General features: G+C 45.2%; 4 protein-coding genes across 4 annotated transcripts; 2 read left to right on the top strand and 2 right to left on the bottom strand.

The window, feature by feature from the left end:
• The first annotated feature begins 24,072 nt into the window (after nucleotides 1–24,072).
• LOC115397114 (UPF0602 protein C4orf47 homolog) lies at nucleotides 24,073–28,766 on the top strand. The gene is made up of 7 exons (XM_030103299.1): nucleotides 24,073–24,173; nucleotides 24,874–25,093; nucleotides 25,172–25,309; nucleotides 25,438–25,513; nucleotides 27,578–27,763; nucleotides 27,902–28,065; nucleotides 28,724–28,766. Exons 1-7 carry the CDS (start codon nucleotides 24,074–24,076, stop codon nucleotides 28,764–28,766), a joined length of 927 nt encoding a protein of 308 aa, XP_029959159.1. The 5' UTR covers nucleotide 24,073.
• LOC115403094 (uncharacterized) lies at nucleotides 27,172–45,997 on the bottom strand. The gene is made up of 2 exons (XM_030111893.1): nucleotides 42,634–45,997; nucleotides 27,172–27,183 (listed from the first exon to the last, which is right to left on the bottom strand). The coding sequence occupies exon 1, from the start codon at nucleotides 43,712–43,714 to the stop codon at nucleotides 42,776–42,778; it is 939 nt and encodes a 312-aa protein (XP_029967753.1). The 5' UTR covers nucleotides 43,715–45,997; the 3' UTR covers nucleotides 27,172–27,183; nucleotides 42,634–42,775.
• LOC115403084 (heat shock 70 kDa protein 12A-like) lies at nucleotides 39,793–55,669 on the bottom strand. Its single transcript, XM_030111881.1, has 4 exons — nucleotides 55,383–55,669; nucleotides 54,284–54,505; nucleotides 54,023–54,194; nucleotides 39,793–41,903 (listed from the first exon to the last, which is right to left on the bottom strand). The coding sequence occupies exons 1-4, from the start codon at nucleotides 55,662–55,664 to the stop codon at nucleotides 40,870–40,872; spliced, it is 1,710 nt and encodes a 569-aa protein (XP_029967741.1). The 5' UTR covers nucleotides 55,665–55,669; the 3' UTR covers nucleotides 39,793–40,869.
• Nucleotides 55,670–65,230: 9,561 nt separating this feature from the next.
• Nucleotides 65,231–65,915, top strand: LOC115403103 (NADH dehydrogenase [ubiquinone] 1 subunit C1, mitochondrial-like). The gene is made up of 2 exons (XM_030111904.1): nucleotides 65,231–65,371; nucleotides 65,692–65,915. Exons 1-2 carry the CDS (start codon nucleotides 65,246–65,248, stop codon nucleotides 65,749–65,751), a joined length of 186 nt encoding a protein of 61 aa, XP_029967764.1. The 5' UTR covers nucleotides 65,231–65,245; the 3' UTR covers nucleotides 65,752–65,915.
• Nucleotides 65,916–71,104: the final 5,189 nt, after the last annotated feature.

Raw genomic sequence — 71,104 nt, 5'->3', positions numbered from 1 at the left:
CATTTCCCAGAAAGCCCTGCGCCTCCTGGTTAAGTGCAGTTTGAGCCCCGCATCCACGAGACTTCTCAAACGTAAACAAAGGCTGACGTCAATCAATCAATCAATCAATGTATTTTTGTATAGCCCAGTATCACTACAACAGTTGCCTCAGAGGGCTTCAAAATGTTACATTGGTCGGTAAAAATAAAAACAGTGAATAAGCATAATGTTAATATGTCAAATTCACAGTAACGAGACAAAACGAAGCAACCACCGCCTTAGACCCTCACATCCGGCAAGAAAAAACTCCAAAAACCCAGAGGGAGAAGAAGAAATCTTGGGGAGAACCACAGTATGGAGGGATGGCAGGCCTGCCCAACTATGTGAAAGACTGCCCTATCGCTCAATGATAAAGAATCCTTTAAACAATTCCTGGATCCAGACAGTGATCTGGATCATCACCAAAATTTAATGGATTCTAAGTTAGCCCAAGACCCACCTTTCCACAAAGTTTCATTGCAATCCGTCCATAACTTTTTCCGTAATGTTGCTAACAAACCAACCAACAAACCAATCAACCAACAAACCGACATGATTACATAACATCCTGGCGGAGGTAAATATTAGAACCAGAACCAGAACCTTAAAACTTTGTAAAACAGACCTGTTCCTTTTAAAAACCCCATCAGTGCCCTGACGCCTTTATGATTACCTCTACCTAACACACCTTGTAAACTTCATCCCCTTTCTAATTCGTACAGCCTGTCCTTTAAAACTCTTCTCTGAGATTCATACTTTTTGCACGCCATCAGTACATGTTCCACACTTTCTTGAACATTACACAAGTCGCACTGATCCGAGTCCACTTTACCTCCTAAATACAAAGTTTTCTTCAGCCCCGTGTGACCCAATCTTAGCCATGAATAAACCACCTCCTCCTTCCTGAGTCTTCCACTCTTACCGAGCTTTGGATTCTGAAAAATGTCTTCCTTTCCTGTCCTTGTCCCAAATGGTTTGCCATGCTCATTGTTCTGCTGCTGTTATCATTGATTTTGCTTCATTTTTACCCAATGGGATTCTAATAACATTATCATCAGTTAATTTAAGAGCCTTTTAGCTGTTTCATCTGCCATTTCATTACCTGCTATTCCTATATGTGGTGGAACCCAACAAAAAGAAATGACCAAACCAGGTCTCTGCAACCTGAGGAGCGCAGTGTGAATCTCCAGCAACAGATCGTCCCTACAAGTCTCCCTGGCAGTAAGACTTTCCATAGCTGCTGCTGAATCTGAACAGATGACCACTCGGTCAGGCCGGACCTCCTCAACCCATTGCAGAGCAAGAATGATAGCAGTTATCTCTGCTGTGAATACTTATAAGTTATTAGATGATCTCTTTCTAATTATAATACTAAACTCAGGAATATATACATCTCCCCCGACACGTCCTGTAGCTAAATCTTTTGATCCATCCGTATATATACATATACAGTATATACATATATATATATGTATATATATATACATATATATATATATATAGGAAACTATAATAATTCTTATTTGCATACTCTTCTACTAAAGATGCACCATTAACCCCACTCCAGTATTTCCTTCTTTTAGTTACATTGACATTTATGTTTGGACAAGGCAGAATCCAAGGGGGGACTGAGCCCCAGACTTGTGCTGGACCAACCTCCAGTTCATTGAGCCCATACTTGCTGACTACAGCATCTATAGTCCACCCAAAGCCTCTACATTTTTGAGTTTATAAATACTCCCAGCAGTTATTCAACACACTATTTGCTGGCTGCTCTGCTCCTGAACCTTTTAGCTTCACCCACAAAACTAGAGATAATTTGTTCCTTCGTGAGCTCAGTGGAGTCTCTCCTCCCTCCACCAGCATGTGTTTATGGGGGTCGTTCTCATTGCTCCAGTGCTGATCCTGAGAGCTCTATACTGGATCCTGTCTAGCTTAGTCAGAGTACTACCAGCTGCTGCACCATACGTAATGCAGCCATAATCAAAACTGGACCGAATCGTTGCTCCGCAGATACTTAGCAGTGACTGTCTGTCTGCTCCCCAATCATAGCTTAATATTGAACTCATGAGATTTAGCACCTTTTCACATTTTTTCTCTATCTTACGTGAGTTTTCCAAAGGAACTTTTCATCAAACCACAGTCCAAGATTCTTGAATTCTTTAACTCCTTCAATATTTTGTCCATACATTTTCAGATTAATATTCCAAATATTCCTTTTCTTCGTGAAAATCATATAACACGCCTTACTAAAGGAGCAGTGTGAACACACGGAATCACTTTGAAACCAGGAACATTCTGAAAAAACTATTCAGAGCTGAAAAGAGAACATATTCAGCACTTCCTGTACTGTGCTCTGCTGCTGAAGGTGTTAAGACGTCCTCTGTGATGTGAAATCATACATCTGCTGTAATATGTTAGAATGCTGAACTTGGGGTAAAACCCTCCATGCATGGTGAGGAGTGTTCTTGTTTTACAGTAATTTCTCCAGTTTCTTTCTCTTCTTTGTTAGTTTTATGATCCCAGTGGGGTATCTGGGTCCTCGTTAATAAAATCCATACTAAAAGTTTACATGCATCCAAAAGCAGAAAATTTCATGAACCAAAAATTCATCTGATTTACATAACCATGCCTCCAAGCACGGCTGCTTTCCCCTTTCTAAATCTCAGTCCACCTGGAAGGTTACAGGTGGATTCACCTCTTATCCCGACCTCGACACATCCCACATCGTTGGAAAACTGTAAAGTTGGCAAGACTGTGTAATTCAGACTGGCACATTGTTTTTCTTAAAGGGGCTGTATCATGCTCTTTAGCTTGTCCAAACCCTAGCGTTGGCATTAACATGGTAATAGTTTATTTTTGGCGCTAAGGAAAAGTCATTTTGTGTGAAATAAAAGATTTTCTGGGGCTAATTCTGAAAGCTGGAAGAGAAAACCAATCAGCGCTTCAAAACAAATACATCATGTGTTAGCTTCTCTAAGGGTTAGCTTTAGCTCTTTAGCTCTAGCTTCTCTACATGCAAAGACAAACGAAAACGTCTTTTCATGTTTGAAACTCACCAAGAGCAGACCCTTCAGACCCTTCAGACTCTTGCTCTTGCTTGACTGTTGCTTTCAAACGAACGGCACAAAAGGCACATCAATTCAGATCATGGTTCCAGTGGGAGTCATGCTGTTTTTTTTAAACATGATTTATAATTTTAATGTATTGAAAGTATATTGATATAAGTACTTTGCATTCATACTGATCTTGACCCTGGACCTGATGCTAGTCGTTATATTGTCCTTGATTCAGGCCGTGATCCTCTCACTTTTATGCAAGTTCAGATTAGGCGGACGGAGGAAAATAGTATTTTTTAATGAAATTTTTTTTTAAGAATGTTCGGAATGGTTTAATAGTGATTCAGTGTGTTCACACGGCTCCTCACAGCAGCAGAGTTCCCTCACCTCCAATCACCAGCAGCTCCAGGTGTGTGGAGCTTTCTTCAGCCTCAGCTGTGTGGGCGGCTTCCAGCCGGTCACTGATTTGATCTGTGGCGGAGGTCTGCACTCTCTGATTGCCAAATTCTAGTTATTTATTCATTCATTCATTTATTTATTTATTTATTTATTTATTTATTTATTTATTTATTTATTTATTTATTTATTTATTTATTTATTTGCGAATACCGTGAATAGAATGTAACCTGAAGTACATTCACCAAGAGATACAGTAGGTGGCGGTATGCACCTAAGTTGCTGGTCGCCACCCGCCATTATTCCAAAGAAGAAGAAGGACACACTGCTCCTCACACAGCAGCAGAGTTCCCCCACTTCTAATCATCCAATCACCAGCAGCTCCAGGTGTGTGGGAGCTTTCTTCAGCCTCAGCTATGTGGGCGGCTTCCAGCCGGTCTCAGTCACTCTGTGGTCGTTCTCGGCAGACAGACAGAAACACGGCGGATCACAGAATGGAGGATCTTCCTTCAGGGACGACGCCGGCCTGGGTCTGGCTCTGTTTGGTGGTTGTAGCCCGGCTCAGCTCGGCTGAGGAGCCAGGCTGGGAGGCAGATGGAGCTGTGGCCGGTTTGGACGGGCTGTTCTCAGACTGTGCACCGCTGGAGGAGACCGACAGCGGGACAGGATTCCTCCCAGTGCCGGTGTGGAACTTCATGGAAGGTACGAATGAAGCTGAGTGTCAACAGGAAGTGAATGAGAGTCCAAGAAAAGATGAGTGTTGAGAGGTCACTGTTCTGATCATCCTGTCTAAGATCTGTCCAATCCACTTATTTACTGTTTATGTACAATAATGATTTCCACTGTCTTCACTGCACACTTGAATAAATGGCTGACAAATACAGTCCTCTATGCATCGGCTGTCGGTTCACGGAGTTCAAGACTGTGAAGATTGGTTAAAATACAAGTGCTGTGAAAAAGCAGTGACTCCGAACAGTCCAGCGGTATTTAATTCGCTGCTCGCATCAGAGTGACTGAAGATGTCCTTTGCACTTTCAAATCCTGTTCTACCTCATGGTGGTTTTGTTTGTGGAGAAATTTTCAGACATTTCTTCACCTCTCGAATGTAGCGTTACATAATTTCAATCTGAAGCAGAGTATTGAGCTCTAATAGCTTTGATCTATATACTAAAGAGTTGTCTTTCTTGTGAATGAAAACCCGTCAGATGGTAAAATCTGATGTCAAAGCTTAAACTGAAAGACATGGCTTGGAATCTTCACCTGCATGTTAAAATACAAAAATATAGAAATGTAAGAGGGAGAAAATGCATGCTTCAGCCAGCAGGAATGTTTGATCTGGCTCCAAAAACAATGGTAATGGAATAGTTGCTACTCATCATTCTCTTTGGCCATCCAGCAAATATAGTCTCCGATATGTAGAGCAGTGGAGCTTTGGAGCTGGACCGTCAGGGACTCGGGTGGTGGAGGTGGTGACTCTTGGTGCTCTTCCTGCTCTTCCAGTGTCAGGCGGTGCAGACGTGTCGGATTCAGGACGGCCACAGTTCGGCTGCAGCCTGAACAAACTGTGTGTTCATGTGCGGCCGGGGCGACACTCTGAGCTGCGTCTGGAAGGTGAGTTTGAATGTGAGAAGCTGACGTGAAGCCGGCGGTCCACACATGTAGTGAAGTGTCCGATTGGCCGCTCCACGTCCACAATGCTGGGACGGCTGAGTGTTGTTGCAGCGTGTCAGCCCTGCAGTCACTTTAACCCTCTCATGTCTTTACTGTAGCTCTGAACCCAGCCAGCACAAACCTCAATGGTCTTCACTGTGTCTCTGCAGACGGGAGGAATGTGTCGGCACTGCTGGATGAATGTGAGGCTTCTGTTCGGACCGTCGGCCCATGGCTGCTCCTGAAGCTCCCTTACAGCGGCTGCCCTGTGGAATCCTGGGTAAATCTGGGATGGGTGGTATGAAAGATGTTGAAGTGTGTTCAAGATGGGAACCCAGGAGGATAGGTAAGGGTCACACCGCCTTGCTGATGGATGATCTGTCAGATCTCAAGAAGTTCAGCAGTGGGTGGTTGGTGGTGAGAGGGGCTGATGGTGCAGTTTAGCAGCCTTGCTTCAGTCAGTCTACCCCAGAGCAGCTGTGGATACATAGTTAACTTAAAACTATCAAGTATGGAGTGAATGAATAAGGCTACTGTCAGCAAAGCAACTTTGAGCTCCCCTAAAGCCAATGTTTTATTAGTTGTCCCAGTTGAGAGGTGGAGCAACAGATTTCTGGGTTGGGTTTTTGTTGAGCCCCTGAGGAGCCTGATGCAGTGACTCAGATGGGAGGGGATGAGTGGTTCAGGTGTATCCTTGGGGTGGTGGAAGGGTTGTTGGTTATTCAGGGTGTGGCTATTTAAACTGAGTTGACATTCTTGGTGTAGAGGAAAGTTGAGATGACGAGTGTGCTGGTGGAAGGAGAGGGTTTGGTCTATATTGAAATAAAGGGGTAACTATATAGCATTGCCATCATTGTGCAAAGTGAAAGGGTCACTTCCTGAACGGTGTGTCTCCAGTAGCTGTTTCCCCGGCTCTGAGGGAAATGACTCTTCACATATTAAGAGTTGGGGACATTTGGACATTTTGCCCTTGCATAAACAATGAGGATTGTCTGTTGTTCAGTATGCCATTAAGATGTGGTTTTGAAAACGCAAAGCCGTTGAAGCTTCTGAAGAGTCCTGAAAAACTAAGTTGCAGCTGAGCTGTGGATACTGTCCGTCTTGGTTTGTCTGCAGGTTTCAAATGGAACCAGTTTTCACCAGCTGAAGCTGCGTTACTTCAACCAGGCACTGCAGACCAACTTGACCGCTGTGGCCACCTGCCAGGATCCTGCAGAGACAGTAAATCTGACCACACCGCCGTCTGGTGAGGAGGAGTCTGAGGGTGGCAAAGAAGGGGAGTCTGAGGGTGGTGATGAAGAGGAGTGCCTAGAAGAGTCTGAGGGTGGCAAGGAGGAGGAGTCCCTAGAAGAGTCTGAGGGTGGCAAGGAGGAGGAGTCCCTAGAAGAGTCTGAGGGTGGCAAGGAGGAGGAGTCCCTAGAAGAGTCTGAGGGTGGCAAGGAGGAGGAGTCCATGGAGGAGCCGCCGGAGGGTGGCGAGGAGGAGTCTGTGGAGGAGCCCTTGGAGGGCAGCGAGGAGGAGGAGTCCGTGGAGGAGCTGCTGGAGGACAGCGAGGAGGAGGAGGAGGAGTCCGATGAGGAGCCGCTGGAGGGCAGCGAGGAGGAGGAGTCCCCAGAGGAGTCCGTGAAGGAGCCGCTGGAGGGCGGTGAGGAGGAGGAGTCCCCAGAGGAGTCCGTGGAGGAGCCGCCGGAGGGCGGCGAGGAGGAGGAGTCCCCAGAGGAGTCCGTGGAGGAGCCGCCGGACGGCGGCGAGGAGGAGGAGTCCCCAGAGGAGTCCGTGGAGGAGCCGCCGGACGGTGGCGAGGAGGAGGAGGAGTCTGTGGAGGAGCCGCCGCAGGGTGGCGAGGAGGAGGAGGAGTCTGTGGAGGAGCCCTTGGAGGGCGGCGAGGAGGAGTCTGTGGAGGAGCCCTCTGAGGGTGGCGAGGAAGTGGAGTCCTCAGAGGCAACGCCCTTGTTGGAGCTGACCACCGAACCCAGTGACATGTGAGGCCCTTGCGTTCGCTGGTTCAGCCCATGTGGAGAAGGTTCTCCTGTGGTCCACTGCCCTGCAGAAATAAAGATTGCTTGGATTTGAAATCTCGTGTTTTTTTGTTTTTGCGTTTCAAAATGGCACATCACATAGAGTATGACAGAGGTTGAGTGATAGTAAAACACATCACTTCACACAGAAGTGGGGACACTGCAACATATTTTGCAGAGTTCATTTGTATGGTGCAAATTGCAAAATGTACATTTCACGGTGCTTCATGTTTAAGACAACATCACGGCGCAATCTCAAATGAGCTTGTAAAGAGAAGGGCAGAAGTTAAAATGCTCTTGATTTCATAACAATTGACTGACAAACTTGGCAAGCAAGAGCATGTGTAGACTGTACAATCAACCTGTCCGTAAAGCTGGTTCAGAAAAATTACTGGAAGCTTTGCTCCACACAAAAACCAAGACATGGAGTCAAGTAAAATATCAAGTCAGAACATGATCAAGTGATATTAAGTCTATATTCATTGTGGACCACTGAATGACACCAATCAGGTTAGAGGTCCAGGACATCATGGTGGAATGAGACGGTGCTCGGGTTGGACCTCCAGGACATGACTGAGGACTGCCACAGACACCTGTCTGAAACCACCAGTACCAAGTTTTCAGTCTACCATGTCCCTGGACTTTTTGATGAGTTTCAAACGTTTGGCGTCTCCACCTGCTGTCCCAGCATTAGACAGCATCAAAGATAGATCTTTACACCACAGACTTGTAGACGTTCAGCATAGTGCAAGAAATGTTATAGGACCTCAGTTTTCTCAAAAAAAAAGATTGTTTTAGCCCTTCCTGTAGATGTATTCACTGTTCTTATCCCAGTCCAGTTTGTCTGTGTCGACCCCCAGATGTATGTAGTCCACACTGGCCCTCTCAATGGAGACAGGGAATACAGACACCAGGTTCCTCCTTGGTCTTTACCACATTCAGCTGCAGATAGCTCTACTCACACCAGGTGATGTAGTTATCCTCCATGACCCTGGCCTCAGTCTTGTCACCTGCTGATACATCCACCTACTGCAGAGGCATCAGAGGACTTCTGGAGGCGTTTCAGAGCAGCAACTGAAGTCTGTTGTGGAGAGGGTGAAGAAAAAAGAAAGAGGACGGCTCCCTGACGGACCCCAGACTGTACCCTGAGGGGCCCCTGTGGGGCTGATCACTTTCCCTGACACACCGTCCTCCAGGTGCACCTACTGTGACCAGCAAGTCAGCTAGTCCACAATCCAGCACTCAAGGGAGCATCCACCTGACTTCAGTCAGGTAGTCCACAATCCAGGACTACAGGGGCAATCCGCTGCTCCTTCATGGACACCAGTTCTGCCAGGATCACTTAGTCAAAAATTTATTACAATCCAGAAAGCATGAAAATTTGGAATAACAATTATTGCATTACAACAACATTAGATACAACTGCTGCATTAGGATAACATGACAATAACATTGCCTTAAGTAAAAGATGACCTATGGAATTACAAAGCTTTAAGCAGCAAATTGAACTTGGCGGTGTGGCTCTGTTCTGAGACCTCCCTCCCCTTCCCCACGCCTGTGGGTAAAGCCTGAGGCAGGGAGAGCACTCCTCCCTGCTTTTCCAAGTGCCGACTTGGAGGAGCACGAGGGAGGGAGAGCGGCAGCAAGAACCCCGAAACAGAGCAAGCATAATTTTCAATTCATTTCAATTCAAGTCAGCTTATTACAAAGTGCCAATTACAACATGGTTGACTCGAAAGCAACCCAACAGATCCACATGAGCAAGTATAAGCGACTGTGGAAAGGAAAAACTCCCTTAACAGGAAGAAACCTTTGCATAACCAGGCTCAGAGGTCGCGGCTTTCTGCTATTCCAGTTGGGTGCAGGGACAGAAAGAGAAGGAGATAGATGGACACATGGTAAGTCAGAACACAAGGAGGCGCTGGTGAGGAGGTGGGTACAAGCAGCGTGCAGATGACGGCCAGACACTCAGGTAGACTGGGGCGGTTTAAATGCACACCCAATAGATCAGCTGATCTGGCTGGGAGGGGAACCGAACACCTGAGGTGAGGTGGTAAGGCTGCCCCTGATGTTTGGGAGCTCGGCCACCGCTTTGCTCCATTTGGCTGGCCATCGGAACATAAAGAGGGGAAAAGAGGGAATCACAGTCTAATCTGTTAAAAACCAAAAAAGAGGAGGACTTTGTACAGAGCAGAACAAAGCTCACAAATACACATGGAAAAACCAAAAGTGATGAAAACAGTTAAAGCAAAGAGAAAGAATACAGGAGTGAATGTTACTGGCAGCACTCATCCTGTGCATGCAGACATACTCATTGCAAAAGTCAAGATCCCATTGGCCTGTGGCTTCCTATTTCTGGATGGCATAAAGACATTTGATTGCCATGAATGACCTAATCATATCAATCCATCAGTGCAAGTGTGTGTGAGGGCGGAGGTTTGTCAGATTTATCTGATAAACAGCAGGGCACAAGGCAAGGAGACCTCTTGTCTCTGTGCAATTACACACACAATTACAAATCGTCCTCACATCTTCCAAAATACAGCAGGTGACACTTCGCAGTTGGGATCACTGTATGTGGATGATATCTTCATTTACATGGTAGATATTTAAAAAACTCAACCTCGTGTCTTGAAGTATTAGAAAATGTTTGTATCTGGACAGGATTTGAGGATAATCCGTTGTATCATCTCTGGTGTTGATACTGATAATATTAAGACATCTCTCAACCCTCACATCTGCGTTACTAAAAACTTCATATATCTGGGTACAGTGGTGGCTGCTGGTCTTCCAAAGAAGGGAAGCTCATTTTCAGCATATATTGTAATATGTGTCTGTGTATTTGTATGCAAATTCTATTAGCTTTCATGGCTTTTGTACGCCCTTTCAAAGTTAGACAGATCCCCAAAGCCCACTTTGACCAGACAACACATCTCTGAGATGGTTTCATCCAGAGGCAAGGCCAGCAGGACATTTTATTGGTGACATCACTTCCAGTCAGCGGCTCACCTGGTCAGACCAGGACAGCTGAAAAGACCTGTTATGTTTCCCCACCTTTTGCACCAGCTCAGTCTTAGAAGTTCATCTGTCCTGCAGTTTAACACCAATTTTCTCTTTGTAAGGAAGACTATTAAATGGCTTCACCAAAATCCGGTCCACAACATTCACACTGTCTGCCGTTGTGAGCAGCTGGAGCTGCTGTGAGGCTGGAGAGCGCTGTGTGACACCTGAGAGTGAGAGTGAGAGACGGGAGGAAGCTCCACAGCTGCTGGTCGAGGACAGAAACCACAGAGTGACCTGAAAGATTCTCCAAACACAACGCTAGTCATTTTTCACAAACACAAAGTCTCCGAGGATATGTAAAGCCTCCGAATCAACTCAGAACAACAGAGTGAAAAACTTCAGAAGCGCTTTGGTGCATTTTTTTTACTTCAAGATGATTTGCTCATTTCGCTGTCAATCAAGCTTCATACAGATCTTCCAATCACCCCGCAGAAGCGCGAACGTCCAGGCCTGCCCACTGCCCCATTGACCCCCAGTGACACTGGGCGTCTGATGGGGGGGGGCAAGCCCAGCATTTATCCAATGACCGTCCAGTTTCACTGAAGTAGAACAACCCACTCTCGCTTCCCCATTGAGTCAGGAGATGCCCAGCGTCCTGCTGTTTAAAGTGCCGTGCTGCTGCAAGGGTAAGTGAGAAAAAAGCTGAGTTAATTGCCTGATAAGTAGCTGATTCTGAACAAAAGATGAACGTGTTGTAGCGCATATTTAGTCAATGCAATGCATACACAACAGTAAATATTGGACCACTTATTTTTTGACATTTTAGGGGAAGCTGGGCTTCCCTTGCAGTCTTTGAGCAATCACCACTGTCTGCTTATCAGAATCAACATTAAGCCTCGTGAACACGCATATCATAGGGGTAGGGCTGAGGGGTAGGGGTAGGGGGTAGAATTGGGATTGGCCCTTAGTGGTTCTGAGGTAGAGGGTTATTGCACATGAGTAGATTGTCCATTTGAGGGGGTTACAGTGTGTTGTGTATGGAGGCTAGTGGCATGAGGGGTCTCCCCTCCTTCATGTCCTGAGCCACCAGCCTGACAGCGGCAGGGAAGAAGCTGTTGTGGAAGCAGACCCTGTGAGCGCTGATGCTCTCAGGCCTGCGGTGTCTCAGGTTGTAGCCCGAGTCTCTCCACTGGAACAGAGCGTGGGCTGGATGGTGTCTGTCCCTGAGGACGCTCTGTGCTGTCCTCCTGCTGGCTGTGTGTAGATATTGTCCATGGATGGGAGGTGAGAGCGATGATCCTCTCTGCCATCTTCACGACCCGCTGCAGCTTCGTCCTCTCAGCCAGGGTGGTGTTCCCATACCAACATCTCAACAAAATGACTTATTTACTTTGAACAGAATAACAGAAGACCTGTCAGTGTGAGTCCAGCCTACATGACAGTGGAAAAAATGAATGTTTTACTCAAACCAACCTTAATAGTTGAGTGATTCCAGTTGCCTGATGGGATTTTAGAAAAAGCTGGACTCCCTGCTGTGGTCCTATGTTTGGAACAGTAGCCCAGCATGAGGTGAAAATCAGATGGGAGATGGGTAGTAGCCATCTCTGAAATCCTATTTTGGGTCATTTGCTACGTTCTGAAGTAACATTTTTTTACATCTGTATCAAATTTACACTTGTGGGTCAGCAGTGACCTGCGGGGATTTGCTGTGTTGTTTAGTGTGAACCTTAGAATTTCAACATGTTTGTAATTATGAGCACCCTTGCTGTGGATTACTGTCTGAGACACATTTCACAGTTCCTCATGGACAACTGATAGAGGTAAAGGAAAAGTTTTTACAATTGCTCTTCACCAAAGAAGACATTAGATGACTTGTGAAGCTTAAGTCAGAACTATGTGGTTATATATGAGGCTGAAGTTGAGGATAAGTTCATGACTTGTCAGAAAGGAAAATTTCTCCCATACAGTTAGCCAGTGGCGGATTTAACAAATTTGGGGCCCAAGGCAAAGGCAGGAATGGGGCCCTCTGAAATGAGAAGACAACACACACTCACTAGTTGCTCATCTCCACACGTCGACAACTGACCCTCCCAAACAGGTGTCGACGTCGCCGTTCCACTTGCTGGTTGTTGTGAATATTGTATTTCATTTTGATTCATACTAAGTTTGAACATGATAAATACCATGAACAGTAAAGCCTCAGTTGCAACATCTGTCTCATTAAAACCATCTGCACATGGGCGCCACACACACACACATTTTTTGCCGCCAGGGGTATTTTTTTCTCCACCTCACACAAATCCTTCACGTGTAGCCATTGTAACCCCGGTTATTTTCAGTAGTAATTAACATTCCAACGCTCATGAACGCACCATCCGCTGATTGCAGAGACGCACGCAGACGTTCACGAGGATTAAAAACATTAAAACAACATGCGGCTGCTCTAAATGTGCTCCATTCCATTGGAACAGTTACTTGGGACCGAGTTGGTCGGGGCCGACTTGGCTTGGGGCCGGCGAGGTCAGGGACAGCTTGGCTTGGGGCCGTGGTGGGTTGCTGCTGGAGCCGCTGCCAAAGTGAAGCATGTCGTCCCTCTGGGGCATTTTGAGAGCAGCTTTCTGCTTTCCTCCTTTTTTCAGCACCGCTGGGGCAGCTTCTTTTTATCGTCTTTTTCTTTTCTGTTCTTTTCTCTTCTCTGCTCTTCTCTTGTCTTCACGCCGTTTGTTTTCGTATGTTTTGCTGCTGCTCTTCCTGGATCCTCTCTGCACATGCGCAGTGAGATGGACTGATCCAATGTAGTGGAGACTGAAGGGGGGGCCCCGAGACACACATAATACAATAAGCATTCTGCTGGCATTTTAGCGACAGGATTTCAATCAAAACATAATTAATGTGTACAAATAAGTAATGACTGTATTAACCATAAGTGTATGAGGGGTTTTATGGGGCCCCCAGGAACTTGGGGCCCTAGGCAACTGCCTAGTTTTGCCTAATGGTAAGTCCGCACCTGCAGTTAGCTAGCTGTCATGTAAATGGACCTCTTCCTCATGAAGGAGTTTGGCAAGATGGCGCCTGTGACCGGCGATGCCTCGGCTTGGCTCCTGTGTAAACTTTTCACGGTAGTTCTTTCTGCATATGTGATCATTTCAGCCCGACTAACAAATGGATGTGCCCTGGCCTTGCAAGCTTACAATCGGGACTCATTGTTCTGTATCAAAGAGACTATGGAGGGCCTGTTTCCTACACAGGATTGCTACAAACAGGCGTTTCCTCCCCCTTGACTATTGACTTAAACTCACCGGAGTATTTGCTGCTGTTCTGGGCATCGGGTAAGGTCCGCAGGAGATCGAGGAAAAGGCGAGGATCTCGGGCCGGTGTCCAGGTACGGCGAAGGCGTGAGGCTGCTCGCCTGGGCTCTGCCACTACACGCTGCAGAGGACGCGCTCGTTGTCTCCACCATGTCCTGCTCCTCGATGATTTTGACAGCATATCCACACCGCTGTTAGCCCGGGCTACGAGTGCCCTGAATTCTGGACAGCGCTTGAACCCTGGTCGTGAATCCTCATCGGAGCAGTGCACTTCCGTGTTTCCATCAACACGGACCAGCTGGTGCCCCCATAACCGCTGGCTTCGCTCCATCACACTGCTCACCTCGGACCCAAACTCCGCGACGTAACACTCGATCCACCTTGGTCTTCTGAATGCCTGTTCCATCGGCAATAAATCCTTTTCCCTGAACGACCTCATCTCAAGGGAAAACATGGATATAATGTGTATCACGGAGACTTGGCAGAAAGAAGAGGAGTTTATCCACCTAAACGAGCTCTGCCCCGCTGGTTTTGCCGCGCATGGGAAGCCCCGCCCCCGTCGAGGTGGAGGGGGGCTGGCTTTCGTCCACAAGGAGGATTATGTCTGCAAAGTGATTCCCTCACAGGAATACACTTCCTTTGAATCACAGATGGTCAAGGTGGGAACCTTGCACCCTCTCTACTGTGTTGTGGTCTACCGTCCTCCTGGCTCCGCTGCTGCCTTCTTAAAGGATTTTAGCAACTTTTTATCCTCCATTATAAAGTTGGAACCTGTTTTAATCCTTGGAGATTTTAACCTTCATGTCGATAGCACCTCTTCACCCTATGCAATGGAATTTTTATCACTGACTGAAGCTTTTAACTTTGTTCAACACGTTTCATTGCCAACCCTCCGAAAGGGCCACATTTTTTACCTTGTTTTTTCTCTTGGCCTGGACATTTCTAATGTGTCTGTGATTGATGTCCTCATTAGTGATCATTGTCTTGTGTCATGTGATCTGCATTTCAGTTCCGAGCCCAAACCTTTAAAAGTAAGGTCTCAGAGGCGGATTATCACTGCTAATACTGCAGAAAGGTTCTCTGTATTGTTCGATCCTCCTCCTTTTACAGTTGGCTCTGGTGTAGACGACCTAATCCAGTGTTTTGATGACCACTGTGTAATGATTCTGGATCAAGTGGCTCCTGTTAAAGTCAATCTGTCTACGCAGAGAAAAGCATGTCCCTGGATAAACGAGCATATTTTAAGCTTTAAGAGACTGTGTCGTAAGACTGAACACTTGTGGAAATCCACTAACCTTGAGGTTCACAGGCTCCATCTCAGGGATCTTATTTCCTTATACAATGAAATGGTTGAGAATGCCAGGTCCAACTATATCCGTTAACTGGTGGCAGCGAATAAGAAAAACCCTAAAGTACTGTTTGGTACAATTAACTCTTTCATTTGCCCCGCTGCTCCTGTCACCCCCGTTTTCACCGAAGCTGACAGCCATGCTTTCCTGAGTTTCTTCACTGATAAAATCAAGAAGCTCAAGGATAATATGCCCACCCCTCAGTGTGGTGCCTCGGCTGCTATAGAGCCTATTTCCAGCTTGTGGCTCACCTTTGAGTCTGTAACTCTTGCTGATGTTCTGGCTCTGGTAACCAAGATGAAACTCTCATCCTGTTCTTCTGACGTTATCCCTTGTAGACTGTTCTCAGAGGTTCTGGAGGCAGTCGGTCCCTGGGTTACTGAAATGATAAACCTCTCTCTGTTATCCGGCGTGTTCCCGAATGCCTTCAAGCAGGCCATTGTGGAGCCACTTCTTAAAAAAGGAGGTTTAGACCTGGCAGATCGAAATAGCTATAGAACCAGCTGCCATTTCTGTCAAAGATTCTTGAGAAGGTGGTCTGCAATCAGCTGTCTTCCTACCTCGACCAACATAACCTCTTCGACAAATTCCAATCTGGCTTCCGTCAGCACCACTCCACAGAAACAGCCCTACTAAAAGTGTCCAGCGACATAATGATGTCTGCCGATTCGGGCAACTGCACCGTGCTAGTTCTCTTGGATCTGTCCTCAGCGTTTCACACTGTTGACCACCAGGTCCTGATAAGTGGACTGAGGGACCATGTGGGACTGTCGGGGCCGGTTCTTCAGTGGTTTACCTCATATCTGTCTAGTCGCAGCTTTTGTGTGTCTATCAACCAGGTTAAATCAGATTCCATGAATCTGGCGTGTGGGGTGCCTCAAGGCTCCGTCCTGGGCCCTATTTTATTTTTATTGTACCTGCTCCCCCTGAGTAACATAATCCAAAGGTTCAAGGATGTCTCCTACCACTTATATGCTGACGACATTCAGCTCTATTGTTCTTTCAAGCCGGATGGGTTACAGAAGCTCGACTCCTTTTTCCACTGCCTGGCAGATATAAAACAATGGCTCAGCGAAAACTCTCTCCAACTTAATGCTGAAAAAACTGAAACACTCATCTTTGCCCCTGATGTCTCAATCCCAGGGATCAAACAGTACCTTGGTGACCTCGGGCAGTCTGCTAAATCCAGTCTTAGAAATCTGGGTGTTTTCTTTGATAAAGACATGTCTCTCGTAGAGCACTGCAAGCAGCTGACGAGAAACTTGTTTCTTTCAATTGAGAAAAATCTCTAAACTTAGGAAAATGGTCTCATTCAATGATTTAGAGCTTATCACTCATGCCTTTGTCTCATCGCGTTTAGACTGCTGCAACAGCTTGTTTTCATGTTTGAACAAGAAGGAGCTTTCGAGGCTGCAACTTGTACAAAATTCTGCAGCGAGAATTCTGACCCGCACGAACAGATGGACCCGCATGTCTCCCATTCTGAAGGAGCTTCATTGGCTGCCAGTCTTTTATAGAGTTAACTTTAAGATTTTGGTTTTAACATTCCGGGCCTTGCATGACCAAGCTCCTTCATATATTCGCGATCTGCTCCAGCCTTACTCCCCTGCGAGGGCTTTAAGGTCTGCAGACCAGAATCTCTTAAAGGTGCCGCGTACCCGGTTCAAGACCAGAGGAGAACGATCATTCCAGGCCGTTGTTCCCAGGCTCTGGAACGATCTCCCACTCTCTCTCCGTTCAGTTGTGTCTGTTGACACTTTTAAGACACAACTCAAAACCTTCTTATTCTCTCAAGCATTTGCTTAGTGTTTCGGGCCTGTTTTGATCTCATTTTTAGTATTGTTTATTTATTTATTGTGTATTTATTGTTGTGCTATTTATATATGCTGTGAAGCACTTTGTGGCTTTTTTGTCTGTGAAAGGTGCTATATAAATAAACTTTACTTACTTACTTACCTAAACCTTTAGCAGCTTTGATAGAAAACGATGAAGGGAGGTCTGAACCAGTCCTTCCTGTTAGCTTTATTATATAGGAAGGTTTGAATCCCGATCTTAAGCAGACACTGTATCAGCCTCCCTCACAGGAACTGTGAGCTGGGTTTTCATGACAGGAGCCTGATGGCTGAACGCTCTACCTCCTGTTCTGCTTATAGAGAACCTAGAACCTCCAGCAGACCAGCACTCTGAGAACCTGGGTCATGTGGGACCAAGAGCTTTATGAAAGCTTCATAGGTTGAGTGTTAAGTGCTGGAGAATCACACGTCTCTTATAGGGAAATACAGAGAGAAGGAGAAAAGAGAGGAGACAGCAGACTGACAAACCTGTTGACATGCAACGATGAAACAAGTGAATAGACAGTGAAGAGATTAGAGAAGCTCAGCGATCTGAAGCAGTCCTAACACTAATCCTTATCAGTTGTAAAGGTTTAGACCTGATCTGAGGGTGCAGCTCCACGGCAGGCCTGCTTTCAGCCCTGACTGGAATCCAGTTCACGCTCAGCACTGAGTGATAGGGAGTGCAAACTTTTCCACCAAAGGAGACATTTGTCCCTCTCACTCTAAAAAAACATGTCTGGAGTCGAAACAAATTTGCTTAGACCAAATATGACAAAAGAGCTTCTTAAATAAAACTCATTACTTTTATTTTGAGATTTCCTCATCCCAGTTCACAACTCCTTCCTGAAGAGATGCTGATGTCTCATGCTGCAGTTTGGTCCAATCTGATCCTGTCAAGTCCTGGATCAGTACCTGGCTGTGGATCTGAGTCTGCATGCAACCTGAGGGTAGGAACAGAAACCTGAGGGTAGGAACAGGAACCTGAGGGTAGGAACAGGAACTTGAGGGTAGGAACCGCAATCTGAGGGTAGGAACTGGAACCTGAGGGTAGGAACCCCAACCTGAGGGTCGGAACTGGAACCTGAGGGTAGGAACTGGAACCTGAGGGTAGGAACTAGAACCTGAGGGTAGGAACTAGAACCTGAGGGTAGGAACCCCAACCTGAGGGTAGGAACTGGAACCTGAGGGTAGGAACAGGAACTTGAGGGTAATTGTGAAGTGGAAGGAAAATTATGCATACAGTTAGATTTTGTTGTTTTACAGTTAAAAAAAAACTGAAAAAATGGAATGCAAAGTTATTTGTGAATCCTGAGTCAATACTTTAATCAATCATAGCTGCAAGTTGAGTCATAAACTCAAGATACATTACACTGACAGTTGTGTTTGTGATCTGGCAAAATTTTGAACATTTTAAGTGGGATCAATCCTTAGATAGACACTGCTTCATGAAATATTGTCAAAGAACATTGTGTCTTGTTATTTGACTGCTTACTGGTGGTGCTGTGAAGATTCAGTCTTGTCTCCAGAGAGTGACTGGTCCTGGACACTGTGTCTGAAGTCACTTGGTTTCATGAGTTTTCCCCTGAGAAACAACACCTGCTATTCTCGTCAGACCTGGCTTTATGACCTAGCATTGCCAGAAGTTATGGTAGAGTTAGGTTGGGTTCTCCTCGGAGCAGCAGCCTTGCTCTCTTGTACTTTTGTACTTGACGACAAGCGATGGGGAATTTTAAAGAATTTAGCGATTCCGATTCCATTATCGATACTGCTTATCGATGCGATTCCTTATCAATTCTCTTATTGATTCTCACTGAGTGAGAAATTAAACAATACAAATGGATGTTTGCATTAACTCTTTAATCATATCTTCATCCTGAACAGAAGAAAAAAAATGTCCATGTCATGAAAAGTTTGCAAGCATTGCAAGTAGCCCCAGTTTCATTTTGTCCTGTGAATTACAGCCAAACTCTGGAGTGCTTTTTCGTCGACCCATGTTGGAAAGCTCATAACCAAATTACACCGGACTGGGCTCACACTGGATGCCCGTGCTTGTCCGGTCTGGCTCCGCAGCATCAGGCGCGCAGAAGGTGTTTTAAGTCGAGAGGGCTGGAAACTGAATGAATGAAGGAGTGACGTCATTGCACTTTTTTCCCTGCTGTATAGCGCATCGCCACTCAGGCTACTGGCTGGAAGCCGTATGATACACGCAAATAAACATTAAGAAGTTCTATCAAATTCACATTTTATTAAATTTTTTCACCTTAAGGTCGGCAGCCATTCACCATATGATAAGAGACAGACAGACGAGATCAAAAACACTCTCACAGCAGTAAGTCGCTGCCATTTTAAGCGCTGTCCATGGTGCTGAAGATGCAAAAAAACAGTCAGGTGGGTCTATACTCACCTCACTACCTCTGACATGACAGGCAGTAAGGATAGATTAAAAAAACAGATGAACACAAGACCGCAAACCAACAGGAAGTCAAAAAAATCCGATATTCTCCTCTGCTTGCTGTCTGCCATCGTTGTTTGATTGCGAAGAAGCTGTTTCCGGGTGAGGGAGGAGTCTCCTCAACAAACAATTTAAATTATTTTTTTTTAAATAAATTTTTGCACATATCAGATCTGTTCAACTCTCTTGATTTCTACAGTTCAAAGTTTCTCCCCAGTTATCTAAAGAGGGGGCGTTATTGTTTTATTGCTCATGGAAAGAGGGGAGGACAGGTTGAAATTCCAGCAGTCATTTCATCCACGCTGCTGATGCCTTGCCTTCATATCAATCCAATACGAATATTTCAGATGCAAAACAAAGTCAAAGAGCCCTTTATTTTGAAAGAAAAACAAGACTTAGAAGCTCACTTCACCCATCAAGCACATGAGAGCATTTCAGTGAGGACGGTCTTTCATCTGAAAAAGCAGCATATTCAGCTCCCACTGTTCAGTAAGGTGTCCCGGCCGGGCCGAGTCCGGGACGCTCTCCCTTCAGCAGTCACAGGCAGCGTGACAGCCACAGTGTACTCGAGAGGGCCGCCACTCGGCCCGGACAGGGCCGCTCGCTCACAAGACATGTGAACAATATGAGTGAAGTGACGCTGACATGAGGAGAGACGCCACATGTCCACACTGCACTCTATTTAAAGCCCATGAGCTCATCCGACGCCCAGCCACACACTCGCTGTGAAACCAGAAATCTGAGGAGCAGGAGAAGTGAGACCACCCTTCTGATTTCCCCGCTTGCGTTCTCTCCTCTTCCTCAAAGCTTTATTGACACGTAGCACAAAGCAGCACAGCCGTTCCATTATGAATGCAAAGGGAAGAGTCGCTGAGGAATTCACAGCGAATTGATTTTGGTGCCGTTCTGTTGGGTTCAGATAAAAGTCCACATTAGATGCTCCAAAAAATATCCGTTATAGTCAAATTCTGCAGAAGGTGCAGTCCGAGTACCAACAGACAGCAGTCACACAGCCACAGAATGTCATCTACCAGTGTGTGTGTGTGTGTGTGTGTGTGTGTGTGTGTGTGTGTGTGTGAAAAATTAAACTAACAGGAGTTGCTAATTGCATTAACACAGTGTTTTCTGTGATTTGAGGGAATCTGGTGGCGCCGGCAGATAAATTTGGGCTCAGAGACAGCTCCAGCTGACACCCAGCGAGGTGAAAAGTGAACGCTAACGGCACACGACGTGAAAAACCAGATCAGATCAAACTCTCCAGTCAGACTGACGGCGTGTGTGTTCTTATGACCCGTCCCTGCTTCACGTGGTTCTAATGCCAGTGTTTCTGTGGCCAGAGAGGAGAGTCTGAGGAGCTCCGTCTGTCGGACCGCTCTGGAAACAACTGAAGAGTGTTTTGTGTGTGTGTGTGTGTGTGTGTGTGTGTGTGTGTGTGTGTGTGTGTGTGTGTGTGACTTTGATGACCAGTGCGTCATGCATCCCTCTTTTCCATCCTCTCCATCTCCACATCTCCACGCTCATCTTCACTCTGGTCAGTCTGACTCATCACAGTAATGAGTTTTCATTGGACTGGGGAAAGATGGCTGAGTTTCATATAAAGTCGCGACTCTCATCCTCATCTCCGTTTGTTTGGAGTGTATTGTTGTCCATGTTGTCCATGTTCTCCACTGTTAGTGATCATGTTTAGAGTGTATTGTTCTCCGTGGTCCAACATGAAAACTACATTTTGGTGAGAAACTGTGAAAAACCCAAACTTTCCTGAAGGGAACTGAGAAACGGAGCGCTTTGCCCTGACAGGTGAAATCCCCTGGATGAGGCCTGAGCTGTGCTCTGGAAGTCTGGCTTCAATCTCCAGAGAGGGACATCCAGTCTGTCCAGCTGGACGAGGAGTCCTCTGACGTCTCCGTCCACGAGCCGTGGCTTCACACCACTTCCATCCAGACCCAGCCGGGCTTCAGACACCCTGCTGAGTCACATGAGGACCACTCCAGTCCTGTCAGCTTCAGGGAGAATTAAACGCAGAGTAAACACACGAGCGTCCTGATCCTCTTTGATGAGTGAAAACTTCCTCTGACCAGCTTTGAAATGTAAAATCCTCCTGATCAGCGGCGAGGACACACATCAAACCATGAACCGACAGACATGCAGGAGAGAGCCGAGGCTGCTGGGAACCGGAGACTCGTCAGCTGACCCGTCTCATTCTTAAAGCAAACACTCTGCAGTGCTGCATTTCTCAAGCTTTGCTATAAACAGATGGAAGTGCTTCTTCGATTCTTGGATAAGGAGGACGCTTTCTCAGCCCTGTTGGTTTCATGTTCAGAGTGTGATCAGTCCAGCCGACGTCTTCAATCAATTCAGTTTATTTCTACAGCTCCAAACACAGCAGTCGTTTCACGCTACTTCAGCACAGAACAATTCAGCATGAGCAAGAAGAGAGAGAGAGAGAACAGGAAGAAACCTGCAGAACCAGACCCAGAGGAGACTTTCTAGAACCAGACCCAGAGGAGACTTTCTAGAACCAGACCCAGAGGAGACTTCCTGTAGAACCAGACCCAGAGGAGACTTTCTAGAACCAGACCCAGAGGAGACTTCCTGTAGAACCAGACCCAGAGGAGACTTTCCAGAACCAGACCCAGAGGAGACTTTCTAGAACCAGACCCAGAGGAGACTTCCTGTAGAACCAGACCCAGAGGAGACTTTCTAGAACCAGACCCAGAGGAGACTTTCTAGAACCAGACCCAGAGGAGACTTCCTGTAGAACCAGACCCAGAGGAGACTTTCTAGAACCAGACCCAGAGGAGACTTTCTAGAACCAGACCCAGAGGAGACTTTCTAGAACCAGACCCAGAGGAGACTTTCTAGAACCAGACCCAGAGGAGACTTCCTGTAGAACCAGACCCAGAGGAGACTTCCTGTAGAACCAGACCCAGAGGAGACTTTCTAGAACCAGACCCAGAGGAGACTTTCTAGAACCAGACCCAGAGGAGACTTCCTGTAGAACCAGACCCAGAGGAGACTTCCTGTAGAACCAGACCCTGAGGAGACTTTCGAGAACCAGACTCAGAGACTGTCTTCTGTTCTGTTTGGGGTTCTGGGAAAGGGGTCAGTGATCATAAAACCATAACACACTGTATAATAAAAGTCTTCTGCTGAGATGAACTGGTGAGTGACCAATTCTTCTGGTAGTCAATCTGAACTCTTTTTTAAAAGAATCAATTTCAGCTCTGAGGAAAAACAGGGTCCAGAGGACGAATATTTCTCCAAACAGGAAGTCCACTGGTGTGTTGATCATGATGTGTTTCAGTGCTGCTCAGAAATGCTCCAGTCTGCTGAACACTGATCTGAGCCTCACAGAAATAGACATGGCGGTTTTTCTGTATTCATGGGGCTGAGCTGCCACCGTGTGGCCAAACAGGACACAGCAGCTCTGAGCCACTTCCTGTCTCTGACATCAGCCCTCCTGGCAGGTTAGTGTGTCTCAGTGAAGCAAACCCTGGTCAGACTGAATGGAACATGATAATACCAATAAATCAACGTGTTTGCTACAGATAGAAAAGGACGTCATGGAAACAGTGATTGCAGTGGTGCATGTTTTTTTTTTTTAAATTAAAGTTAATGAAACTGTTTTAAAAAGCAAACATACAACTGAAAGTAATAAAAGAAATGGAAACTTTGTCAGTGAGTCCAGTTCTGCAGAGACTCTCTGGTCCTGCAGGTTTGTTCCTGTTAAAGGCAGACTTTCTCCTCTGCTTGTTCATGTTGAATTGTTGGTTTTTCTCTTTAAAGTGTCTTGATCTGACTGCGTTGCATTTACAGTTATGCATATAAAGTTGAATCATTGGGTCTTTTGTTCATCTCTTCTCTGGCTGGAGCCTCTACTGACACAAGAGGCTTAAACTTTTCTGTCCGGTGTGGATTCAGTCAGCTTTTACTTTGAAAGCAGTGAGCCTTCACACTTCCTGTGTGATATTAGCAGCTCCAGTTTATTTACTTCCTCCTCTCCATGGTAACCAGCCGTACACACAGACAGCGTGTAGACAGATGTGTGGATACAGCTACTCACATAGACAGACAGACAGATAGATAGATAGATAGATAGATAGATAGATAGATAGATAGATAGATAGATAGATAGACAGATAGATCTGCTTCAGACCCTCAGAGGTATGTTTTATTTTCCATATGTGAAATCAGGTGATCATTTGACAGTATGGATTCTCTGTGACAGTGTGTTGATTTTAAAGGATTATACTCACATGCTGGTGTGGCATTACCCTCAGAATGCTTTAAAACAGAAACATGATCACTTGTCGCGATTCGCCTGATGCAGCGTGTTGACAGTCCTCTCTATCCGCTCTTGTGCGGAGTGTTTGAGGGGATGCATGGTGTTTAAAGACGCAGTGTGTTCTGAAGTGGCTGTGACGGTAAACACGAGCCCACCGGGCAGTTAGTCCCTTCACAGTAAGCCAAGGTCATCCTGCATCGTCTGAACCGCAACCCGACACTGCGTGTGTGTGTGTGTGTGTGTGTGTGTGTGTGTGTGTGTGTCCTTGCTTTATTGTCGTTGTCCCTGGAACCTGAGCCGGTGGGATCTGTCCCACCTTGTGGGTCCAAACAGACGTTGAGTCTGGATGTTTTATTGGTCGATCACTGTGACGAGGCTCTGCAGCTCAGACAGCCATAATCACAGCCCGGAGGGATCTCAGGTTCATGAGGGGCTTTAATAAAAACAGTTTGGTGGTTTGGCGTCCTGGAGTCGAGTCCTCTGCGGGCTGGTTTTGGGCCACGGGCCTCATGTTTGAGAACAGTTTATTCTGTTTCGATCACATTTTCCTGCTTTTCAAGGGTCAGTCACAGTGAGTGCTGGGCTCTCAAAGCAGTAACCTGTGTGTGTGTGTGTGTGTGTGTGTGTGTGTGTGTGTGTGTGTGTGTGTGTGTGTGTGTGTGTGTGTGTGTGTGTGTGTGTGCGTGTCCAGTGTGTGAAGATGCCAGCAGGAGGGTTGAAGAGTGACATGGAGCGTGTGGGAGTCTTTAAGGAGATGAGCTACATCTCTGTAGGAGACACATACACTCCAGCCGGCGCTGGTGAGTATCACACACACACCTGAGCGCTCAGTGCACCAACCACGATACAGCCTGGTTCCAGTCACTTTCCCTGAGAAAATCCTGAGAAGCTCCACAGGTCAAGAGGTCCTTGAACACTGATTATGTCTGCCTCACACAGGCGAATATCAATACACAAATGGAAGAAAGTTTACATTCTTTCACTTTGAAAGACAATTTTTAAAAGATTTGAAAAACTCATGTTAATTTGATTTACATCCAGTTTTTGGAATTTAAGGAGAATGTCGTGCAGACAGAGTGAAGACGCTGCAGTGTGTTACAGTCGAGAGCACAATGTGGAGCAAACAAGGTTTTTACTTCTTCCCACTCCTTTTCATTCATATAAGATTTACATTTATGTGTTTTTAGTATTTGTTTTATTCATTTAAATGTCTTTTTTCTTTTTATTTTCCTTGTTTGTATGTGTGAAATACATTTATTCAAAAGTGTAGTATTTCAAACTATTCCATGAAGTATCATCTGGTTGAAAATACTTAATATCGTCTCATTTGAAACCACACAGGAAGCTACTGCAGTGACCACTGTGTGTGAAATGACAGAGAAGAGTGCAGTGTGATTCTGTCTTTAGAGGAGGCAGACTGATGAAGCGGGACGTGTCGGAGCCGTGAGCTAAACTGAATGACTGAATGAAGCGCGTCGCTGTGTCCCTCCCTGGATCCAGGCCCGTTCCACGAGTCGGCGTACCGCAGCCGGCAGATGCAGGCGGGGGTGTCCAGGCAGCGGTGCGCCCTGCAGAGCGGCTTCTTCGACAAGTCCTTCAAGAGGATCTTCGAACGTGAGGCGCTGAGCGACCCGCTGAAACAGGTCCGGCAGACCCGGCTCCAGCAGGCCAAGAAGAACCTGGGAAAGGCCTTCCTGCCGTGCAACGGCGCCAAGAAGGCGTGAGACGACACACACTCTCTCTCATAAACTCCTCAGGAAACGAGACACCGTTCATGTGTTTATCGTGTCTCCGGCAGCTGTGGTTCAGGTACTTACTACGGAACGCTATCTGGACCCATCCAAGCCCTGAGTCCGCAGTCAGTCCCCCGGAAAGCCGAGTCCTCGCCCAGACGCAACATTGTCACCTCACCGCCCAAGAAAGGCAGCGGTTACAGGTTTATGGCAAGCAAAAGGCTTCTCTGCAGCTCAGGAAGGACGTCTGATACCTGCCTGACACACAAGATGAGATGACATTACACATCAAAATGATGTTTCTTCTTTAACCAGCATGTTCCTCCCTCAGCTATCCCAATGTGACGCTGTCCAAAGTAGAGCTGTACTCCTCAGACCCCTACGACAGGGCCAGGGAGGCTCTGAGGGTAAGAACCAACTCCACGGGAGTCTCAGTGGCAAAATTAGGACATTTGCTGGAAAGCAAAGACTTCTCAAACCTTCTCTGGTCCAGTTCTGTTAGAGACTCTTCAGAACATGTTTGATCTAGTTCTGGAAGAGACTCTTCAAATCTTCTCTGGTCCCGTTCTGATGGAGACTCCTCAGACCTTGTTTGGTCCGGTTCTGGTCCTGTGTGACCTGTAGCCTCAGTTTCCTGTTCTTGGCCGCAGTAATGTTCTGCAGTCTTTGGTCTCTGGACTCCATCTGACTCAGGTCTCACTGTGTCGGATGTTTTTATCTTCTGCAGAACCTGGTTAACCAGCTCTCTTTAAAGGACTCTGTCTGGTCATCTTCACGCAAGGCGATGGTTCTCCAAATACCTCGACATGCAGAGAAATGTCTTTTTCTCGCTGTGAAGAGATTATGTCTCAGACACAAAGACATTCAGGACATCAGTGTGTTGCATGTTCTTGCGGTCAGACACACTCCTGCAGTTTGTCCTTATTTTGGCGTTTTGGTGAGTGTGAGAGCGTCTCCGGCCCAGACATGTCAGTGGATCAGTCAGTGGTTGTCCTCACCATGTTCATCCAGTCATCATCAGAACCGATTCCTCCAGCTGGGGGTCACAGGATTTGAGGTGGATCCCGCTGACACTTGGCAACAAAGTACAGGCAGGTAGCCTACTCCAGGTCACCACTAAGTCCATGTCCACATGGGGATATGTTTGGTTTTTTTTAATTAGATGTCAGTGTTCTGTTGTTGGAGGGAGCATCAAGCTAATTTCTGAAAGAGTCTCTGACAGTGGGCACACCTGGACAGGCTGGCATAGCGTTCCTGGGAAATACACTGGGAAGCTGAAGTGTTGACGTTAGCCTCCAGGAAGCAGCACCACGCGGTTGACTCGCCAATCTGCAGAGATGCAGAGACGAGTGACGGTCACGTACTTCCTGCTCATTGTTGTTCAGTCGGGCAGTTCTGTGGTTAATGCAGCCTGGCAGCGCTAGCTAGCTGCTTCAGTGTCTGGGATTTGGCATCCTTGAGATGATGAGATGAGCTGATGGCTTCATCGGGTGGACGATCTGCTGGATCAAGCAGGTGAATCAGTTTTCTTCATCTTCAGCCTTCGACCTCTGGAGTCAGACTCCAACATGTCCGCCCTCTATTGGTGGCTCGTTGGTACAACATGCTCATAATCATACAGGCAAAAGCAACATGGCCGCCAAAGTCCACAGCAGATACTGGCAAAGAAAATGTGAGTGTTAATAATTAGTGGCATTTCATCTGATAATTTCCCACCCTGAAGGTCTGAGCTCTCGATAGTAACACTGAATGGATGGTGAATATATTTATGGCCTTCTGAAACCTGTCGCTGTGTCCGGTATTTCAGCCTCAGGCTTTCAAAAGCAGCACCAACACAGAAAAACATAAAAATGGAAAACCCAAAGGACTGATTCTTCAGACTGATCAGTAGATTTAAGTCTCCTATGAATTTCAGTGTTCTGCAGAACAGATTTAAAAAGAGAAAAACAGAATTTCCTCAGGATGAATCAGAAGGGTTTAGTGAACTATGCACACACTCAGATACACAGAAGAACGGTCCATTCTCCAGGAGAGCTGATTATACCTGCTGAGTGTTCATGTTGAACATAAACTGAGCCTGTTGGGCTTAATTTAACATATCAGTGAACCTCAATTAACAAGAAAACTACGCTAGGAACTGAAACATCCACAGTGTCAGTATCCATCCTTCAGTGGGGGAAAGTCCTTTGAGTTCATGTTTCTTCATAAAGACCCAGATTAACAGAACATCAGGTGTTTAATAATGTGCTGCTATTGGCCTCAGGTGAATGGCAGGTGTCTGCCACCCACACATGAACACACACTGCCGCCTGTGGCTGAGCTTCGGGTTGGTGTGCACTGCTGCCCCCTAGTGGCCAAACATGAGGCGACTGTGGCATAACCTCTGACCCTGAAAATCAAGAGGATGGTGAAACCAGTGTGTGTGTGTGTGTGTGTGTGTGTGTGTGTGTGTGTGTGTGTGTTGCACTCAGAGGGAAGCAGCAGCTCATCGTTCAAAGTTGCGAGACGGTCCGTTCAGGCTCAACCTGCACCCCAGAGAATACTTCCAGAAGAACCCGTACCGCAGTGAGAAGCCCCTCCCAGCCCCCCAGAGGCCCGGCCCCCCCGCTCACAGACCCGTCCCAGTCCCCTTCAAGCCCTCCTCCCCCAGCAAGCGGGTGACTCTCTCTCTCGTCTCCGTCCATCTTCAACACGCTGCGTGTGTGTGTGTGTGTGTGTGTGTGTGTGTGTGTGTGTGTGTGTGTGTGTGTGTGTGTGTGTGTGTGTGCTGACTGTGTGACCGTCTCTGCTGTCAGATCGGGGGAATGAAGGCAGGGACCTTCGACTCTTACCCCTCGCACTCCAGCGACCCCTACATGGTCCGGCGGCCCCAGCAGGCGCCCCCCCGGCCAGCCTTCCACCCCCCTCCCGGGCCGAAGAGCATGCCCGTCAAGAGCATCATCACCGCCAACGTGAACCGGTGAGCACCAACACACACTGAGGCGAGCGGGAGGCGGTTCCACCAGCAGGTCCTGACATTGGAAAAAGACGTAAAAGCAAAACAACCCAAAGGGACAGACATGGAGTCTGATGCTGTATAGATCCAGAGGTCAGAGGTCACTCACCCCCTCATTTAGTCCGGAGTGGGCCAGACTACTAAAATAGAGCCAGAATAACCTTCATATTTAAACTTTAAAGCTTTTGTTGTGCAGCAGAGTATTCATATTGTAAATCTCAACATAAAGCCTTTTTTAATAAAACAGTGAAATGTCCAACAGTCTTCTCTTACAGCTCTTTTCTGCCTGGTTTTCCCAACTCCTCCTGACAGTATGGCTTTGGCGCTAATGCTAGTTAGCTAGCATTCACCACCTATAGATATCTCAGCTGCCTCTCAGCGTTGTCTGTTGTTGCCACTCTGAAGAAATTTGTTGAAAAAAAATCAACCTTTTCATTGACATTTTGACTGTTTGCTTGGTGGTGATTGGATTGGAACCTCTTGTGGGCCAGGTGTGGCCCACGGGCCTTATGTTTGACACCTCTGCCGGGGGGTTAAGATCTGACTGATGATTACAGTAAAGAAGTGACTGACCTGCACAGGATATGAACTCTCTCTTATCTTCTCCCCCTTGTTGTTCCAGGACTGTGCACTCTGCAGAGCTCCCTGCTGTAACCACCCACTGACTTCATTACCCACAATGCAGCGGTGTCCACCTGTCCACACCCCCGGAACAGAGCTCCCTGATTGGCTGAACAGCTCCGTCTCACCAAGGTGTTGCTGCTTACAAAAAAAAAAAAAAAAATCCCCTCCCAGCTGTCAGAGATGGAGACGTGTTTGTGAAATATATTCACTATATGACAGTTAAAGAGAAAAGTCAGAACTCCTAAACTCAGCCTTGGAGAAAGTGATTGGTTAATCCTCAATCGCTCCTGGATGAACTGGATTTCCTAAATTCAGACCCAAACTCTGATGTAATACATTCATCTGCATCTCCGTCAATCCTGCAATAATCCCAATGCTTTAATTCATCTCAATGATTAACCATCACGAAAGAATGTGGAAGAAGAAGAAAAAAAATCTTTCCACTGGCTCCCTGCCTTCAGAGACAGAGTGGACGTATAATGAAACTTTTCCTAATCAAAGCTCAACACTATCAAATAAAACAAAAAGAATGATTTAAGATATTTGGTGATTTAAAAAAGTAGCCTTTATTTGTCACGGACTGCTAATAACTTTATAGTAACTGCTCCACTCGGGAAAAAACAAAAAAACAAAAACAAAACACACACACAGATTAATAAGCTGAATTCTTGTCAAATGTTGAGAGAAAATTATAATAAAATGATCTGAAACTGTTTCCCTTTTCTGTACTGGAACATTTACATTTTCTGAGAAGGTCCTGACAGCATGCTCCGTGCGGGGGGGGGGGGGGGGGGGGGGGGTCTGCACTGAAGGAGCGATACCGATGTGAATGAATGAACTGAGGGAATGAATGAGTTCTCCACTTATTATTGAAAGTGCAGATGAATGTTAAACACAGGAATGAAGGGAAACAGCACAAAGTCACGTTGGACGACATGAGATTTGGAGGAGTGAGGAGCTGATTCTCGGCTGAAGAATCTGCTGGTGTGTGTTCTGCTCCGGAGTGACACACACACTAGAAGATCAGGAGAGGAAGATCGGGTGCAATCTGTCCTCTGTTGTCTTCTAGTGTGTGGTGTCTGAATTGGGAAAGGTTGAAAAAAATCCTGTAGTGTGTGCTGGCCTTAAAATGACCCACAGGTTGACGTGACCCGCCCACTTTCCCGCCGGAAAAAAACAAAACAGAGACGATAGAACTTCCGGGTCACGGAGCTCGAAGAAAGTGAAAACTCACATTAAAGTCTGCTCTGTGGCCGTATTTCAACTTTCCTTTATTTGATCTGTCTTAACAAACGGGATAAGGAAAAACAAACCAATTTTCATTTATTTGGTTTTAATTTAAAAACAAAAAAAAGAAAAACGACTCATTTTTCAATATTTTGTTTTTTGATTCTAATATCAATTAAACGAATGATACACGGATTGACACGGATTGGACCGTCTCCTGTGTTTTGTTTCCCAACATCAAATTGGGAAACGGAAGTCAGCTCGTTTCTTGATTTTGGATTTCCCAAAAAAAAAAAAAAAAAAATCGAATGGACGGAAGGTACATGGACCGTAAATGCCTGACAGATCATTCAGGAGTCTCACTCACCCAGCCAGTTAAAAACACACAATAAGCTACTAGCTCCGCTACTTGGAACTCGCTACTGCCCATCACTGCGCGAGACGGTAGAGTAAAGAAACCTGTCTGGACAACTCGAGACAGTAACATGTAGGGGTGTTTAAAAAAATCGATTCGGTGATATATCGCGATATGACCTCACGGGTTTCTCGCATCGATTCAAAATACGTCCATATTGATTTTTAATTATGTATTTACCCGGCAAATATCCATTGTGGCGTCTTTTTGTGTGCTGCACTTTTACTCCTGGCCACTAGTTGGCAGCACACCACACCAAGAGCTTTGCAGAGCCTCCAGTCCGCCAGAGGAAGAACAGCATCTCGCGAGAGCTATCCCGGGTGGTTTCTTTACACTACCGTCTCGCGCAGTGATGGGCAGTAGCGAGCTACAAGTAGCGGAGCTAGTAGCTTTAGTTACATTTTTCAGTAGCGAGGCGGTAGTGCCGCTCCATTTGAGTCAAGTAGCTCTTTCTGTAACAAAGCTATTTTTAGAGCCAGTAGCGACGGAAGCTACACGTTACTGTCTGGAGTTGTCCAGAAGAAGTCGGCTGTTTTGTGTGTGGGGAAAAAAAAATCTACAGTGACTGGTTGGTTTGCATATGACGACTCACAGTTGGGTAAGTTTACCCAATCAGAGGCAAGATAAGGCGGGTCATCCACTCAAACCAGGAAGCAGAGTCCTACACCCATACTACCAAAAGCACATGTGAAATGACGACGAGTGAAGACAAAACAAGGAAAAGGGACGGAAGAACAACCGGATAATGGCAGAAGCAGAAAGCACTTGTCCCTCTGCTGACAGGAGGCTTGTTGAACTGTTTGCAGTTTGTTTTTTAAAAAGTACGCCGGCCCTATCTCCAGATGCATTTACCTAATGTGGAGACGCAGTTCTCAGATTCCACGGACACACTATGTACCGTTAGAAAGCTTAAATTCTCATGAATCCATCGTATAAACCACTTTTAGATGTGATTACCACAGCGGGTAATACAAACACATCTGTCTAACAAACAGCAAATAAAGTAAACAGCGCAACTCACCTTTGAAAGCTCATAACTGATCACAGATGAAAATAATCCAGCAAAACTGCCACAGTCCAAATGTATGCATCCAGACAAAACCAGAAAGTATAGCACTTTGTCCAAAACATGTCTTGAAATAATAATAATCCAGAATTAGACGCGCCACCACGCGCACGCAGCACATCTCTCCGTGTGCGCGTCCTATAATAATCCATACTTTTATCAGAAAGTCGCGCTGATCTATCCAATATGGCGACTGAATGGTTTCCGTTGCGTATTCGTCACATTTCAACCAATCAAGTGACTCATCGCTGCCTCCGAGGACTAAACAGCCAATCGTTGCCGAGATTGATGGACCCTCATCATCCCTCGTCATCGCTCTTCGTCGATGAATTCTGAGCCAATCACGTCGGAGGAAACGTTTGACTGACAGGGCTGGTAGCCAATGAGCTTGCTGGATGGCTGGACGGACCGACAGCTGTTTTGGGTCTGCTGAGGGCTGAAAACTGGGGCCTGTCTGTGCTCCTCTCAGTCTGAGGGCCTTATCCCACACTGAAGCCAATCTGAAGTGATTTTTTTGAGTACTTTATGAGATTTTGGAGTGAATATCATGTAAAAACGGGCTAAAAACCAACATATAGAATTGTACAGAGGGCATGCAGAGGGTATACAGAGGATGTCCAAAATTGACCCCGCCAGGGCATAGCAGTACAAATACATGTGTGAAACGCTCATTTCTTGCTGTACTGCTCTGACATTTTGACCTGAACTATGTAAGACCCCAGGCTTTAGCAAAATTGTGTTTTCAAGCTCTCACCCCTAAATTCCACTGCGTGCGTTTCTGCTGCGCTCTGCTCCACTGCGCTCCGCTCAGCTCCGCTCCGTTTGTTCAGAACCCACCGCTCCGCTCTGCTCCGCTGCGTCTCTGTTCCGCCGCCGGAGAAGCAGAGCAGCGCTGCGCTATTTAGCATCGACCTCCAGAAGCTGAGCAGTCTGGGCCACACTGGCATTTTTCTCTGTACATCCTGTAGAAAGGGTGACTGGGGTCATATAAAATGTTATGATTCTCCACTTCCAAAATCAGCGTCTCTTCATGCTGGTTGTTGTGCTTCAACACGCTGAATTTCATGCAACAGGATGTTGACATTCAGAATAAAATGCATTCATGGTCCTGAATAGGCTATGTATTTTGTAGAAAACATGAAATTTATGGACAATAGCCTGCAAATGGGCCGTATATGCAGCTGTGTAAACATTCAGAAACATTCGACTACAGCTTGATTACAGGCAAAATAGAAGTTTGTCATATAAAATTTGATAGTGTGTTTTAATTTTTGTTTGCCCGCTTTTTAAAGTGTATATTTTAATCAGTATGGTATGTCTATTCGTGATATATCTGAAAATTAATGTGAGGACAAATACGTCTTTAAACAGTTTAAAGTTTTTAATAAAGAAAAAATGATTTTTTTTTGTATAAAACCGGAGGTTGTTGGAGTTCCCTTTCCTGTTTGGTGCATCTGAACTGTGGGAATTTATGCGTACGGAGACCTGACGGACCGGACCGGAGAGAAAAATAGACCTCGGCTCTATTTTGGACTGACGGAGCGGAGCGGAACGGAGGCTGTGAAATCAGCTACAGTCATTAATATAGCAACGTATTTGCTGCGGCGGTCGGACCGGAGCTGAGCGGAGCGCAGACGGAGCGGACCGGAGGATGTGGAATTTAGGGGTCACAGTGCTGCCACACTTATTTCCAGGTGTTTTATGAGGGGAAAAAATGCAGGCGAGAATGAAATTCATCCTAATTCAGTGTGTTGCAACATAAATAAATCTGTGCCAGTAGCTCCTAGAGTAATTCTGACTGCACTGGGTGAAAATACAGGTTGTCAGCTTTCAAATGAGACCCCAACCATGATGTACTCCAAACAGTTCAAGAACAGCATTCAGTTTACTTTCTGTACATCTTCAGTAGAAATTTCGGGCAGAAATTGCCTGTACTTTATAAGGTTAATTAACGGTTGTAAAAAAAAAAAGTAGTGGGACTGTAGCTAGCTACTTCTGCACTGTAGCTTGTAGCTTAACTTGCTACATTTATCTGGGTTAGCTTTTGCTGTAGTGAAGCTATATTTTATCTAGATTAACTTGTAGCTTAACTTGCTACATTTTCCAGGTAGCTTGCCCATCACTGGTCTCGCGTTAATTGGATCACACAACAGTCTCCCGGCGGAGGAAGTGGGAGACGCTCCGAGGAATATTTATAAAGCCGGAATCTGGACGCAGTTTGGCTTTTACAACAAGGACGGAGGGACAGATAAGAGCCACGCCATTTGTAAAATGTGCTTTGCAAAAGTCAAATAACGCGGAAACACCACCAACCCACATGCATTTGAGCAGGATGTCCCCATGCAGGACACCCTGAGGGCTCTGGACAGCTGTGTGAGGGACAGGCTGCATCCCCCCAGGTGTGAGAAGGAGTGTTGCCTCCTCAGCAGGTCCTTCCTCCCTGCTGCTATCAGATTCCACAGCCAGCACTGCTCCAACTAGTCCAAACACACACCACACACTGTCCTAAATGACACTCCTGTGTGTTTGTCTTTTCATGTCTCACATTTTTCCATAATATTGTACATATGTCTGTCCTATATGTATATTTAAATACTATGTAACTCATATCTGTTATTAATATTATAGTTTACATGTGTTCTTTCTTAAATGTATATTTAATTTATATTTGATTTATATCTGTTAGTGTATATCTGTTAATTCTTTATATCTGTCTGAAACTTATATTTAAACTATATCTAAATTATGTCATTTAGTTTGTATCTGTTATTTAATTATAGTTATCCTAAATTTATAGTTAATTTTTCTATGTATGGTTGGACCTTGTAAATTCTCATATTTTGCATTTCTTTTCTGTTTCTATTTCTTTTCTCTGTGCTGCTTAACATTGCAATTTCCCCCTGTGGGACAAATAAAGGAATTTCAAATCAATTCAGTTCAAGGTTTTACAATGATTGCACTTTTTTTTTCTCAAAACATGTTACATTATTGAAGGTATATGTAGCCTTTATTTTTATTTACTGTTTAAATGAAAAAGTAGCCTGCAACTTGTTTGCTGTTAAATATAGTTGCTTGAGTGCTTCTGTTGCATTTGGGATGAATAAAATGTTTCATACAAGTTTTCTCATGAAGTACTACTAGTTTACAAATTTGTTGTTCCTAAAGTATCGCAATAGTCATCATGAACATTGGTATCGGGATATATCGAATCGTGACCCATGAATCGTGATACTAATCGTATCGCCAGATACTAGGCGATACACACCACCAAATGCTATTGGTCTGGCGTATTTAAACAGAGTAGAAACTCAGAGAAATGTATGTTGCATATGAGAACAGAAGAGGGTTAACACAACACTTAACTGTTGGACTTAAAAACTTTTGGAAAGCGGCCTGATGGAAGCAGAGAGGTTGTTGTCAAAGGATGCTGTGGTGCAGAGAGGACTGGGGAATACCATCAGGCCTAGGGAAAAGCCTTTCAGTCAAACACATTGTTTTTGCTTTAATCCCTGGACAAGCCCCTTCACTGTCTATTTTTGAGACTAATCTTGAGAGCATTTTTTATTCCCTGGCTTTTAAGACAGCCCGAATCTCTCTTCCTGTTTTAATGCTTGGGTTGTTATACGTCTGTCGCTCACACCTCAGTTCTTTACTGAGCATTCTCAAGATGAGACTAACAGCAGATCATAGTTACATTGATTCAGCCAGAAACTACAAGATGAGATGTTTCCACCAAAGTTTTAGATCTCTGTCTCTTCCTGTTCCTCCATGGTCTAAAGAACAGAGACCCTCATGGCTTCCCTCTGCCAGGTGAGAGAGAGCCTAAACCTCCTTCCAGTCCAGCTTTAGACCCCTTTCCTGGGAGTCCACTTTCAGGACTAGTTTTATTGTCTTTTCTACCTTTTCCATTGGCTCAGCCTCTTCTCATGGCTTCATCAGCAGGTGGTCTCCTGGTCATCTGAGCCCTCCAGATGGTTGGTCCCAAATGGTCTCCATGCCTCCTGGGGTTGGGTCTTGCTCTGACTGATTCAGTCCCTTCACTGTTGTCTATTTGTGTGCTCAACTTTGGTTTTAAAGAGCTGTCTAAATAAAGTTGAGTTGAGACGTAGTTGCAACCGGTTTCTGTGGCTTCATGAAATAAAACTGCTCAAATCCGAATCCTGGAAACTTTATTGAACATATGGCCTGAAAACGTTGACTTTCCTGGCAGTGAGCATTAGCTCTGTGTCAGTCCTCAGATGTGCTCGTCACAGTTTGATCCCAGACAGTGGCGTAGCTGGGATGTATTCCACATAGGTTTTCATATGTGTCAAAGGGGCCCGCATGTTTGGACATGGCACACAAAGAATAGAGGACAGAAAAAAAAGCCAAAACAGTGCAGTAAATAACAACAACAACAATTATAATAATAATAATTATTATTATTATCATCATCTAATCACGAGTTAACTAATGTATGGGAAACGCTCATAAGTGCAAACATAAAGGCCATGACATGTGGACCATTATTGTTTACAGCCACTTTTTATCGGTTCAGCCTGGTGTGAGAGCCACTGCAGTTGTTGCAAGCATGGCGATGCTCAAATGTCCTGTATTCTGTTACAGGTGAGTGGTGAAACTGAGTGATTAACAGTGCACGGTGATGAATGTATGTGTGTGTGACTGTAAGAGAAGATGCTATCAGTTGAACACCGACAGTAACGTATGTAAAATGTACAATATGGACCCGCGATGGTACGGCTCGTGTGAGAGGTTCAGAGTGAATGGCCGCGGGCAGCTGACATATTGAAGTGTGTGCTGATCAAATGTGCGAGTGTGTCAAACTGTGTAAATAGATGGTGAAAATGCAATGTTAAGTGATATTTTACACACGTTCAGTGTAGCGGAAGCTGGTGTGTTGCAAGCATGGCGATGCTCAAATGTCCTGTATTCTGTTACAGATGTGATTAAACGACTTATTTCGAACCCCCCCTGCACGCCTGGACATTTTGAATATGTCTGCACGGGTGTGCAACACTGGTTACAACAAGAGTAACAAGTTCACTTCTTCTCTTTTACTGAAAAAACGCTGCATCGCATCATTGAACATTTCACCAGTCCTGCCAGCTTTTTCTCACAACGTGCAGAGAGAGCCTGTGTAGGTACCAGATGTGTCCGGGCTGCCAAATCTGTCCGGGGGCCCGCGCATGCCGATGACGTATCACATTCTGATTGGGCCAAATCCGTATCCGATGACGTGGCACATTCTGATTGGGTTTAATGACGTATCACAGTATGATTAGTTGTAAAAATACAGCGTTTGTTTTGATACCGGTGAAGAGCGAGACGATAGCGAACGACATGGAGAACAAGAAGGAGAACGTGCAGAAGAACGAGAAAGCGTTTTATAGGAGATTTGGGTGGAAAATGTGAAAGCCACCACTGTGGGAAAAAACGTTATGTTTTTGTTTTGTTTTTTTCCCTGTGTGTAGCACAAATGTTTTGTGTATGAAATGTGCAATCTAAGTGTGAGGTTTGCAGCTCTTTTTGGTTTCATGTCTCTTGACTTAAAATTATTTTTTGCCTTTGTCAATGTGAAATTGTGCTGGGAAGAAAATAGATTAACAGAAAAATATGTTGTAGCAGCCCTGCTTTCATTGCAGTTGACACAAGTATGCCAAATAAGTGCTACAGTTATTCTACACTTAAGTCAATATCTGTTTTTTTAGATAGCTGGGAAAAAGGAAAACTCAGCTGTCAAAGCACAGCCACTGCCCACTATGGTGAGCGTCAGGCTGTACTTAACGTAAGATTTATACTTTATTGTGCTGGTTTAGTGTATACAACAGTAATATTTAGGTCTCAGTAGCCTTAAAATTCAGTACAAGATAGATCCAGCAACTAATATATAAATGAAAACTTGTGAGAAATCCATAGAATTTTGTAAAGATAATTGGAAATGATGTGACCCTTAAAGCCTGTGACAGAGCAGGGTCACTTTGTTGCAGTCCTGCTGTCTTAAACATAAATTTACAGTGGAGCAAAAGTATGGAAATGACTGTGTTGTTGAACAGCTTGTGCAGGGAGGTGTTGGTGCTGTCTTGAGTCCTGGTGAACATGCAGAGGCTTCCATGGTGTAATCTCAGGTGCCTTACTCAAACATGCACTTTAACTTTCATTATTTTCGGTTTAACACAGGTAATAGTCTGCTACAGAATGGACTGAAAACAGAAGCTGACTCCCACTGTCTGCCGGACTGCTTTCAGTTACATCGAGGGGTTCACTTTTGAACAATACTGTTATTTTTTAATATCCAAAATTGTATTGATATTTTCACCAATCCAGGTTTGATGTGGTTGGACTGAAATGTTATCAGTCATTAAATTATGAAACTTACTGACCTAACCCTGTTGTTCACACTGTTGTCAGTGTCTGATGGTTCGGCTGTGTCATATTCTCAAGCTGTTACATTCTTTTATGAAGTTTGTTATTAAGGGTTTATCAACCGGGCGTCCATTAGTTTGTGTAAATAATAACCATTCCATGGGGCTTATGGTCTTTTTTTCTCTGAGTCCTGTTATGAAGATTTTGTGTTATTAATTCTTGCTTTTTTTCTACAGATTTTTTTAAATTGAAATGGCAATATGGTTTGTCCTTTGCACTGTGACATTGTTTTTGATGAGATATTTTAATTAAGAAGGTGCATGTTTTAAATAAAAGAATGGTATTAAAACTAAACCAGAATATGCTATATAAATAAACTTATCTTGCTTTGCCTTGCAAAAGAATTGACTTTAATTTGCAGCTACCAGAAGTCACCGAATGCTGTAAAGATCTGTGCTGGCCATATGAAAGACAGCAGGTCAAATAAATTCAGTGGTATGGCTAAGGAAACTGCCAGTAAAAGCATGCTGACACATAAGTAACACTGGACTATTGTACATCCTTAGTTGATTTGTTTGTATCATTCTTAGTGACTTGACAAATACTGTGGACATATTTAAATTCAATTGATATTGAAGCTTCAAACGATGTACCATGTTTTTTGCAGTGTCTCAAATACCTTAAGTGTTACAAATCTCTTTATTACTCAATAGGTTATGAATTAAATAATTTAATTAATTTAACATATGTTATGTATAGATGTGTCACTGTTTTAATTATATTAACCATTATATTTTTCATCATAAATATCTGGTAATATTTGGCATTTTATAATTAAACCATTGATTTTTCATACAAAGGCAGTGTCTTCATTTAAAAAGTGCAAGAACTACTGCATTACGAATAAAAAATAAGAATAAAAAAATAATCTTGTGATGTATCGCTCCCTAAATATATATTAAACTTTAAAAATCTCCATTTCAAATATCTAGCGATCTGTCCAGCGATCTATATGTTGTTTGTCCACGGGGACTTGCCGTAGGAAGCGGTGACGTCATCGGCAGGCGCGGCCCCCGGACAGATTTGGCAGCCCGGACACATCTGGTACCTACACCTGCACTTCAGGGGGCCTTCTTCTTCTGTGGTGTCTGTGTAAAATAAGGTTGAACATGCAAACAGCACACCTAGTGGCATGAAGTGCAAATGCAGTCATGGCGTCATACTATTCTGAATATTGACTGTAATGCATCACGTTGATGCAAGCCGGTAAATGGTAAATGTTCTACACTTATATAGCGGTTTTTCATCTGCATTAGCAGAGACCAAAGCGCTTTACACTGTATGATCACATTCACCCATTCACAGACACATTCACACACCGGCAGAGGCGGCTGCCATGCAAGGCGCTCAGTCCATCCACCGGGGGCAATTCAGGGTTCAGTGTCTTGCCCAAGGACACTTCGACATGCAGACAGGGTAGTAGTGGGGCCCCATTAGGTTGGTTCCCGACGTGTCAGTGTAAATTATTCGGGGTATTTCAAGTTGTGTCGCTGATATCCGCCATCTGCCGGGCCCCCTACCAGCAACTAACCGCTGAGCACTTGGAAAGGGCCCCATGCAGGGGATTTTCGACACGCTGTCGTTGCAGCGTCTAGTGTAGCGCCTTTAATTTTTCATTGAAATTGACTGATGTCAGCCGTGCCTCGGGGCCCCCTTCAGCTCGGGGCCCTATGTGCGGCGGCGCCTCTGGCCTGAGAGAATTCAGCTGCTGCTCATTCTGCCTCGGATTTAAACAAACAATCAAGCAAAAATCCTCAGCAGTGGATTTCACCACAAGAGGTTTTCATAACCCACCAACCCCTCTGTAAGTTACACCTCTGATCCCAGACGTCACTGAAGCAGATACTGAAGAAAACAGGACTGAAACAACTCAGAACTCTGCTGCAGGATTTATTCACATTTCAAATCATCAAATGAGTTTCAGAAGAAAAGCTTCTGATACAAAGAACATAGAAAACTCCTCGTTTCTCAAACACACCAACACACAACTTGACCATCATTCAGGTCTTTAAGACTGCTTGACAAGGCAATCTGCTTGATCCTAACCAGAAATAAAGCCTTCATTGGATCTTCATCAAAGTATGTCAATTAATTTAAAATTATAATTATAATCGAAATTTTTGCCAAATTCGATATAATTTAAATATAAATGTTGCTAAAACCTATTTTTATCCAATGATTATTTCTCACATAGATTATTGTTTGACTTCTTGGTCCCTAGCTTGTCCAACAACGCTTAAAACAATCGAAAACCTCTACAAAAGAAGTTTAAAAATACTTGATAAAAAGCCCATTTCCCACCACCACTGTCATATTCTAAAAAAGCACAAACTATTAGACTTCAATAACATGGTTAATCTTAAAAGAGTCTGTCTGATCTATAAGGTCTTACACCACCTTGCCCCACCGCCGCGAAAGGAGTTTGTTAAACATAAAGACAACTTAGACAGGACTACACGAGCCACAACCAGAGGAGACCTGTTGATCCCTTACAGACGGACAACCTTTGGTCAGAATGTTGTGTCTGTCCAAGGTGGACGTCTGTGGAATAGTCCACCACAAACTCTGAGAGAATGTCCCACATTCAGCTCATTTAAGGCTCAGGTCAAACACTGGTTATGGGCAAACCAAGTCTGTACTCATTTATAGAAGTGATGTGTTTTAAATGGCGTGTGTTTTAAATTTTAAATGAAGTGTGCAAATGTGGAGAATGTGAAATTTTCATGTAATTTTGTTATTGTCCTTGTCCTTGTATTGCCCTTGTGTGACACCACCCTTTGTGACAACAGATGGAAACTAGCCCTCGGCTATAATCTGGCATGTTTACATTCATGTTTTTTATGTATGTTCATCAACATGCACTGTCCCAATCAAATAAATGAATAAATGAATGAATAAATAAATAAATAAATAAATAAATAAACAGTGACAGCATGTAGCTGCTCCTCTAAACAGCTAACCAGTTCCACCAGAGCTGGTTGAGCAGTAGGATCCAGGATCTCGGGGGTCTTCCTCAGGACGTCCTCATAAAGTCCAGCTCTACTGATTCGGTGCAGCCAGAGTCTTCATCAGTGGCCGTGGCCTTCATCTCTGTGAAGCCAAACTTAATTTGCAGTTTGACTCTGCGATCTCTGCCTCGAGTGGTGTCGGGCATGCTCACCTTCATGGATCCGATCTCCTCCACCCCCCACTCATCCACATACTGTGGGTTCTTTCTCTCTGTGCGGAAAAAAGAGAAGCTCATGGCGGTCTGAGTGGACGCTGTTGGAACAAAGCTGAAGTCTCTGGTTTCTGCCCAGCCCACATCCTCATCGATCTCCACCAGCCTGTAGAAGAGGTCGCCACACTTTTCTATGCCGTCTGCGATGAACTTCTTGTCTTCTCGGTGCTTGGAGGGATCAAAGGTTTGGATGGTTTTAACTCCGTAAGTGAAGGCACTTTTACGAGAAGCCACCACAGCAGGGTTTCTTCCAAACAGCACGGCTCCCATCATGATGGCCTCCTGAGGTCTGAGAGGACACAGAACTTTACACTGACCTTTGATCTGATTGATGACGTGCTGACGCAGAGTCTCACTCTCACTGTAGCCCCCCACCAGCAAGATGTAGTCGATGTGGAAATCTTTCTTCAGGATTTCCTTCAGGAGGTTGGTGATGCCTCTGAGACTGTCATCGAAGAAAGACCTCATCCTCTCCTTGGAGATCTGGATGGATCCCTCATACCAGGAGGCCCCTCTCACCCCTTTGAAGAGCGTCTCCATGTCTTTCCCGCTGTCTCTAGCTCGCTCTGTGAGGTTGAAGGGACAGATAATCACTGCTTCGTCATCGTGTCTCTTTGAAAGTGTGAACTGATACATCATTTTCTGCAGCTCTCCTGGATGCTCTCGTTCATACTTTTCCCACAGAGCATCACCAAAGATCTCTTTGAGGAACTCTTTGAACTTTCTGTCCACACTTTGTCCTCCCATGTTATTTCCAGAGGCCTTGTGCAGCTCCTTCAGGGCTCCTCCATCCAGGACCTCGTGCACCGTGACGTCGATGGTTCCACCTGCAGAGCTCAGAGGAGAGATCAGACAACATGACAGAACGGCTCGCTTGATAACAGGATTTACAGCTGATCAGAGATCAGAGGACACCAGTCTGGGCTGATAAAGAGGCTCCAGAGTGTCTCATTCCAGCAGGGGAACCTTTGCTCTCCTGTTCAGGTGCAGCTGCTGCAGATGAGGTTAAACTTTAACCATATAAACTAACCCATCAACAGTGAGCTCGGTCTAGAGTCTACAGTACCGACACACAGCACAGGGTGTAGACGCCACCTGGGCAAACTACGGCCCTTTCTACATTCATTAAATCACAGTTTGTTGCATTTTTGGAGCAAAATGAGATTGAACATGGAGACATAAGCTGTTGGGTTCAGAATCCAATAGCCTTGGCTTACTCGTGAATGTTTATATGAGTAGGAAAAAACTTCCACAGTACTCCGGTGTAAAAATGAAAAAACAAAGTCTTTAATCCACAGTTCGTTATTTCTTCTTACAGGAGTATTCCAATCTAAGTCTTCCTAAACAATAAACAATTCTACGGTAAGAAAACCATGTGGCTCAGTCCTTAATTACTTCAGTTCCAACTTCCTCAATTCTCTTCTACTCCCGCTCTCTGCATGCGTTTTTTCATCCTTCTTAAAGCGACAGTAACCTATTTTACTACAACCAAATACAATAACAAAACACTGTCTTTTAAATGTAATTATCTTTAAAATAAACATGAATTTACATCACTTGGCTCCCACATACCGGCCCCTAATTGTGCTCTTAACTAGACACAATTACCAAACAACAAATTAAATGGAGCCAAAGATCTTAACATCCTCAGGTGAAAACAGTCCCTGTTCACAGTCTTTTAGGTAGTGGGCTTCATGCCTCACTCAGCTTCTTGTAAAAGACAAATTTTTGTGATGGGTCTGTCCAAAGTGTTGGTCTTAGTTTTAATCCGGACCTGGCGTACCAGCCCAAATTTGTCTGGCACTGTGTGGATGACCCTTCCGGTAACCCATGAGTTGCGTGGAGCTGAGTCATCAACGATTACCACAATGTCTCCAGTGGTGAAGTTGCGGTATGGATAGTTCCATTTTTGGCACTCTTGCAGTTCTGGAAGATATTCTCTTGCCCATCGCTTCCAGAATAGGTCTGCCATATACTGGATCTGTTTCCATCTTTTTCGTGCATACAGATCTTGTTTGTCAAAAAGACCTGGGGGCAGAGATGGCTTGGGCTTGAGCAGCAACAGGTGATTGGGCGTCAGCGCTTCTAGGTCATTTGGATCGCTGGTAGCTTTGGTTATCGGCCTGCTATTCAGAATCGCTTCTGCCTCACATAGCAGGGTGTGTAAGCTCTCCTCATCAAGCACCTGTTCCTTCAGTGTGGTACTCAGAATCTTTTTTACTGACTTGATCAGTCTCTCCCAAACACCTCCATGGTGGGAACCAGTGGGAGGATTAAATATCCACTGGATGCCGTTTTGATGCAAGGTGCTTTCAATCTTGGAGACATTCCATTCCTCAATGGCTTTCTTTAGCTCACGCTCGGCTCCAACAAAATTGGTTCCATTGTCAGAGTGCAGGATTTTGACCTGACCTCTTCTTGCCACAAAGCGACGCAGAGCGTTTATAAAGGAATCCGTGTCGAGTGATGATGCAACCTCTAAGTGCACAGCACGAACTGCCAGACACGTAAAGATAACACCATATCTCTTGACTGTGCTTCTCCTACGTTTTACTTCAAATGAGCCAAAGTAGTCCACTCCAGTGTTGGTAAATGGAGGGCCATCTGGCATGACTCTGTCTCGAGGTAAGTCAGCCATTTGCTGTTGTCCTGCAGCACAGTCGACAGATGATGCACTTGGATAGGATCCTCCTTATTGCTGAATTTGCACCTGGGATCCAGTACTTGGTCCGTAGTTTGGATAGCACGTGATTGTGGCCGCTGTGACCTAAGTTTTCATGGATCTCTTTTAGGATCAGGTTTGTGACGTGAAGATTCTTGTCCAGAATTGCTGGTCGCTTGGACTCCTCAGGCAAAGCAGACCTGTTTAGTCTCCCACCAACTCTGAGAATGCCATCATGAAGAACAGGATTCAGCTTGAACAGGCTACTGCTTCTCTTTATGCCTTCACATCTTTGAAGTGCAGAGATCTCCTTGGAAAATGTTTTTCTCTGGCAGTATCGAATGATCTCTTGTTCAGCTTCTGTAAGATCCTCCACAGTGAGTCTCTGAGTGTCAGCGCTCATGACATCTGACTTGAAGGTCCTCATTTCCATCTCAACTTCTGGTGTACCTTTGATAGCACTTAATTCTTTCATCTTTCGACTCAGTCTCAGCACAATGCTCTTTACTTTCATCAGCCAGGCAACCGCTTTCTTGAGGCACATCCAAGATGAGAAGTACTGCATGAGCTCTCGTACAGCATCTCGTTGTTCTTCGGTAGCAGTTGCACAAACCATGGCGTTCCTTACCTCTGGGTCCTCCATGGTTAGATCCCCAGGGTGTTCCAGGTTTTCAGGCCACTCTTCCGTGGGTTTAGAGAGAAAGTCCGGCCCCTGTAACCAAGTGTGGCTTTGGACGATTTTCTTCGCATCGAGTCCCCTTGACGCGCAGTCAGCTGGGTTCTGTGAAGTATTAAGGTACCTCCATTGATGTGGCTCAGAGATTTTCAAGATGGTGTCCACACGATTAGCAACAAAAGTGCGAAATCTGCTTGTTTTGTTTTGAATGTATTTCAGCACAGTTGCACTGTCTGACCAAAACACTGATTCCTGTAGTTCAAGCTGCAGTTCCGTTCTCAATGTCTTATCCATGCGAGCAGCCATGGTAGCTGCAGTGAGCTCCAGTCAAGGGACTTTCATGTGCTTGAGAGGAGCCACTCTTGATTTTCCCATGACAAACGCACAATGGGTTTCATTGTTGCTGTTCCTTTGTACCAGGTAACTAACCGTCCCATAACCTTCTTCGCTCGCATCTGCAAAATGGTGGAGTTGGTTAAAAACGGACTCACCAAAGCCTTTAGGCTTGAAGCATCTTGGGACACTGATGTTCTCCAACTGGCACAGTTGAGTTTTCCACATGGACCACTCACGAGCGAGTTCGTCGGGTATGAGGGTATCCCAGCTTAACTTCATTCTGCAAAGCTCTTGCAGGATTTTCTTTGCTGTGAGTGTGACTGGGGCCAAAATACCCAATGGGTCATAAACAGAGCTTACAATGGACAGGATGTTTCTCCTGGTTGGAGTCTTATTTGACATGATGATTTTGAACCTGAAACTGTCAGACTGGATACACCAGCAAACTCCCAGGGCTCTCTCTGTTGGAAGGACATCCCGATCCAAGTCAAGGTCTTTAACCTCTGTTGCCCTCTTTTCTTCTGGAATCATCGACAGCAGTGCTCTGCTATTGCTTATCCATTTGGTAAGTCTGAATCCGCCTTTTTCACATACAGCTCATAATGTGTAGTACAACTGAACAGCTTCCTTTTCTGTGTGTACTGACTTCAAGCAGTCATCCACGTAGAAATTGTTGAGCACCGTTTCTACTGCTTCGTTGTTGCACTCATCTCTGTTGTCTTCAGCACACTTGCGCAATGCAAAGCTGGCACAGCTTGGAGATGAGGTCGCTCCGAACAGATGCACCACCATTTTGTACTCCACTAACTCCTGACTGATGTCGCCTGATGTCCACCAGAGGAACCGTAGAAGGTCAGAGTCTTCGTCAGGCACCTTAACCTGGTGGAACATAGCTTCGACGTCTGATATGACAGCTACTTCCTCTTGCCTGAACCGGTTGATTACACCAAGGAGGGTGCTGGTGAGATTCGGTCCCTGTAGCAGCTGATTGTTCAGTGTGATGCCCTGGTATGACGCGCCACAGTCAAAAACCACTCGGAGCTTGTGCTTCTTGGGATGATAAACCCCATGGTGTGGCAGGTACCAAACTTTACCATCCTCACGGTTGAGGTCTTTCACTGGTACTTTCACAGCATAGCCCCTTTCAATGATGCCATCCATAAACGACGAATACTCTGTGTGGAAGTTTGGGTTTTTCAGAAACTTCTGCCTCAAGTTCAAAACACGTTGTTCAGCCACTTCACGATTGTTGGGCATCTTCACATCACCATTTCTGAGAGGCAAGGCAATGCTGTAATGTCCATCCACAAGCTTTGCTGATTTTGAAGCCATGTCCATGAATTGAAGATCTTCCCTGGACATCTCCAATCTCTCGTCTTGGTCGTACTCCGGAAAGTCACTCTTAAACTGCTGACTCCAGAGTTCATCCAGTCTGCTGACCGAAATGCGATTTGCTGATACTTGGGTCAGTCCACTTGTGCTGTGGGGAGCATCTTCACGGAGAAGTCCATTGATGGTCCAGCCAAGACGTGTTTTTACAGCATATGGGCCCTCATTTACGCTGGAGATGACCTGCCATGGTTCAATAGCTTTGGGTGCATTAGTACCAATAAGCAGCCCAATTTCTGCATCAATTTTTGGGATTTGAACCTGTTGAAGGTGGGACCACTTGTCAACGTCTTGTTGTAAGGGAATGTTGTCAGCACATGCTGGGATGGCCTTTTGGCTGTATGTATCTGGGAGGGTCAGAAAATCATTACAACCTAAGCTGCTTACTTCCAGACCGGCCACTATGTGACTACTAACAATCTTTTTCTCTCCCATGGTCTTCAGTAAGATGTTTGTTTTTCTGCCTGTGACATTAAGCTCTCTCATTAAGGCCTCAGTGCAGAAGCATGCAGTGCTTCCAGGGTCGAGAAAGGCATAGGTGGTTGTGACTGCTTGGCCCTTTTTGGTCTTGACTTGAACTGGAACTATTGCCAAGATGCTCTCTGAATTCTTTGTACTGCGAGTTGGCGTAGTCATACCTATGAAACCACTCACAATGGATTCAGGCAGTTTTTCTTCATCATCACATGGTTGTATTTCAGATTTTACTTCTATGTTTGCAGCATTGGTCTTTGACTTTATGTGTAAAACTGTAGGATGTAATTGTGCACAAACTTGGCAACTCAGTTTCTCCTTACATGAATTACTCATGTGACCCTGTTTTAGACAACTGAAACACAGACCCTTTGCCCGCAAGAAGTCAATCTTCTCCTTGTGAAGACATTTCTTCATCTTCTTACATTGTTCCATTGTGTGTTCACTCCCATAACAGAAAAGACAGGGTTTTGAAAATGCACATAGTTGATTACCATTGATTGTCATTTCTGACCTGGGCTTTGGAGACACCTGCTGGTGACTAGTGATAATTGCAGCTGTGGTGAAGCCTCTGCTGCTGACACTTCTTCTGTGCGACTTTTTATCTGGCTGACCTTTAGTCTGACCCTTGTAAGCAACATCCTTTATGTCACCAAACAGTGGGTGCAAGGCTTCCTTCGCTTGCTTGTTGATGAAGTCCACGAGGTCATTAAACTTGGCTCTATGATCTTCTCTGTCCTGGATTCCACAGACAAAAGTCCTCCACCTTTCCCTCAGTTTGTATGGCAGCTTAGCAATAATAGCACGCATGTTGGCTGTATTGTCTAGCTCGTCCATGTACTCCATATCAGTCATAGCATTGCGGCATCCTGTTAGATAGAGCCCAAATGAATGGAGAGCCTCCCCATCATCAGATTTGATTGTTGCCCAGTTCAGAGCCTTGTTGATATACGCCACTGAAATCTTGTAGGTATTTCCGAAATGTTCCTCCAGAAGTCTTTTGGCTTCATAATATCCATGCTCAGGCTCCATATGAAGACAACTCCTGATCAGTTCCCTTGGCTGTCCACTAGTGTACTGTTCCATGTAGTACAATCTGTCTTTGCTGCTCTCTGTCTTGTCTTCTACTCCATGTTCAAATGCTCTGATGAACAGTCGATATTCCAGGGGATCTCCCTTGAACACTGGAATGCTCTGAGGTGGAAGGGTTGCCAATTTCTGTTGCTTAGTTAACATTTCAGCGACACCCTGTAAGGTCTCAGGTGACTGTAGCTTCTGCTGTCTGGGTGCATCAGGCGATGTCTGGTTAATTTGTGTCATGTCACTGATGTGCAGAGCCTTTTGTCCATTTTTGGTGAGCACAGGAGTCTTTGTTTGCTTGGGTGCCAGTACATCTCTGTTCTTGTTCGAAGCCAAATAGGAGTTCATTCCGTCACAAGGTGATGTTTTGGATGCAAGCTCTTCAAACTCGTTCAAGATCTTAATCTTAGCATCAGTTTCTGCTAAAGCAGTTTGCATCTCAAGCTCTTCCTTTTCTCTTTTGAGTTTAGCTTCCTTTTCTTCCAATATTTGTTTCTGTTTTAGAGCAGATGCTTTAACCAACAATGCAGCTCGTTCCAATTCTGTTTTGAGCCGAGTAGATGAAGCAGAGGATGACCTGTGAGAGGATCGTCCAGAAAGTGCTTTGGAACCACGCTTTGATAATGAAACAGATGCATTCGATACACTGTCTGATGGCTGCACCTCCTCATTACATTTTGCAGCTTCTGCAACACGTACACCGGCCTCTTCAATCCAACTCTTAGCTCTCTCAGCAAAATCCTTAAAAGCATCAGCCTTAGGTTCAAACCAGCTCACTTGGTCTCTGTTCATTTCCTCTTCAGAAATCACTCGGAAAAGCTCTTTAACTTTGGTGTGCAATTCACAGAACTCTCCAAACAGCTTGTTGAAATCCACCATTAACACAGTCTGAACTTCTGTGACATTATTATCATCTCCACTGTCCATTAATTGACATATCTGATTCATTTTGCCTGTTAGCTTTCCAAGTTTGGCCTTGCGTATGCTTACAGCACGCTTTAACTTTTCTTCCATTGCCTTAGGTGTGACTTTAACCTCTCTAGCATCGACAATTGTAGCTATTTCTTCCTCTTCAGCCTCCATGATTTTATGTGATAACAAGCACTGTATTCCAAAGCTTTATCATTTTCATCCACAAAGCAGCTTGTTTAACAAAAACGCCATGGACATCCAGCTGATTGATGCAAAGAGTGATGAATTTCCATTGTACTCACGACCACTTCCACGTGAATCAGATGAAATCCTTTCCTTGTGGCGTAAAAGTCCATCCATGAACATCCATACATGTGAATGAGCTGGGTTTTCTTACAAATATGTTGGGTTCAGAATCCAATAGCCTTGGCTTACTCGTGAATGTTTATATGAGTAGGAAAAAACTTCCACAGTACTCTGGTGTAAAAATTAAAAAACAAAGTCTTTAATCAACAGTTCATTATTTCTTCTTACAGGAGTATTCCAATCTAAGTCTTCCTAAACAAACAATTCTACGGTAAGAAAACCATGTGGCTCAGTCCTTAATTACTTCAGTTCCAACTTCCTCAATTCTCTTCTACTCCCGCTCTCTGCATGCGTTTTTTCATCCTTCTTAAAGCGACAGTAACCTATTTTACTACAACCAAATACAATAACAAAACACTGTCTTTTAAATGTAATTATCTTTAAAATAAACATGAATTTACATCACTTGGCTCCCACATAAGCTATCACTGCACTGTTAGCTGGCTCAGCCTTGGCAAGGTACTGAAAAGTGTCCCAGACCTGAGAGACCAGGTTCAGGATTTCTGTGTTAGGAAAGGTCATGACGTCCCAGATCTTTCAGAAAAAGACTGGGTGGCAGATCCTCGAATTTGTGACAGCACTAATGAATGAACTAAATGTCACACTGCAGTGCAAGGGCCTTTTTGTGCATGAGATGTATACTGCAGTGAAGGCTTTCATGAGGAAACTGCAGCCTCTCTCAAGACAAGTGAAGGACAACATTCTGACCCACCTGCCAACACTAAAGGAAGCCACAACACCAGGTGATCGCCTCCAAAAGTACTCAACCATGTTGGAAGCACTGCATGCAGAGTTTTCAATGTGATTTCAAGATTCCAAAACTCTTGAGGGTGAAATGCACATGGTGTCTTCTCCCTTCAACTGCAGTGTGGATGACGCAGCAAGTGACGTTCAGATGGAACTGATTGACCTGCAGTCTGACACACTTCTGGCAGAACACTTCAGGTCCGTCTCACTGCCGCACTTTTACTCCTCCCTCAAAGAGGAGAACTTTCCTCACCTGAGGAGGCATGCTCAGAGGATCCTAGTCCTCTTGGGATCTACTGATCACTGTGAACAGACATTCTCAGTGATGAAGTCCACCAAATCCAAACACAGATCCTCTATGACTGATGACCACCTCTCAGCTGTCCTTCACATTGCCCCTTCATGCCACATTGAGCCAGATTTCAATGCCCTTGTTCAAGTCCAGAACAGACTGGATTATTCTCGCTGAAGAGGTAACACGAGGTGGAAAACATTACAAGTTATTGTTTGATGTATTTCTGTAAATTTAATAAGTTGTTTGTTGTTTTTCATTATTTGTGGAGATTAACAAGTTGAAAATGAATTGCATTGATTCAATAACTGTTTCTGTTTTCTTATTTGACCCACACACTACAATTTCACATAACCTAATATAAATAACTACAGAGTGCTTAACGCTTCTGATCATCAGTACCAGCTCCTTAAAGGTGCATTCAGGAGTTTTTCAACTTTAAAAATACTTATTTTCCACCATAAATATGTTACAAATATTCAATGATGTGTACAATGTGCCCTGACATGTTCATTGCTAGTACCGCTAACAGCGTTAAATTGTCACTTGAAAGTTGCAGTGCCGGTCCGGCTCCAGAATTTTTCTGGGGAGAATTTGAGATGATGTGACGTAATGCGCCTCCCGCTGGACTGATATCCTTAGCTTTTGTGTTGTCCACCACTCTGCCAGATGCTTAGTGAGCAACAACTGAGAATCCTTGTATCATTCGTTCAATTGATATCAATTGATATTCAATTAAGAATCAAAAAATTATTGAAAAATGAGTCGTTTTTCCTTTTTTTATTTTTAAAATAAAAACAAATAAATGAAAATTGGTTTGTTTTTCAATATCCCGTTTGTTAAGACAGATCAAATAAAGGAAAGTTGAAATACGGCCACAGAGCAGACTTTAATGTGATTTTTCAATTTCTTCAAGCTCCGTGACCCGGAACTTCTATCGTCTGTGTTTTGGTTTTTGCCGGCGGGAAACGTGGGCGGGTCACGTCAACCTGTAGTCCAGCACACACTACAGAAGGATCAGGCCGAACTTTGCCCCGATCTTCTCCTCCCTACCAAAGACAAGGTCCGGGAGTATGCTAATGAGTTCGGGTCCGATCTTCGTGTAGTGTGCGGTGTGTTCAGAGTAGGGCTGTCGCGGTAAACCGGTATTGACGATAATCGTGATATTAAAAAATGAACTTTCAATATCGTGTTCAAAATGCGCACATGATAATATCGCATAGAGAATGTAGTGCCACTTGAAACGTGTTGAAGTGTATTTTCAAAATCCACTTCTGTTCTTCCGCCCTGCTTCTCTCTCTCCTGCAGCACTCCAGCCTCTCCCCCTCCCCTCTCATATAAACACAGCAGAGCAGCGGTAGCCGCACGGCTGCTAGCTAGCGCGGCTCCCAGTTAGCGAGCGTCACGAGTGGACTAAACATGTCGGCGGTGGCCGACAACGACAGCGAGACGCTCTATCCTCACCCGAAAAAAGTGAAGTCGGTGGTGTGGGAGTTTTTTGGGTTCCTAAAAGTGGAAGCGGACAAGTTTGACGACACGCAAATTTGCAAGAAATGTCGAGCTTCATAAAAATCTGCCATAAGCAGAGAATGGAAACAGAAAAATAAAAATATCCCGTGATTGTTCAGTAGACATATGACTTGTCATTCTTCAGTTACATACAAATGCTTTGTCTCTGCTATCCACAAATGATTTTGTTAATCTTGTAATTATAAGCAGATTTTGCACCCATCCGGGTAGTAGTGGGGCCCCATTAGGTAGGTTCCAGACGTGTCATTGTAATGTATGCGGTGGGTTTCAAGTTGTGTCGCTGATATCCGCCGTCTGTCGGGGCCCCCTTCAGCTCGGGGCCCCAGCCAGTAGCGGCGCCTCTGACTGGAGAGAAGCAGCTGCTGCTCATTCCGCCTCGGATTTAAACTAACAAACAAACAAACAAAAATTCTCGGCAGTGTGGTGGTGGGACAGGATTTCAACCCAAGAGGGTCCGCGTGGGTTTTCATAACCCACCAACCCTACGTAAATTAAGCCTCTGCGTGTGGATCCTCTGTTAATCAGTTCATCAGGTTTTAATTAGTTGAGAGTAACTACACTTTTGGTATGCAGTTGTACAGTTACTGTTCTCATATTGTTTCAACACCTTATTTGACAGGTGTTCTGAATGTAATTCATCTGGGAAAAGAGAGAAAACAAACAAAAATAAAATTAAAGATGAATCTGAATGTACCATTATTAGTTAATTTTTTGCTGATATCGTGATAATATCGTTATCGTGATATTTTTTGATCATGATTATCGTGAAGAGAAAATTTGATATCGTGACAGCCCTAGTTCAGAGAGATTTTTTCCAGTCGGAGCCTCTCGGGAGGCATCGGAAGGGGAGATCGTAGATAATGAACATGTTTAATATTTCTGATCGCAAATCCTGTGGTGCGTGGTGCTCTGAGAGGCGCTGATCAGCTCCAAGCTGACCTGTCCACAACCTCGAAATAAAGCTCCCTGATTGGCTGGTGCTGCTGCTTAAAAAAAAAAAAAAAAACCCCTCTCTGCTGTCAGAGATGGAGACATATGTGAAATATATTCACTATATGACAGTGAAAGAGAAAAGTCAGAACTCATAAACTCATAAAATTATAGAATTACCATAATCCTCAGTGCTATTGGACGCTATAAATGAAATATGTAGCAATTAATCTGACAGTATTTGTTACGGTTTACAGATTGTTTATGGTTGCCTTTAAAAACTGTGCACTCTTTGGCTTTACTTGACTTAGGATTCACTACTGTATAGCATTTACCTGCATACGCTCATGTGTGCAAATGTGAGCATGTGGAGGAACTACACAACACTGCACTTACACAAGCTATGCACATGCACTTCCACGTAGGAATGCAGGTGCATGCGTCTAGTATATTACACCTAAGCACTGATGCACATGCCCACACACACCGTGGGCATGTGCATGTACTCTGATATCATTATTGTATCTTTATGGTTGTCTTTTCACATATTTGCTTCTTTATTTTCCTCCTTGTCACAAAAGTTGACATGTAAATAGCCGACAATGCAGCTATGAATGTGAAAGTGGAAATAGGGATAAGCTCCAATGAGTATCTACTTCTGCGTCTCCTTTTGAGCCTTGTATGACTACATCATGTCTTTTTATTTTTTTATTTTGTTAATTTGTTGCTTGATTGTTCAACATATGCTCAAATAAACTAAACTGAACTGAACATAATTTCTTTACCAAACTGACCCCTGGAGTCATGATGGTCGAGGGTCTTTCTCTGGGAACCACAGTGGTGCCATTTTAGTTTTTGCTGTTGTAAATCCACTTGTTGTCTGTTGTGTTCACACTCAGGTCATGTTTATGACATTTGTAATTGTCTAAATAAAAACCAGTTCATATTTATCTGACTGCTTGTATTCATGAATGGGAAAAGTTAGCAATTAGAAAGAAAACAGACTTCATCATGGAATGGAACGGTGAGACCAGTGATGATGCTCATCTCCAGTGTCTGGGCTACTGGAGTGTTGGAAGGTGAACAAACCACCGTCATGACAGCCTGTCTGCAAGTACAGTTCAAAAAACAAGTGAAGCTCCTTGAAGACTGTGGTCACCTCTGATGATACACTCCTGCTACTGCTGACCTGCTGACATCTCCGTCTGGAAAACACAGACCGTGAAGGAGGTTCAGCTGTGTGTGTGTGTGTGTGTGTGTGTGTGTGTGTGTGTGTGTGTGTGTGTGTGTGTGTGTGTGTACTGTCTCCCATCAGGAAGATGTAAACTGGTCTCTATGAAGAGTTCGCTAAGAGACTGCCTCACACTGACCTTCTGAAGGTTACAGCCACAAGAAAAGAACCACCAATGTGACATCTGGAGCTAGAGTTCAGATTTTGGGAGTCTCCAAACTACCAAGACATGCATGTCCTGAACTTCGCCCTTTGAAGAACCGAATGAATGGACTTAATGCAGTGAAACAAACAGGTGTGAGGAGAATGAAACAAACAAACCTCCACAGTCCACAACGATATACTGTGTTCCTGGAGACTGATCCAGACTGACTTCTCCCTGGTTTTCTGCTATGAAGCCATCAGCTGGGAGCTTCCTGCACCACACTGAGGCTGCCTCTGTTTCCAGTGCGATGACCAGCCGGTCCTCCTTCCCTGCAGTCACAATCCCAGCCTGCAGAAGGAGGAGAGGAAGCATTTGTTCCTGTCCTCATGACCTCATGACACAGAGCATGTCTGGAGCTCCCTCCTGGTCGTTGTTACCTGAGTGGCAGCTCTCCTCATGAACTGCTTGGCTGAAGGACCCCAGATGGCAGGAACAGTCAGCACCCAGCAGAAGTCTGATTGGTTGAACACTCTCCCAGACATGTTGTTGATGGTTTTCAGAGCGTCGTCCTTCATGTATCTCAGGGCCTCTGTGAAAACTTTCAGGGCCTTCATCGGTTTGCCGTTGGCTGCTGGAATGGTCACATCGTCGTCCAGTTTCTGCAGAGGCGTCCAAACATTTGATTAAAGTTTAGATTTATTTATATAATGTTTCAGATTTTAATGTAGAAATGGTTAAAGTCATGAGAAACCACAATTAAAGACTGTCTTTTAGCCACTGTGCCATGAATATAATGAATTGATGTTAATTATGTAAATTGATGATGCTAACACACCAACAAGACAAAGCAGCTTTTCCAAGAACCACAGTGACACAGCAAACCTGAAGACCTGACTCCTCCCACCTCCTCTCAGACTCCTCGCCCCTCCCACATCTCCTATATCCTGTTCCTACACTCTGTGATGAACTCCTCTCACCACCTCTGAGACTCCTCCCCCTCCCTCAAGACTCCTCCCACCTCATGAAACTTCTTTCTCTTCCTGTGAGACTCGTCCCACCCCCTCACTGACTCCTCTTGTCACTTTGATTACTCCTCCCACCCTTCCTCAAACTCCTCCTCCTCTGAGACGCTCTCACTTCCTGGAAGACTCCTCCCTCCTCTAAATCAACTCCACCTCAAAGATTCCTCCCACCTCCTCTGAGACTCTTTAAAGACTCCTATCAAGTCCTCAGACACCTCCCTCTTCCTCTTCCTAAAGACTTCTCCCTCATCAGAACCTCCTCCCATATCCACCCCCACAACTCATATTTCCTCAGAAAACTCTCCTCCATCCTCACTGACTCCTCCCACCAACTTATTGACCCCGCCCACTAACTTTCACTCTCCTCTCACCTCCTCAGAGATTCCTCACAGATCCTCCCCACCTCAAAGACTCCGCCCATCTCCTAAGACTCCTCCCACCCCCTCAGCAACAGACTCAGCAGCAGAGACAGACGCCTCATGCTCCGTGACACAGATCAATGTTCAGGACTCACTCTGCCGTAGAGCGACATCTTGAAGCTTTGGAAGAAGAACTTGTGTTGAGCCTCCTCCCCCCTCATCTTGTGATAATCCCTCTGGGCTTCATAACCAAAGGACATGAATCCTTCATGCTCATCAAAAAGGATGCAGGTGGGAGTCTTCACCGTCCTCTGCCCCACCTCTTCCCCCCAGTACTTGACGTAGGGGTCGATCTCTGCCTCTCTGGCCGTCAGGCTGAAGGCGTAGCCGCTGTACGCCGTGCCGAAGTCGATGGCGATGATGAAAGACTCACTCATGATGGAAGATCTGCTGCAGCTGGACGGCTGTGCAGAGGCTTATAAAGGAAGCCGGTGGGAGGGACTGGCAGGTTCCTGCCCCCTGAGGTGGGTTCTGCTCCACTTCAGTGCAGATTTCTTGTAGAGCTGCCGTCACACAGAACAGGATGAACCACTACAGGAGCAGGTACACTTCTTCACCTCCTTCAGCACTTCTTCATGTCTCCACCTTTCTGTCCTCATGTCTCCACCTCAGGGATCCTCCTGGACCTCTGTTCGAGACCAGATAAGGAGTTCAACTGTTACTCAGCCTCACACTTGCTGGATCAGCAGTGATTACTGACAACAGACTAGATGAACACTGGTCATATACTGAGTTTATCTACTGACTATATTCTGACGACTGACTGTTTAAACATCCTGAACATAATTCAGAGCAACAGTGGAAGGATCCAAGCTTAAACGAGAGCAGACGGAGGGCTAATAGTTGTAGTAGTAACAGTAGGATTACTAATACCCCTTTCCCACTGAAACTAGTGGGAAACTAGCGGGTCGACCATAGGCGTCGGTTTTGGGGGGGAAATGTGTCTCCCCCACTTTTTGCCAAGGCTTTTTTTTCTTCTCCACCACACACAAATCCTTCACGTGTAGCCATTGTAACCATTGTCATTGCCATTGTCCGGTTATTTTCAGTAGTACAGAACATTACGACGCTCCTGAACGCACCATCCGCTGGTTACAGATACAAACAGACTCACAACGATAAAAAAAAGAAGTGCGGCTGCTGTAAATGTGCATCTGTGCAGAGTTGAAGCTCAGACCCAGTGAGCTCTATTTTCTGCAACACGGGTGGTGAGTTTGAAAACTTGTTTGCATGTTTAACCCTGTGATTATGCCATGTTATAAATATATGCAGGAAGCTGTAGTTTGTTTGAAAAGTGAAGAACTTCACTCTCAACATATTAACACCAACATTTAGGGGCTGTTTGTCCTCATTCTAGTAGAACCTCAGCTGACATTCATCCAGTAATATACTTATCGGCCCTGGGGAGCACCACATGCTGCTTTTGAAATGCGAGTTTCATTGAAAGAGGTGAATAGGGATGAATCTTATATTTTTATATTCTAACTATAATGAAGAATGCATCGTTCGAATGATCGTTTCATTCATTAAGGCAGCACAGTTTAGTTTAAGTTAGGTTTAAATGTGCACACTTTAGTGCAGACTTTTTTTTATATATACGTAGAGAGGCCTGCCCCTTGGTTCACAGCTCACTCGACATTTAACTCTGAACATAGACAGAGCTAGGCAGAGCTAAACAGACTCAAACTGTCATTTCATCCCCAACAGAACTGTAATTGTGAGGACTGGAAGTCCTACAGGTCCAGATTTGTAGGCTACAAGGGAACATCTTCATTTTTAAAAGTGCCCAAAAACATTGTCCTGCCATTCTGAAGTGCTAATGAAGACATGACATCTGTCCTTCTTGTCTGTCCTCCCAGCTTGTCTCTGTGGACGTGGCAGACTGCCACACTGCTGAGCCTCTCCTGGGATATCGTGGAGCGGAGCCTTGTTTTCAGACGCTGCAGAAAGACGCAGATTATCTCAATATTTCATAAGAATCTTTCACTTGGTGATACAAGCACCAAAATTGGCACAAATGGCGTTCAGAACATACATTTTAAGAAAAGTAGCCATCAGAAAATTCAAGATGGCTGCCAGTTTTCAAGATGGCTGCCAAAGCAAACCTGACAAATTGCAATTTTTGAAGAGGAACTCCAATTAACACAGTTTCTTTATGGTCCAAATATAAAATGAATGTATTTTCATATAATAAAGCCAATGACGCCTTGAAAATTTCAATATGGCCACCATTTTTCAAAATGGCGGCTTATAGATGACTGTATACATCGATGTTTTTCACCAAAACCTTGCACGTTTCTAAGCTCTGTGGTGAAAAAGTTTACATGTCCACTCCTAATTATTTGTTATTAAAGCTTTTGGCTTGTGATACCGGAAGAGAGTGAATTTAAAGCACAACCAGCACAATATTACTATTACCATTATTATTATTAGCATATATTTTGATGTACAGACCATCAAAATGTCATTACTTTGTCAATATTTAGTGCAAATACTGTTTCATACTGGAATGAATGGCGGCCATCTTGATAAAAGGCAGCCATTTTGTTTTTGAAGTTGGCTAACATGCTTTTCTGAAAGAGGTTCTGGAGCACCTGTGTGCCAATTTTGGTGCTTGTGTCACCAAGTGAAGATTGTTTCAGCAATCTGCCCCACGACACAGGAGCAGGTGACAGAGAGAGGTCATATAGGCAGGCAGAGCGGCAGACCCCAGACCCCCTTCAGATGGACCCAGGGAGACTGAGACTGCCCGCTGCCTGCCTGCAAAGAATTAATACCTGTCCATTATCCTAGAGCGGGTTCCATCTGTCCATCAGCTATGGAACTAGTTGGTTTGTTTGTGAGTTTCATCTTTGGTTGGTTTGTCAGTTTGGTCTTTGATTGGTTGGTTGGTTTGTTCTTTTATTGGTTAGTTGGTTTGGTCTTTGGTTGTTGTTTTATTTTCTTTTTAGTTGGTTGGTTGTTTAGTTGTTCTTGGGTTTGTCAGTTGTGGTTGGGGGGTTGTTGGTTGGTTGGTCCATTAGGGGTTGTGCTCTGAGTTGATGGAGCCACAGTATGTTTCACTGTCTGAGGGGGAAGTGAAGCACTGGGTTCAAATGACTGCTGGTCTGTCTGATGTTGAGCCTTCTGATGCCCACAGAGCTGCTCTGAAGGAGAGTCAAGAAGAACTGAAGTCCTTCAAAGACAGGTGCTGTCATTCTTCTGATGTGTAGACAGGTAGATAGAGGTGTGTGTGGCAGTCTGAGGACAGGGTGTGTGGGACATCACTCTGTCCTCGAAGACTGCAGACCTGGAGAGCCTGAACAGCCCTGTGAGCACCACCAGACTCCAAGAGATGGAGGAAGAACTGATTCAGCAGGTTCCCAAAGTCAAGAAGTATCTGAGATCTGCAGGTTCTGCAAATGTTAATAATGTGGAAGCTGAGATTCAGGTAGTGAATGGTCCGATGTTAAGCTGTCAAGAGCCATGAGGCCTCCACGGATTCTTCTGACTGATGTTTCACTGTGACTGTTACAGAAACACTTTGAAGCAGCAGCCAGAAACATGGAGGAGAAGAAGCGTCAGATCCAGCAGCTGTTTGATCTGAGTCCTCTCAGCTCAGGATCTGTGTCTGAGAAGGTGAGGTCCTCACAGAATCACATGTGAAGGTGTGTGAAGTTAGTACAGTATTGGTGAGAGCATGTTCTCTCTGTTCCAGGTGACTCAGTACAGACAGTTATGTCTTCAGAACCTTCAGCTGGCCGTGTTCCACTGCAGGAAGGAAGCTGCTTCTCAGGTGAGTTCCTCACAGCTCAGCACCTTCTCAGTCTCTCATGGGTTTCTCTCACTGTCCTCCTTCTGCTCCACAGCAGCCTCACTCTGAGTTCAGGGTGGAGAGCTCTCTCTCTTTTCACGACCCAACGTGAAAAACATGTCACACTGCCGCTCCCGGCACGACCACGGGCTGCTACGTCAGTTAGGTCGAGCCAAATACATTTGGTGTGAGCACAGCCAGAGCTCTACCTGACCAGAGACCAATACCCCTCTCCCACTGCAACTAGCGGGTCGACCCGTGTCTGCGACCCGCTAACTATCGCCTTATTAGACGCCTTTCCCACCGCCTGCAGACCCGCGTCTCACCTCCTGCTGGCGAGCCACGTCGCTGCATTTTCCCACACTGATGGTGTCCCACGTTGATGACATCATCAGCGTGATGGAGCAAAACGAAAGTAAACGATGCAGCAGAAAACAGAAAAAGTATAAACAAAGGTGAGGCAGGCGGACTTTCCACTGAACTGCTGATAACATTCCGACAGATAAGATCAGAACAGATAAGGACGGTGTAGAATGACGGAGGGAAGGTTTTCTGTGTCATTGCTCCTTTCATTAACATCTTCACGTCACGGTGCGAGGTGGAAGGACCCACGCGCAGGCAGCCAGGCGGAGTACAATAAGTCCTTGATTTCCATAAGAACTCAGGAAACTCAGGAACACAGCTGGTGCAGGCCAGAACACACGAACACACAGACAGACCCACAAGGAGGCGACACGACACGCCAGGAGAGCAAGACTTAAATAGGGGGAGAACACAGGTGCCACACATTAGGGTGGTAATGAGTCAGGAGAACATGAGGGCAGGTGACTTGACAGGAGAACAAGAGGGCAGACAAACACCAAACAGGACCCAAGCGCCCCCACATGGCCGCAGGGGCACAGGGCGTGACGCTTCAACCAGCAGACAAGCACAGTGTACCTACATGATCCACGGGACGCTTCCTAGTTCCCCTGACAAAACCTTCACCATTCCCTCTCTGAGTCTCTGATGGAGTGTGTGGGGGTCGTGACCTCCACAGGACCGGACGAAACTGACTCTGAGGTGGCAGCCCCTACAGCCCCGGATCACACTCAGATCATGCTGGCAGTGTGTGAGGGAGGGGCTGCAGCGACAGCTCAGATCAGAGATGATGGTGGTTTTGTCAGCACAGCTCCTCGGGTGTGTTGATGAGGAATGACCTTGGAATGACACGTGACTTGTCGACACATTCCTTTATCACAGTAGCTGGAGTCACCAAGGCTCTTTCCTGGTCCAGCTTGGTGAAGACTGGCTCGCCAGGTCGAACTGCTGGAAGACGTCTGGATTTCTGATCAATGCTGTAAAAGAACACCTGTTCTGCTTTTCACCAACGTCCCTCAGTTTAATGGTCAATCTGATAGTTTAATGGTCAGTTCCTTAGTTTAACGGTCAATCAGGCTCCTTCCTCTCAGAACTGAACTGTCCGTCAGTAACAACTTTTCCTGTTCTGTCCAAGACGCTCAGCGTTTAAATCTTCTTTCCACTGATACAGAAGTTGAGAATCTCAATGTCGATGGGACGCATCTCAACTTGAGATGCGTCCCATCGACTGATGTTGGAGCATGAAGGAATCGTTCGTCGGTGGCTAACAGCTAAGCTAACAGCTGACTGAGACGTTTAGCAGCAGGATGCTTTTACGAAGTGTCCCTGAACGCAGCACGGTGCTGGGTGGAGCTGCGGCTCAGGTTAACTGACGCAGAGGGTTTGTTTTGAAGGCGGTTTTGGAGGAGCTGGTCCTGACAGGTTAATGGACGGTGTTACTGCCTCTGTGAAGCAGGAGCCTCAGATTCTTAAAATCATCTTGCGGGCCAGACATTATCGTTCGGGCCGCCAGTTGCCGACCACTGGAATAGATGAGTGTGGCATTGTTCCCTGTTTGCTTTCCCTCCTCTGATGTTCTGCATCAGTGTTTCTCAGTCCTGCGTGTTTTCTGCTCACTGGACTCAAATCCAGGACTGTTGAGCTGATGATCAGCTCTGGAACACACAGGACTGGGAGCACAGCGTGGACAGTCCCCTTTCCTGTGGACGGAGCCACAGCCTTCATGTCTTCCATTGATTCTTTACAAATGTATGTATTGATGTTGTATATTCAAAGTACTGACACTATTCACTTCAAATGTAGTGTCAGCCACAGTTTAGGAGCCCTGATGTACACCACAATAATCATTTTCTTGTTGTCAGAGTTCCTCTTGTGTTTTTGTGAAGTTAAACCTGGACAGCTTCACTTTAGTTTGATCAATAAACTCTTGAACTTTGATCACTCAAGTACGAGTCTGCTTCTGGGTCCCAAACCTGATCGTGTGTGTGTGTGTGTTCTACATGCCCCATGTTTTCTTTGTTTGAAGTCATTCCCATGATGCACAGCATAAATTCACTCCATTTTCAGTGTCAACACAGCATTCATACAGTTCAATTTAGCATTCCCAAGAACTGACTGGGGAAAACACAACTGTTTAAGGGAGACTGGGAAAGAAACAGGAAGGATCCAGTAGAACCACACTCAGGAGACTTTCTGTAGAACCATGTTACCTTACATACGACACATGTTCTGCTTATGGGCCCAGAAACAGTTAGAATCCACTATGTTACGGTTCTAAAAGATGAGACCAAGGACTGAATGTGGAGAGTGACACGAGTCACTGGTACGTGACAGAACAGTGTGGAATAACTGGTGACCCAGAAAGAAGCAGAGTCCTCAGAGTTAGCTGTGGATAAAGCCAGTGTAGTGACATGCAGTGAGGCTGAAGCCCTGACAGGAAGTAGCAGTGAACAAAATAAGAGCTGCTCAGGCCAACACAATGAAGTCTCATCAAAAAGGACGAGACAGCAGGAGATGTGGCTTTAAACAGAACAAAGACGTCCTGCCAGAGGCAGAGAGAGAGAGAGAGAGGACCAGCTCACACAGATGGAGAGAACAGAAGAGAGATGGAACCAGCAGACCCAGTCTGAGGAAGGGAAGTGGAGAAAGTCCAAGAATAAAGGACAAACTGGACACTGCAGACTGGAATACAAAGTCATTCAAAGCATTTCAAGCACTCAGTGTTGGAGGCAGATTTGGAACATCCGGTAGCAAAAACCGAGCGAGTGGAGGAGAAATCACTGACCTGTGAGAATAAAGGACAGAGAGGAGGTTCCAGCAAGACTGGGAGGAGCCAGCTGAGTGAAGGTAGACTTAGTCAAGAGAAGGCATGAGGTCGGACAGGAAGAGGACATTCTGAAGGATTTAAATGATGTTTCTGATAGATTAGGATCTTCACCAGTTCAGCACCACACAGACCAACCACACTGTTCATGAAGCCAGAAGGGTCCAGCAGCATGCAGAGGAGAGCAGTGGAGGAGCTGCAGTGACAGTTCAGTCAATACGGTGCTGCAGCAAGAGTTCTCACAAGAACCAGTAGGAGAGATCATATCACCCCAATATTAGCTTCTCTTCACTGGCTTCCTGTTAAATGTAGAATAGAATTCAAAATCCTCCTCCTAACCTATAAAACGATAACAGGCCACACGTTGCTTGAACCCTTGCTCGTTGTCCTGTCAGGGTGGATCAGGTGTGACTTGATTGTTCAGGATATTCAAACTGTATGGTATCCATCATGGCTGAACGTCACCAGCCTAGGACAAGGACACTATCCTTCGTTTCCCACCCTGTTGGTTTAGTCTGCTTTACTTTTGACCTTTAGTCAACCCAGGTTTGAACAAGTTAATGATAAACTCATGGCGCTGTCCATGGTGCTGAAATAGCACAAACTGTGCTGCACATCTATCATAATCCACACTTTGTGCTTTCCTCATGATTAAAGCCACTGATTGATCAGCCGTGTCATTACAGGTCGTCACTGCACAGCGTCTAATGTCAGATTTACTTTGTTTATAAGAATATCTGGCCGTTTACGAAGCAAATTGAGTCTCTTTGTTGGTCTATGCTTCTATTTCGTATTTTAATGGTTCGAAATGTGAGACTTCCTTTTTATTGTGGAAGCTAAAGCCGTTCATTCAGTCCCTTTATGCCAGCGGCGAAATACAGCTCAGATCAGATCCTTAATGTGAATTGTTAGCAAGTGAAATAGCCAATAGGCTAGGATCTCACTACAAGTCCCCGCCCCCTCTGCAGTGTGGCACTGGCTCCACCTGGGTGATCCCTGTACTGTACTGTTGGTGAATCCCAATGCACCACTGGAGGGAGTTGGTCTGTCGAAGGCACAGTTGCTTCTGGGACGATGGTTGAAAGGAAAACTTCAATGTCCACCACACGGCTGAGTCTAGGTGGAAGAGTTTAGGTGTGCAGGCAGCTGAAACAAAAGCAGCATCAGAGAGCAAGAGAAAAGGCTTTGTGAAGAAAAGTAAAGATGTAATGTATTAAGGTTTGTGCCTCACAGGCTGCCGTAGTGTGGAGTACAGCAGTGCGGAAGTGTGTGATGTTTGTGTTGGAGGAAGACAGAGCGTTAACGACAGCCTGTTGGGAATGGAACCAGCCAAGTAAAGTAGATGTTTCACTCCAGAAGCTTTGATATGTTCCTGCATTAAATGTTGTATAGAGGATTTTCCATGGAGAGAGAAATCCAGTGACAGTTAGTCCTTTTTGAAGTGCTGTCATGCATGACCCACACCCCTCCTCCCCTGCTCTCTCCGGAGGAACGCCTCCTCCTGACGCAGAAAGTAGCATGTAGCAACTTAGCATCACAGCGCTAACACATAGCTACCAACGTGTCCTTTTGAACAACACAAAACAGCGAATCTGAGTAAAATCCTGCACTTGCGCTCTCAGCTGATCTGTGTGGCTGCAGCCTGCAGGCTAAACAAACCCCCCGCCCCCCCGCCCCCCCCCTCCTCTCACTCTCCGGACTGTTTCATACAAGTCTTGTTTTAAGATTAAAACATACATTTTCGCCAAATGGCAGCACGTTGCAGCGATGATTAAGAAAAACTGTCTCAAGTCTACAGGTGAAAAGGTGTTGATAGCAGCAGCAGAGCCTGGCATGGGGGGAGCGCGTGGGGGAGGCAGGGACAGTAGGAGCATGACAGTTACGTCATGTAGAGAGTAGAGAGGTTACGCTACAAATGTAGAGAGGTTGATTGACACGTTAGAAAACCAATAGATAATGAGGCTACCTCGTTATTGACTGGCTAAAGTAATGTTGGTTTTACAAGCTCCAGAGTTGATTAATGTTTATGATTTTTTTTTGATCACGATAAAAACAAGGCTGCTACAGCTTAATAACGCCATTTTTTAGCTTTAATTCATTTTTGTTAGTTATAAAGATCTTCTATACAACCTTTAAATGAAAGTGTTCATATGTGTTTGATTCTTAACACTCTCCACCTGTGTGCTCATGCACACCTGGAAATCAACTGAATAATAAATAATACATGTTGATTATCTTTCTATTCATTTCTTGTTTATCAAATCCTGTGGTGTTCTTTAGACAGTGTTACTAGATTTTATTTGAGGTTCATAATAAGCCTCCATCAGTGCTGTGGGTGTGATGTTCAGTGTTTCTCTGCATTGAATCTGGGTTTCCTCCCTGCAGTGAAGAGAATTATCACACCTCACAGTAAATAAGATCTCACAGCTGTCAGATGAATCCAGACACCAGGAACTGAAGGATGCTTGTTTCCATGTGACATGAAGGAGCAGCGACACACACACACACACACACGCACAGTCTCGTATTTCTATCCTTGTGGGGACCGTCCATTGACTCCCATTCATATCTAGCCCCTAACCCTGACCCTTACCCTAACCCTAACCCACACCACAACAAAGCCTAACCCTAAAGAAATGTTTTTGCACTTTTACTTTTTTCAGTAACAACAACATGGTCAAGAAAACACTGTTTCTCCTACTTAGGACCGGAAAAAGGTCCCCACAAGGCACGTCGTTTCACGTTTTGCTATCCTTGTGGGGACATTTGGCCCCAACAAGGATAGAAATACGAGAACACACACACACACACACACACACACACACACACACACACACACACACACACACACACACACACACACACACACACACACACACTCTGATCCTACTGCAGCAGTCACTCCTGTCCTCTGAGCCTCAGCTGGAGTGTGCGGTGGGACTCGGTTCCTCTGGAGACACCAGGTCCAGGGTTCCTGACTGATGGTTCTGTTTGCTGACTCAGCAGGATCCAGGTCCGTGTTCACCAGCTCCAAACCCGACACCAGCAGACCCAACTGGCTGCGAGTGGGCCTGGCCTTCGGGGCGTCGGCCTTCCTCTGGGCTCTGGTGAGCACACACACCCGACGCACACTCAACACACACCTGACACACAACTGACACACACCCAACACAAACACCTTCCCTTTTCTCTGAAGAGTGTTTCACGTCGACACGACCATGATTTCAGGTGACAACACAAAACCTTCGTTGAGTTTCGGGTGTCGTCTGACACAACGGAGCTCACAGCCGTAACAATTCCATATCAGTGTGTGCTGCTCTAACTCCTCTTCCTCCTCCTCATCTTCCTCTTCCTCCTCCTCCTCGTCTTCCTCTTCCTCCTCCTCGTCTTCCTCTTCCTCCTCCTCTTCATCCTCTTCCTCCCGCAGCTCTTCAAGCAGCACAGCTCGGACGTGCGCGAGTACAAAGCGAGGAACGGCCTGGAGTGAAGCAGGGAGAACATGCAGCCGGCCGGGGGACGTCCTGTGGACGGAGGCGGGCAGCAGGACGTCCCTCCAGAGAGCTGTCAGTGTGTCGTATTTAAGAAGCGGTGTTGGATGCACGCTGGAGGATGAGTGTGAGAACTGTACTGAAAATAAAGCGTCGCTGTTTGATGAGTTCTCAGTGGATTTGTTCTGATTAGCATTAGCATTAGCATTAGCGATAGCCCACTCAGGTTGATTTCGGTGAGCAGCAGCCTCACTTCACTCCACACTTGATTCTACTGATCCTCTGAAGACTAAACCAAAACCCGAGAGCGTGAAAGGAATCAGCAGGAAGCCTGGAGACGAAGAGACAGAGCGGCGTAACGATCCTGTCTGGTCAGCCTGCTGCTGGGAGGACGGAGGATCTGTGAAGAGACACACACACTTTTATTCACACTATTTCAGAGAAGTGGAGCTTCTATTTACACAGAAATAAACAGCTGTTATTCCTGAAGTGAACGCTGGGGGGCGCACCAGCCTAACAGTCCAGAGAGCAGGACAGGCCTCAGAAGAAGATTGATCAATTATCAGATAGAAAACGCTGAACACGTCTGAACTCGGGCTGGTTTTTCAGTTTTACATCTAATCTGTTGACTTTGACTGTTTGTTTAAAACTTAAATTTGTAAATCTGAAAATCACTGATCAATAATTAAAATCACTTTTATTTTGGAGGTAATAAATTATCTGGATCTGTAATGTTAAAGAAATCTCTGTTTATGGATCAAACCATTTATTTTTACGCAACTCTCTTATTTGTTCATCAATAAACTCTTTAAATCACATCCAGGCAGGTCAAGGTTTGTTGACCAAAGTCAAACGGGCACGCACACTTTTCAACAAATAAAATGTTCTCTCAAACTGCAGACTGTTTTCCTCCAGAAGTGAGATGAAGTGAGACTAAAGTGTTCAGAGTCACTTTCAGCTCTGATGTCTTCATGTCTTCATCCCGGGGTTTATTCTGATCTGGTTTGTGGGGACGGAGGACTGATCCCTGGACTGATGAAATGCTTGAGGTTTCCAGGATGAAGAGTGAAAACTAAATCTGCTCCATGTTGGATTTGACCTTCCTCCAGTCACCAGGGTGTATGCAGGCCGATCAGTGCCACAGCCTCCAACGGCAGGAAACGCTGTACTCGTTCTTAACTCATCATGATTTTATTTTGAAAATCGTAAAGGAGAGTGTTTTTCTTTGTGCTGATTGCTGACATGGCTGAATAAACTGAATTTGTAATCAGTCTGATCATTTAACACGTGGAAGTGAAGAGAATGATGTGAGGAGCTGAAGACATTCACTGAGAAGTGGTGTAAAGAATCAGTGTTTCACAAACTGCTCAGAAATATTTAGCATCAACTGGAAGAACAAGAAAAGATGATGGTTTGAACTTCATTTACTGAATCCTGAATTATTTGTAAAAAAAAAAAAAACAAACAAAAAACAAAAAAAACCGCAAACTTAAAAACTGGCCTGCAGTGGGCTACAGCACTGACAGCGTAACACATTTTAGAAAGATGTAGTTTCCACGTGACGTGAGAGCTTTTCATGGTCGTTTTGTGAACCCTTCTTCTTCTTCTTTGTAGAGTTTTACGGCGGTTGGCAACCAACTTAGGAGCATTACCGCCACCTACCGTACCGGAGTATGGGTCAGACTGGGCTCACAATCTAGTTCAAAGAAAAAAAAAAAAAAATTAATCAAAACTACACCCTACTATAAACCCCAGTCTCCTTTAAAAAGGATACCAGTTCCCCCACCTGACCTCCACTTCCACAGCCCAGTATGCTCCTAAGAGAGAACACCTTCACCTCTCTTCTCTCCAGCCTGCTCCTCAAGGCTTCCCGCTCCACACTGTAGCCTCCACACCTCAGCAACACCTCAGCCTCCTCCTGACACACCTCACACAGCCCTGTCCCGTGTTTCCCCATCATTTGCAGCGTTTTGTTCAAAGCACAATGCCCAAGTCGCAGCCTTGTAATGACCACTTCATCCCTTCTGCTACCTCTCTGAGCCCTGAAACCATTCACATCCTTCTTAATGTGGTGCAGATGCCTTCCCTTAGCCCCAGCATCCCATCGCTTCTGCCACTCCTTATTGATCTTTCCCCACACAACACTCTTTGCCTCAGACTTGCTACTATTGATGCTCATGTCTATAGATCTTTTACTTAAAGCTAACTTTGCCATTTTATCAACCGTCTCATTACCGCTAATTCCCATGTGAGCTGGTACCCACAGAAAATTAACCTGGCTACCACATTGAGTTAGCGTGGATACACACAGCAAAATATCAAATAACATGCCTGGTCTGGTTTTTGAGTAAAAGGACTGTAGGCTTGAAAGAACGGAGGATGAATCAGAGCACAGCAGCACCCGTATCAGTTTTGCTGTCTCTGCCCACTTTAGAGCTACCAAAATGGCCGCCATCTCCACAGTGTACACCCCGAGGGCATCAGAGGTCCGTCTATTAATACTTATGTTCCTGGAAGGGACGGTCACTCCAAATCCTGTTTTATTGGTATCTGGGCTTTTTGCCCCATCTGTGAATATATGAACGAAGGTAACATACTGCTGCTGGACATGGAAATGAAACGCTGCAACAAGATCAGTTTTCCCTTTTGTCTTCCTTTTCAGGTCAAGAAGATGCCAGTCAACAACCGGTGACACAAGCAGCCAAGGAGGCACTGCAGGAAAAACTAGAGCAGGACAGATGTTTAAATCAGCTACACAACACTCCTGGGCTAACTGGTTTCCCATCTTTCCAAAGTGATCCCTCTGCCCTTTCCCATACTCCCAGCAATCCAACAGCACCTCCTTGGTCGAGTGTGCCTCACCATGACTTCTGAGATGAATCCAATAATTAACAGTAATTTGTTTCCGTCTCAGGTCCAGTGGCATTTCTCCCATCTCAACCTGTAGTGCGTTGACTGGAGAAGTTTTAAAAGCGCCACAACACACTCTCAAAGCCTGAGCTTGCACTACATCCAGTCGTTTTAACACAGACGGGGCCGCTGAACCATACGCCACACAACCATAATCAAACACAGATCTTATCAGAGCCTGATAGAGTCTTTTCAAAGCAGAGCAACTCGCCCCCCATTCTCTCCCAGCCACACATCTCATGACATTAATTACATCTTTACATTTGACTCAACTTTATCAATGTGGGCCCTCCACGACATCCGTGAGTCAAAGACAACACCCAAAAACTAGAAAGTGCTTACCCTTTCAATGTCCTCACCGTACAGTTTTAACTTTAAATCCTCACTCAACTTCCTTTTCGTAAAGAACATAAGTTTAGTTTTTTCCACTGAGAACCTGAACCCCCAGTCAAACCCCCACTCAACAACATAATTTATTGCCTCTTGAACCTTACCGACTAGATGCTCAGTGTTCCTGCCTCTCTTCCACAGAGCTCCATCATCAGCAAACAGAGACCTGCCAATGCCCTCAGGAACAGCAGAAAAAATATCATTAATCATGACGACAAAAAGTAGTGGACTAATGGCACTGCCTTGTGGTGTCCCATTATCCACTACATACTGACTGGACAAGGAAGACCCTATTAGAACCTGGATTTTCCTACCAATGAGGAAATCCCTGATCCAGTTGAATGCCCTGGCTCCAACTCTCAGATTATGGAGCTTAATTAATAGACCCTCCCTCCAAAGCATATCATATGCCTTCTCGATGTCAAAAAATACGGCTAGAACAGATTCCTTACTTGCCTCTGCTTTACGAATGATATTCTCAAGCCTAACAACAGCATCATTTGTATTTCTCGCCTTCCTGAAGCCACTCTGATAATTAGCCAATATACCCCGTTTTTCCAATTCAAAAGTCAATCTCTCTGTTATCATTCGTTCCATTACCTTACAAAGATTTGAAGTCAAAGCAATAGGTCTGTAACTTCCTGGCTGGGATGGGTCCTTACCTGGCTTTCTGACTGGAATTACCACTGCCTCCTTCCAGACACAGGGGAGCTCTCCCTGGATCCATACTCTGTTAATTAGACGCAGCAACTTCAACAGTGCTTTCTTACCAAGGTTCTTCAGCATCACATAACAGACTTGGTCTTTCCCTGGAGCCGTTGACTTTGTTGTTTTAAGAGCCCTGAGCATCTCCTACATTGTAAACAATGAATCCATGTCATGACCAACACTGGCCTTCCTTCGTAACGCTTCAAGATGTTGCAACTTAGTCTGGTCGATTCTCTCCTTTGCCATCTCTGACAGATTCTCAGAGCTGTGAACCCTAACAAAGTTTTTAACCATTACTTCCGCCTTTTCCTTATCAGAAACTGCTGCCCCCTCTGCTGTGGATAAAACAGGATAAACCCACTCTCTCCTGTCTCCTCCCATCCTTTTAATCATCCCCCACACCTCACCCACAGGAGTAGTTCTCCCTATTTTTGAGCAGAAGGTTCTCCAGCTTGCCTTTCGTGCCTGTTTCACTGTCCTTTTGACCACTGCTTGTGCTCGTCTGTACTGGATAAGGTTCTGCATGGTGAGTGTCCTTTTGAGCAGCCTAAATGCTCTATTGCGGTTCTTTATCGCTTGTTGGCACTCATCTGACCACCAGGGAACAAGTACTCTACTACGTTTGTTTTTGCTCACAGTAATAGAGGACTGAGCTGCTCCTAATATGGCCTCAGTCATCTGATTGTTCATGCAGTTTATGCTTTCATAATCATTAACAGAACCCATAGCTTCTTCACAAAGAGTCTTAAACTTTTCCCAGTCAGCTCTGTGAAAGACCCATTTATTAATTCCTTCACTAGGAGTTACCTGCACCCTGTCTCCGACTGAAAAGAAGACTGGATAATGGTCACTCCCTAGCGTGGTGTCTGATCTGATGGTCCATTGACTCCTTCCTGAAAGAACACTGGATACCAAAGTTAGATCCAGAACAGATTCTGTGCCATTCACAATATTGCACCTCGTCCCCCTCCCATCATTCAAACACACAAGCTCCCGCTCATCCATCAGATCCTCAATCACACTGCCATTAGGGTCTGTATGCAACCCCCCCCCCCCCCCCCCCCCCCCACACACACACACCGTGCTATGGGCATTGAAATCCCCACACCAAATAACTGTACGGCGATCTTGGCCTTCAATACAAAGAAGCTGATGCAGCTCTATCCTGCGACAGGGGTTATAGAAGTTTATTATGACAGCTGATTTATTCTTGTCCCAAAGCTCCACTGAAATGTACTCCAGATCTTCACCTTTCCCTAAGACTCTGAATGGGATGTTTTGGCTGATAAAAGTGGCACAACCTCCGCCACCTCCAAGATCTCTGTCTTCCGTATTACAGAGTAG

Source organism: Salarias fasciatus, chromosome 2, assembly GCF_902148845.1.
Source record: "Salarias fasciatus chromosome 2, fSalaFa1.1, whole genome shotgun sequence".
NCBI lineage: Eukaryota > Metazoa > Chordata > Actinopteri > Blenniiformes > Blenniidae > Salarias > Salarias fasciatus.
Note: the sequence above shows the minus strand (reverse complement) of the source record. Positions and strands in the feature narration are given on the sequence as shown.

Excerpts from the sequence above, each read along its gene's own strand:
- LOC115397114 (XM_030103299.1), top strand. The coding sequence starts at position 24,074 with ATGCCAGCAGGAGGGTTGAAGAGTGACATGGAGCGTGTGGGAGTCTTT. Across the intron at positions 24,174-24,873 it reads ATACACTCCAGCCGGCGCTG|GCCCGTTCCACGAGTCGGCG; the intron begins GTGAGTATCACA and ends CCCTGGATCCAG. Across the intron at positions 27,764-27,901 it reads CCTCCTCCCCCAGCAAGCGG|ATCGGGGGAATGAAGGCAGG; the intron begins GTGACTCTCTCT and ends CTCTGCTGTCAG.
- LOC115403103 (XM_030111904.1), top strand. The coding sequence starts at position 65,246 with ATGGTTCTGTTTGCTGACTCAGCAGGATCCAGGTCCGTGTTCACCAGC. Across the intron at positions 65,372-65,691 it reads CGGCCTTCCTCTGGGCTCTG|CTCTTCAAGCAGCACAGCTC; the intron begins GTGAGCACACAC and ends TTCCTCCCGCAG.
- LOC115403094 (XM_030111893.1), bottom strand. The coding sequence starts at position 43,714 with ATGGCTGACTTACCTCGAGACAGAGTCATGCCAGATGGCCCTCCATTT.
- LOC115403084 (XM_030111881.1), bottom strand. The coding sequence starts at position 55,664 with ATGAGTGAGTCTTTCATCATCGCCATCGACTTCGGCACGGCGTACAGC. Across the intron at positions 54,506-55,382 it reads AGATGTCGCTCTACGGCAGA|AAACTGGACGACGATGTGAC; the intron begins GTGAGTCCTGAA and ends ACGCCTCTGCAG. Across the intron at positions 54,195-54,283 it reads TGAGGAGAGCTGCCACTCAG|GCTGGGATTGTGACTGCAGG; the intron begins GTAACAACGACC and ends CTCCTTCTGCAG.